The 72,089-nt window shown below is 33.1% G+C and overlaps 2 protein-coding genes across 3 annotated transcripts; one reads left to right on the plus strand and one right to left on the minus strand.

Annotated features, from left to right (window-relative positions):
- The first annotated feature begins 22,004 nt into the window (after positions 1–22,004).
- Positions 22,005–25,120, plus strand: LOC139862217 (NADPH-dependent aldo-keto reductase, chloroplastic-like). 2 transcript variants are annotated; one of them, XM_071850788.1, is made up of 4 exons: positions 22,005–22,192; positions 22,306–22,915; positions 23,499–23,753; positions 24,629–25,120. In XM_071850788.1, exons 2-4 carry the CDS (start codon positions 22,349–22,351, stop codon positions 24,890–24,892), a joined length of 1,086 nt encoding a protein of 361 aa, XP_071706889.1. In that variant the 5' UTR covers positions 22,005–22,192; positions 22,306–22,348; the 3' UTR covers positions 24,893–25,120. The 2 variants fall into 2 exon arrangements, with proteins under 2 accessions (XP_071706889.1, XP_071706888.1); XM_071850787.1 differs by having other exon boundaries at positions 22,319–22,915; positions 24,629–25,119.
- A 2,166-nt stretch (positions 25,121–27,286) lies between these two features.
- LOC139862482 (uncharacterized) lies at positions 27,287–32,160 on the minus strand. The gene is made up of 8 exons (XM_071851093.1): positions 31,114–32,160; positions 30,464–30,563; positions 29,685–29,741; positions 29,152–29,269; positions 28,439–28,521; positions 28,232–28,293; positions 28,036–28,117; positions 27,287–27,675 (listed from the first exon to the last, which is right to left on the minus strand). Exons 1-8 carry the CDS (start codon positions 31,422–31,424, stop codon positions 27,619–27,621), a joined length of 870 nt encoding a protein of 289 aa, XP_071707194.1. The 5' UTR covers positions 31,425–32,160; the 3' UTR covers positions 27,287–27,618.
- Positions 32,161–72,089: the final 39,929 nt, after the last annotated feature.

Consider the following 72,089-nt stretch of genomic DNA (forward strand, 5'->3'; position numbering starts at 1 on the left):
CGGAAACGAAATCAAGCGAATCCAAAGCCTAAACTCAATAGTTTTTCGCAAGAAATATGATTATAACATAATAATTAGCATTTGAAAAACTTAATTTTTCTGATCAAACAAATACAAATTCATTTTTAAACCCTAGCGCATCAAACAAACAAAATAACGATAACGATTAACATGTATGCGTATAGACTTGAGCAATTGACAACATAACTATGAAACTTTAATAAAATTCAGATTTTAAGAATTAGGGTTCATGAAAATATACCTTAGATCAACAATCAAAGCACACCAATACGTAGAGGATAACGCGAATTGCAACTTTTGTTCTTGAGGTTTAATCAAAAATTGAGTTTGAGTGTGTGTGTGTGTGTGTGTGTGTGTGAGTTGGGCGACGGCCAAGAGAGGGAGAGGAGGAGGGATCGACCAAAAAAAATAATGGGGAAAGATTATGCAGTTTTAGGTTTACACAAGCCTTTTATATTTAGCCCTAATCCCCTAATTAAAATTTAAGTCCCTCAAGTTGTAAGTTTTAGACATAAAAAGGGGGTGGGGAGGGGGGTTTCAGCCGATGGGGCCCTCATGGGGTTCCTGGGCTCTCGTTTTGCAATCCCGTATAATCGTGGTCCGTTTTAAGTGCCGTTTAGTCGTACCGAAGGCCCGGAACGCTAACCCGATCGTTAAACGCAACCAATTGTTTAATTTAATAAAAACCCAATAAATTAAATATTTTAAAAAGTTAATAATTAATAAAAATTAATTATTAAAATAAACCCGAGCGTTTCGTTGCTCAAAAAGCTATGATCAAAATCGTATCGTTTTTAACGTATTTCATTATCCGAAATATTTATTTGAATTAATTTCAACCCATATTAATTATTAAAACCCTCCAGAGATCATGTACGCATTTAGTACACGTAAACACATAAAAGTTAAATAATCGCCGTTAAATAAACTAACGGAAGGTTAACGGAAGTAACGAAAAAATCAGGGTTGTTACATGACTCTTATCATTAAAATTAGTAGTATTATCATTAAGACTAATATTAGAATTATCATTATTATTAAACTTATATTCTTATTAAAATTAAAATTAAAAGTATCATTATTATTATTATTAGTATTAACATTACTTTTATTATTACTTTTAAACATTATTATTATTATTATCATTATTATTATTATCATATCATTTTTATAAAAATTATCATTTTTATTATTATTAGTATTATTATCTCTATTTTTAGTACTATTATAATTATAGATTTTACAAACAAAAGAAATTTATATATAAAAAGTATATTACATACTATATTTATATTTATGTTAACTATAATAATAACTAAATTACACCTAGTGTATAAATATATCTTAAAATATTATAAGTAATAATAACACATATATAAATAAATATAAATATTAATCTGAATACATTATAATAAGTTACAATTTAATACTATATAATAAAATATATAAATATATATATGAAACATATAATTTATATCACTAATAATAATAAATAAATTTGTTCGATTACGACTATATGTTAATATATATACTTGATATAGGTTCGTGAATCCGAGGCCAACCTTGCATTGTTCAGTTCCGTCGTATGCATATTTTTACTACAAAATATCGTATTGTGAATTTCATTTGCTCCCTTTTTAAATGCTTTTGCAATATATATTTTTGGGCTGAGAATACATGCGCTACTTTTATAAATGTTTGACGAAATAGACACAAGTACTTGAAACTACATTGTATGGTTGGATTACTATACCGAATATCGCCCCTTTCAAGTCTGGTAACCTAAGAATTAGGGAAATGGCCCCTAATTGACGCGAATCCTAAAGATAGATCTATGGGCCTAACAAACTCCATTCTGGAATTTAGAATGCTTTAGTACTTCGATTTAAATGGTGATTGCGATTGCCAATATTTATAGCATACTTGCGAGTATTGAAATGTCCCGTTCATATTGATTATAAATGTTCCATATTAATTGATTTCGTCGCGAGGTTTTGACCTCTATATGAGACGTTTTTCAAAGACTGCATTCATTTTTAAAACAACCATAACCTTTATTTTATCGATAAAGGTTTAAAAAGCATTACGTAGATTATCAAATAATGATAATCTAAAATATACCGTTTACACACGAGCATTACATAATGGTTTACAATAAGAATATATTACATCAAAAATAAGTTTCTTGAATGCAGTTTTTACATAATATCATACAAGCATGGACTCCAAATCTTGTCCTTATTTTAGTATGCAACAGCGAAAGCTCTTAATAATCACCTGAGAATAAACATGCTTAAAACGTCAACAAAAATATTGGTGAGTTATAGGTTTAACCTATATATTATCAAATCATAGTAATAGACCACAAGATTTCATATTTCAATGCACATCCCATACATAGAGATAAAAATCATTCATATGGTGAACACCTGGTAACCGACATTAACAAGATGCATATAGAATATCCCCATCATTCCGAGACACCCATCGGACATGATAAAATCGAAGTACTAAAGCATTCCAAATTCCAGAATGGGGCTTGTTGGGCCCGATAGATCTATCTTTAGGATTCACGTTAATTTGGGGTCTGTTCCCAAATTCTTAGGCTAGCAAGCTAAAAAGGGGCATATTCGGCTTCGATCATTCACCCATATAATGTAGTTTCATTTACTTGTGTCTATTTCGTAAAACATTTATAAAATTGCATGTATTCTCATCCCAAAATATTAGATTTTTAAAAGTGGGACTATAACTCACTTTCACAGATTTTTACTTCGTCAGGAAGTAAGACTTAGCCACTGGTCGATTCACGAACCTATAACAAATATGTACATATATATCAAAGTATGTTCAAAATATATTTACAACATTTTTAATACATTTTCCTGTTTTAAGTTTATTAAGTCAGCTGTCCTCGTTAGTAACCTACATCTAGTTATCCATAGTTAGATGTACAGAAATAAATCGATATATATTATCTTGAATCAATCCATGACGCAGTGTATACACGTCTCAGGCTAGATCACAACTCAAAGTATATATATTTTTGGAATCAACCTCAACCCTGTATAGCTAACTCCAACATTACTGCATATAGAGTGTCTATGGTTGTTCCAAATAATATATATATATATGGGTCGATATGATATGTCAAAACATTTGCATAAGTGTCTATGGTATCCCAAGATTACATAATATATTAGAATACATGTATAATACAATATAAGTTAGCTAGGATATGATTAATATAGATTTGTTACCAATTTTCACGTAGCTACAACAAGCAAAAATATCCAATCTTGTTTTACCCATAACTTCTTCGTTTTAAATCCGTTTTGAGTGTTTCAAGTTGCTATGGTTTCATATTGAACTTAAGTTTATGAATCTAAACAGAAAAAATATAAGTTTATAATCGGAAATACAGGTTACAATTCGTTTTTGTAAAGGTAGTCATTTCAGTCGAAAGAACAACGTCTAGATGACTATTTTGGAAAACATACTTCCACTTTGAGTTTAACCATGATTTTTGGATATAGTTTCATGTTCATAAGAAAAATCATTTTCCCAAAAGAACAACTTTTAAATCAAAGTTTATCATAGTTTTTAATTAACTAACCCAAAACAGCCCGCGGTGTTACTACGACGGCGTATATCCGGTTTTACGGTGTTTTTCGTATTTTCCGGTTTTAAATCATTAAGTTAGCATATCATATAGATATAGAACATGTGTTTAGTTTATTTTAAAAGTCAATTTAGAAGGATTAACTTTTGTTTGCGAACAAGTTTAGAATTAACTAAACTATGTTCTAGTTATTTCAAGTTTAAACCTTCGAATAAGGTAGTTTTATATATATGAATCGAATGATGTTATGAACATCATTACTACCTCAGGTTTTGTGGATAAAACTACTGGAAATGAGAAAAATAGATCTAGCTTCAAAGGATCCTTGGATGGCTTGAAAGTTCTTGAAGCAAAATCATGACACGAAAACAAGTTCAAGTAAGATTTTCACTCGAAATAAGATTGTTAAAGTTATAGAAATTGAATCAAAGTTTGAATATGAGTATTACCTTATATTAGAAAGATATCTTACTGTAAATAATAAAGATTTCTTGAGGTTGGATGATCACTCAAAGTGGATTTGCAAGATTGGAAGTAAGCTAGCAAACTTGGAAGTGTTGTTGGTGTGTTCTTGAGTAGTTGTTTTATAACTTGGTTTATGTATGGATTTATGAACTAGATTGAGCTAGATTTTGTTGAATATGATGAAGAACACTTAGAACAAAGGAAGAACACTTGAGAGAGAGTAGTTTGATGCATAAAAATTGAAATGGAAATGTGTTTGTGGTAGGTGTAGTTCACGTGAAAAATGGGTCTCCATATAGGCTCCATAAGTTTGTTATTTTGTGAGATATTTCATGCTAGATATTAAATGATGGTTCCCACATAGTTAGGTGACTCACATGGGCTGCTAAGAGCTGATCATTGGTGTGTATATACCAATAGTAAATACATTTAGAAGCTAGGTATTGTACGAGTACGAATATGAGTGCATACGAGTAGAATTGTTGATGAAAAAGAATGAGGATGTAATTGTAAGCATTTTTGTTAAGTAGAAGTACTTTTATAAGTGTCTTGAAGTCTTTCAAAAGTGTATGAATACATATTAAAACACTACATGTATATACATTTTAACTGAGTCGTTAAGTCATCGTTAGTCGTTACATGTAAGTCTTGTTTTGAAACCTTTAGGTTAACGATCATGTTAAATGTTGTTAACCCATTGGTTATTATATCTAAAGAGATATTAAATTATTACATTATCATGATATCATGATGTATTAATATATCTTAATATGATATATATACAATTAAATGTCGTTACAACGATGATCGTTACATATATGCCTCGTTTCGAAATCCTTAAGTTAGTAGTCTTGTTTTTACATATGTAGTTCATTGTTAATATACTTAATGATATGTTTACTTATCATAATACCATGTTAACTATATATATATCCATATATATGACATCATATAGTTTTTACAAGTTTTAACGTTCGTGAATCACCGGTCAACTTGGGTGGTCAATTGTCTATATAAAACCTATTTCAATTAATCAAGTCTTAACAAGTTTGATTGCTTAACATGTTGGAAACACTTAATCATATAAATATAAATTTCATTTAATATATATAAACATGGAAAAAAATTCGGGTCACTACAAGTATGCGGGGATATTTTATATGCATTATGTTAATGTCGGTTATCAGGTGTTCATCATACGAATGGATTTTATACACTTGCGAGTGTAATGATATTTATGAAAAAATGAGAATCTTGTGGTCTATTAAAATGATAGAAATGAATGTTTATGATAAACTAATAAACTCACCAACCTTTTGGTTGACGCTTGAAAGCATGTTTATTCTCAGGTATGAAAGAAATCTTCCGCTGTGCATTTGCTCATTTTAGAGATATTACTTGGAGTCATTCATGGCATATTTCAAAAGACGTTGCATTCGAGTCGTCGAGTTCATCAAGATTATTATTAAGTCAATTATAGTTGGATATATTATGAAATGGTATGCATGCCGTCAACTTTCGATGTAATGAAAGTTTGTCTTTTTAAAAACGAATGCAATGTTTGTAAAATGTATCATATAGAGGTCAAGTACCTCGCGATGTAACCAAATGTACTGCAATCGTCCATTTGGATTTGGACAGGGCGTTAAACTACTGATCATGCCTTGATATGTTTTAGGGAATTTAGATTTAGGCTCGAGAGCTTAATTTGGGAAAAATGTATTGATCGATTGTTTTAACTCCAATAAATGTGCAAACTCCATTTGAAATCTGGATTTCAAGGGTGTAAAACAAACGATTAGATTAACCTTACCTAATTAGATCAAGTGAGTTAATATCTTAAGTGTTGATGAACTTCGATATCGACCGGAATCTCAAACAGAGTTGTATTTTCTAGCTGAATAATGTTACAATATGATTTTTGCAGAGTAACAACACGTATTCAGTCTGTTGTAATGAATGACCTATGAGGTGTATTTATAGATGTTTTGAGGTAATGATGATGTGACACATGTCCTTTTCATAATTGTAACAAACTTTTACTAGATTCGTGTGCTGACGTTGAAAGGACCCCTTCATATACATTATAAACGATTCACAATAGTTGATTTCATTGCAAGGTATTTGACCTCTATATGATACATTTTACAAACATTGCATTCGTTTTTAAAAGACAAACTTTCTTTACATCGAAAATTGATAGGCATGCATACCATTTCATAATATCCACTATCCAACTATAAATTGATTTAATAATAATCTTTGATGAACTCAATGACTCGAATGCGACGTTCTTCGAAATATGCTATGAAAGACTCCAAGTAATATCTTTAAAATGAGCAAATGCACAGCGGAAGATTTCTTTAACACCTGAGAATAAACATGCTTTAAAGTGTCAACCAAAAGGTTGGTGAGTTCATTAGTTTATCATAATCATTTATTTCCATCATTTTAATAGACCACAAGAATTTCATTTCCAGTTCTCATAAATATACATCCCATACATAGAGACAAAAATAATCATTCATATGGTGAACACCTGGTAACCGACATTAACTAGATACATATAAGAATATCCCCTATCATTCCGGGATCCTCCTTCAGACATGATATAAATTTCAAAGTACTAAAGCATCCGGTACTTTGGATGGGGTTTGTTAGGCCCAATAGATCTATCCTTAGGATTCGCATCAATTAGGGTGTCTGTTCCCTAATTCTTAGATTACCAGACTTAATAAAAAGGGGCATATTCGATTTCGATAATTCAACCATAGAATGTAGTTTCACGTACTTGTGTCTATTTTGTAAATCATTTATAAAACCTGCATGTATTCTCATCTCAAAAATATTAGATTTTAAAAGTGGGACTATAACTCACCATACTGTATTTCATAGTAAAAATACATATAACGTCATTGAACAAGTGCAAGGTTGGCCTCGAATTCACGAACCTAAATTAATTATATATATTTATGTGTTGGTCAATATTTGTCTAACAAATTAGGTCAAGTCATAGTGTACCACAATCCTAATGCTCGAGACTAATATGCAAAAGTCAACAAAAGTAAATTTGACTCAAAATAATTTCCAAAAATCTATACATGATTAATATATAGTTTAAATATCGTCGTTTTATATTTTTAAATATTTTTAAAAGATTTATTAGAGTAAATAATATAATTTATTTATTAATAAATAAAATTTTATATTAAATTTATATAATAAAATATACTTTTATATATATTAAGTAATAAAATTTATAGGGTTCATTTAATATCATAAAGATAATATGATAGGTATTATTAAAGTGAGTTATTACACGTAGTAAAATATGTTTGTATCACATATTTATTTGATAAAATAATATCTATAATGATAGTAAGTAAAAGTTGTATTATTTTGTAATAATTATTATTATTATAAAAATATCAATATTTATAATTACTAAGATGACATTATGATAAAACGATAATTTTAATTATGATAACTTTAATATTTACGATAATTTTTAATATTATCTTTAAAATAATAATTCTATTTAAAATAGAAATAATAATGATATTTTATAGTAACAATGACATTTCTATTAAAATAATAATTTTTGTTAAAATGATAGTTTTAATACTAACGATACTTTTAATAATAATAGTAATGATAAAAATAATAAGAACGGTAATTTTATCTAAATCAATATCTTATAATATTTTAATTTCATCATGATACTCTTACTCATTATTTCCTAATCGTTTCATTTAATAGCTTTTAATCGTCTTTTATATCGTGTTCATAATAATGATAATAATAGTAATCAAAATAATTAGGTGTTACAAATATTTGTTTTAATAACACTAATATTAATAATGATAGTTACTATAACATTATTGACGATAATACTAATAATTATCTTAATGATAATATAGTAATAATAATAATAACAATAACAATAACCATTTTTAAATAATGATATATATATATATATATATATATATATATATATATATATATATATATATATATATATATATAATAATGATAATAATAATAATACTAATAATAATAATAATAATAATTGGATAATAATAATAATAATACTAATTATAACTTTAACGATAATAACGATAGTAATAATAAAAAAAATAACAATTTTTAATGATAAATCCCTTTTATTGATAAAGATAATAATAATGATAATAATAAGATAAAACTAGAACGACGATAAAAATGACGATAATAATAATAATCATTTTTAATAAAAATATCAAAAATTCAATTGATTATAACTTCTAATCCGTTCATCGGAACCATTCGATATCTAAAAGAAAAGTTCTTAATTTTTCGCTAGCTTTCCAAGGACATGCATATCTTATACCTTATCTCAACCACAAGTGTAACTAATTCAAGATTCAACCTAACCTGTCTAAGGGCAATATCAAAAGTACAAGCATGCATAATCCTAAATACTCGAGCACTAGTCAGGGATACACTATTAGTATGTAAAAGTTAAATTATGAGTACTCACGTATCAATATTGAGATTCAATATTGCAGGAAAAGTACGTAGACGCAACGGAAATGATAAACACTATATTGACCTCACGAGCATACCCATGAACCATACTCAATCACCTCCATAGCTATAATCCATAATTTCCTTAATCCTATCCTACTCGAAAAACAATTTCAAAATCACTCGGACAGCACTCCGTCGTAATATTTTATGTATACTAATAATATCTTGAAATAATACGGAGTAAATATATATATGTAAATCGATTGAGAGAGTTTAGAGAAAAATATTTTCAAATTTCTATGAAATAATGAAATCTATTGAATTCTATTTATAATAGATTTTTTTGAATTATTAAAGTGAATTATTAAAGTATGAATTATTAAAGTGAATTATTAAAGTATGAATTATTAAAGTGAATTATTAGAGTATGAATTATTAAAGTGAATTATTAAAGTTAAAGTAAAGTAAAAATAAAGTAAAGGTAAAGTTTAAGTATAGTAAAAGTATAAAACTATGTACGTATAATACGCGTATAAATATATATAATATTAATTTAAATCGTTATATATATTTAATAAAATAAAATATAAATATCGTTATCTTTATCATACTAGTTAACTAATGAGTTGTCAAAAGTGGTTCTTGATATTTATAAAAGTTATATACGTTTTAATAATAAAGTTCTTTTTAAACTGAAAACGTTTTTGTACGTTTGAAACTAAATAGATCAATCGAGTCTTTATGAGATTCAATTGTCTAGTTCTCAATGATTGACAATTTGTTCTTATTTATAAATCACTTTACCATTTTCCGAATATTGTTAAAATGAAAAGATTTCTCAAATCAACGTGGGCCTTTCAACAGAGACTTGTAATCATAATTCAATATATCTGATAATTCAATCATTTGATCTTATCTTCTAATTCCATTGATAAACATTTTGAAACAGATACAATCATATAAAGTATTTAATCTAATATTTTGTTTACGTTTCAAGTTATAATATGTATACACATATACATATATAATCATATTCGTTTAATGGTTCGTGAATCGTTGGAACTTGGTCGAGGTTGAATGAATGTATGAACATAGTTTAAAATTCTTGAAATTTAACTTAACAAATATTGCTTATCGTGTCGGAAACATATAAAGATTAAAGTTTAAATTTGGTTGGAAATTTCCGGTGTCGGAAACATATAAAGATTAAAGTTTAAATTTGGTTGGAAATTTTCGGGTTGTCACAGTACCTACCCGTTAAAGAAATTTTGTCCCGAAATTTGAGTGGAAAGGTCGTGAATGATAATAAGTATGTTTTCATGATGCATACGGGCTGAAAATTAGAGTTTTATCATCAGCGAATAATTTGGATAAACAATCCATTTATATGAAGAGTACGAATGAAGCTAACATAGAAGAGTGAAATGAGTAAGAGTAGATTCATCTTATCATTTGACATAGATATGATTGATTCCCAGATTTCAAGGGATTTGAAGAAAATCTTCTTAATAAGATTTGACTCTCCGGTAATCAAGGGAATTAGGATCCGCTTTAAATGCGATCGTCCATTTTAATTGTTCTGTCAGAGATTTTCTTATAAATTCACCTCCTTCGTTTCCTTACAACTCACACCTTCTGTTGATGCATTTTATGCAAGTCCCTAGACATCTACCCACGTCCATTGCAGGTACAACAGTTTACAGGCCACCATGATTGCTCGTTATTATCCTATCCGTGTTTGTATGTGGTTACAGGAACTGCAGGAACGAGATTTAGATGTTTGACTATGTTAGACTTAGTCAGACGTACGAGTGAAGCCTCACTAGTACGGCTGACAGGCTCATACGCACGGTTGATGCTGAGCTAAGTCACAATTACATCCTAAATGAGAAGACACGAGTGAGTGATCACCCGTACGACTGATGAAGCTAACTCGTACGTGTGATGAATGAATCGTATGGGTGAGTCAACAGCAGGGGTATATAAAGTCTTATGTTCTTCATTTTAGGTTAAGCCTCTTATTTGTTACACACACTCAGATCTAGTGAGCTCCTCCGATTCTCTCTCAGTCCAAATCACCCAGGTGGTGAATAATAGCTCTAGGTGTTGATCTAATTACACTTGATTTAGTTGTGGTTTGACTAAATTAATCAAAAAAAAAAAAAAACTTAACCTATTCACTAGAGGGTTTGATTCACTTATTCCGCCATTGTGTGAGTTAAATCTATTGATTTCTAAGTTCCTAGTCATGTTTCATCACCTTCTATTCTTTCCCCCTCAACTCATATTTTAAAGTATTCATCAATATGCTCCATCCAGTTCTGATTCTCGATATACTTCTAACTTTCATATCGGTCATTCTTCTTTTTCATCTACCGCCAGAAGAATCTATTTACTTCTACTATACTCTTGGGTTTATAGTGTTTCTAGTTCTCCCGTGTCTTTATATTGCTATATGCATCGATATATATGGTTTATAATTTCTGGTTTGTCGTTGGGCTTTATATGTTCCCTTATATTTCAAAGTCTCTGCTTCTGTCTTCTATAATCATTATCATTCACAGTTAATGCTCTCTTTTATTTTCTGCAATTTATACCCCAATTTCTATTTCGGAGTTTTGTCATTTCGTTTCTTCTTCTTGCGATTAAGCACCGCTTGTAATGGTCCAGAATTCACAGATATGAATTTCGGAATGAACATTGTTAATGTTCTAGGAAGGAAATTGTGATGACACGATCTTGACTTGTCAAATTACTAGAATACCTTGAAAAAGGCCGAATCATCAAGAAATATTTTCTTGATATTTTAGAGGTTAAATAGAATACAAGAGTCGTATAACATGGCACATGATGATGTTATGATCTGTGAATCATCACGTTCCCTTTAGAAACTCAGCATGACTTACTGTAATATAATCACATTGATCAAGTGTCATTATATTATACTAATTCATGCTTCAGTTCCCAACACTACTTCAAAATATTTCTATTTTAAACTTGAATGTTTCAGAATTTAGAAACTAAAATAGTTTCTTTTATGATGTAATACAAATAGCGCGAAGAGGTAAATGATTTCAAATAAGAAAAATTAAGAAAATATCTTCAGAAATATGGAGGATATTTATAATGAAAGATATGATGATATTTTAAAATTTCTAATATCAGAGGATGATGAAGAATATTGTCCGCAGGGGTTTAGAGTCAGGAGCAAGGTATTCGTTAATGACTTCAGCAGGTACTGAATCATTTGGATCCTTTGAAGTCAGGTTCAGTCTTTGTAATTTGTCCACAGCCTCCTTCCTACTTTGCTCAATCCGTTTTTCAGTTCCAAAACTTCTCTTTTTCTGCGCTTTACCAGCACACTTCATCATTATCATCCAGCTTTTACCGTTTAAAGTCGTTTATAGTTTTTGCTGCTTCATCAGCATTTTTTTTCCATTTTCGGAGAACCAATTCGTAGTTCGGAGTGTTTTTCAGAAACTTCACATTCAAATTAAGTCCAGAAGATAGACGTTATATATACTCATATAACTGTTGGCGTAGACATGCTGCGAGATTTCAAAATACTGATTGCTAATTTCCAATGATTCGTATGGCAATTCTCATTACAAGATGCGAATGAGTAAATGATGAGGTTTCAATGAATAATTATAATGACTTTTTGGAGAGGCTAAAGTCAAAGGGTAATGAAGTTGTTGGTACATCTGCTAATAATGTGGTGGAATGTAAAAGGTTCCCTGGTAACGATGGTGTATATCTCAAGGTTATAATAAGGTTAGTCTGACTAAAAAGTTGAAGTTGACTTGCTGGAGCTGTGACAAAACTGGCTACTTTGAATAGGAGTCGCAAAGTTATTTTTTGCTAATAAATGTCAAAGAATTTGACGCGGATACGTTGTTTAAACTTTTACTTTGGTTTTAAGAGTTTTTTGGGTACATAACTGTGGGTAACATGTGGTTGGATCATCATCTCGATTGCTCATCATTCGAAGTGTCTTCAGAAATTTTCGAAGGATTTGAACACAGATTGTAATCGTTAACATACATTTGATATTCTAACACAGTTTTGAAGTCAAAATATAGCTTGTGAAAGATATAAGGATCTAAGAGTGATGATTTTGGTCATATCTCAAGTTAAATTTTGAGATTTCAAAATCAGAATATGTAATTAAATTTTGAATGAGTATGGTTGTTTTGATTTCTATAAAAGAATGTATATTGTTGTGAAAGTAGGGAGTATAATGGATGATTTGCTGAATCAGATTCGAAGAATGTAACATATTAATTGTGAATTTATATATCTCTCGGGTATTACCTACCCGTTAAAAAAAATTTCACAATTAATATTTTGTACAAAAGAATTTTATTACAGTCTTTATGAAAATATATATATGTATATTTTCTTAAGATGTAACATAGATTTAATGAGTTAATGTTAAATTAAACTCATTTGATTTACGGTTGAAACTAGAATTGAATATTCCCTAAAGGCTTTAAAAAGTACATAACTTTTACGCAGTATTTCTTTAATGACATTGAAATTATGAATCAATACTTCGTTATTTGTTGATGTATGATGTTCGGTTCGTGGAATTCTTGTGAATTTCGCAAAGTACGAATGATGTTATCTGAAAAGTTTTGGGTACATCGATGATGAAAGTGTAAAATCAAATATATACTTGATTTATTATGAATTGGAATTTGTTGAATTGTGACAGAGATTGTAGTTAACGCTGGTTAAGTTGCGGCCGAAGGACGTACATTATTGCATATTTGTAATATGAATTAACCGAGTAGTTAAGATTCACACACAATAGCTTAGCACGGAAAAATTTATTTCAAAAATATATATATATATATATATATATATATATATATATATATATATATATATATATATAATATACATATAATTTCTTCAGAGGGAATGAGTTAATTCTTCATAACTCGTTGATACAATATACACGTTATTGATTCGTAATGATGTCCACAGTGATTCTTGAACTGACGGAGTTTGTGATGTTATCGGTGTTGTTGATTCGGATGTTGACTGTACTGACGATGCTGGTAACGCTGACGGTACTGTTGATGCTGTTGGTAAAGCAAGTTTAGCTTGTTAATCACACACCATTTTTGTCAGGGTTTCTACTCTTCCTTATATCATTTTGGTTCACTTAACTGATTTATGGTTAGGGCTAGATTAGATAATCTCTAAGACTTTAGAGATTACATAATTGCCGCGAAATGTTTCTCCAATGAAGTTATGAATTAATACTTCGTCAGTTATTGTTGTTGGTATTCCTTGGTATCTATGGTGCGTATGACGTTGATGCTCGTGGGACAGATTGTGAAGTTGAGGTTTACGACGCGGTTGTGGTTGGAGGTGGTAATGGTACTGTTGGCGTTGATGATGGTGGTACTGGTTATGCTGCTGATGCTGATGCCGGTGTTTGTAATCTCTGCACCATATTCTCTAAAGCCACTACCCGAGCGCGAAGCTCGTTGACTTCTTCTATTACACCGGGGTGATTGTCGGTTTTCGGACGAGCGGATAAATAAAATCTAAAATTTGATGTAATATATAATCGTGACGAGATACTCTGGAAATGAGCGAGAAAATGGTGTTTCGGACAGGTTCGCCGGTAAGTGCTTCAGGTTCTTCGTCAAGAGGGCAATGTGGTGGATGGAAGGGATCACCTTCTTCTTGTCTCCAATGATTGAGGAGGCTACGAACACATCCCCAATTCATCCAGAATAGGTGATGACTGATTGGTTGATCTATTCCGGTCACACTGCTTTCGGAGCTTGAATGGAATTCCATTTCGGAATCTGAGTGACTTGAACTGATGACGAATTCCATTTCGTACGATTGGATAAAGGATTTTTTTTTTCGATATGAAATGATTTTGGCTAACGGATGGTATTCTAATTACATAGAATATATATATATATATATATATATATATATATATATATATATATATATATATATATATATATATATATATATATATAGATCAAAAGATTTCATAGATTACGGAGGACTTTGCGGGATATGTCAGGCAAAGTTTAAAGTAACAGATACGATAAGATATGATTTAGCAGATATGCTAAGATATGAATTTTTGTCTATATACTATTCATGCAATCAATGCAGCAAGACGTGTCTTAGACTAAAAATGATAAGCAGGTAATTTCCTGAGGATGATAAGTAGTTAATTTTCGACACAAAATGATAAGCAAAACTTTTGACATGCAGACACGGTCGAAGTCCAGACTCACTAATGCATCCTATCGACTTATCAGTTAGACACACTAATGCAGACCTGGTTCGCTAAGACCATCGCTCTGATACCAACTGAAAGGACCCGTTCATATACATTATAAACGATTCACAATAGTTGATTTCATTGCGAGGTATTTGACCTCTATATGATACATTTTACAAACATTGCATTCGTTTTTAAAAGACAAACTTTCTTTACATCGAAAATTGATAGGCATGCATACCATTTCTTAATATCCACTATCCAACTATAAATTGATTTAATAATAATCTTTGATGAACTCAATGACTCGAATGCAACGTTCTTCGAAATATGCTATGAAAGACTCCAAGTAATATCTTTAAAATGAGCAAATGCACAGCGGAAGATTTCTTTAACACCTGAGAATAAACATGCTTTAAAGTGTCAACCAAAAGGTTGGTGAGTTCATTAGTTTATCATAATCATTTATTTCCATCATTTTAATAGACCACAAGAATTTCATTTCCAGTTCTCATAAATATACGTCCCATGCATAGAGACAAAAATAATCATTCATATGGTGAACACCTGGTAACCGACATTAACTAGATACATATAAGAATATCCCCTATCATTCCGGGATCCTCCTTCGGACATGATATAAATTTCGAATTACTAAAGCATCCGGTACTTTGGATGGGGTTTGTTAGGCCCAATAGATCTATCTTTAGGATTCGCGTCAATTAGGGTGTCTGTTCCCTAATTCTTAGATTACCAGACTTAATAAAAAGGGGCATATTCGATTTCGATAATTCAACCATAGAATGTAGTTTCACGTACTTGTGTCTATTTTGTAAATCATTTATAAAACCTGCATGTATTCTCATCCCAAAAATATTAGATTTTAAAAGTGGGACTATAACTCACCATACTGTATTTCATAGTAAAAATACATATAACGTCATTGAACAAGTGCAAGGTTGGCCTCGGATTCACGAACCTAAATTAATTATATATATTTATGTGTTGGTCAATATTTGTCTAACAAATTAGGTCAAGTCATAGTGTACCACAATCCTAATGCTCGAGACTAATATGCAAAAGTCAACAAAAGTAAATTTGACTCAAAATAATTTCCAAAAATCTATACATGATTAATATATAGTTTAAATATCGTCGTTTTATATTTTTAAATATTTTTAAAAGATTTATTAGAGTAAATAATATAATTTATTTATTAATAAATAAAATTTTATATTAAATTTATATAATAAAATATACTTTTATATATATTAAGTAATAAAATTTATAGGGTTCATTTAATATCATAAAGATAATATGATAGGTATTATTAAAGTGAGTTATTACACGTAGTAAAATATGTTTGTATCACATATTTATTTGATAAAATAATATCTATAATGATAGTAAGTAAAAGTTGTATTATTTTGTAATAATAATTATTATTATAAAAATATCAATATTTATAATTACTAAGATGACATTATGATAAAACGATAATTCTAATTATGATAACTTTAATATTTACGATAATTTTAATATTATCTTTAAAATAATAATTCTATTTAAAATAATAATAATAATGATATTTTATAGTAACAATGACATTTCTATTAAAATGATAATTTTTGTTAAAATGATAGTTTTAATACTAACGATACTTTTAATAATAATAGTAATGATAAAAATAATAAGAACGGTAATTTTATCTAAATCAATATCTTATAATATTTTAATTTCATCATGATACTCTTACTCATTATTTCCTAATCGTTTCGTTTAATAGCTTTTAATCGTCTTTTATATCATGTTCATAATAATGATAATAATAGTAATCAAAATAATTAGGTGTTACAAATATTTGTTTTAATAGCACTAATATTAATAATGAGAGTTACTATAACATTATTGACGATAATACTAATAATTATCTTAATGATAATATAGTAATAATAATAATAACAATAACAATAACCATTTTTAAATAATGATATATATATATATATATATATATATATATATATATATATATATATATATATATATATATATATATATATATATATATATATATTAATAATGATAATAATAATAATAATAATACTAATAATAATAATAATAATAATAATAATAATAATAATAATAATAATAATAATAATAATAATAATAATAATTGAATAATAATAATAATACTAATTATAATTTTAACGATAATAACGATAGTAATAATAAAAAAAAAATAACAATTTTTAATGATAAATCCCTTTTATTGATAAAGATAATAATAATGATAATAATAAGATAAAACTAGAACGACGATAAAAACGACGATAATAATAATAATCATTTTTAATAAAAATATCAAAAATTCAATTGATTATAACTTCTAATCCGTTCATCGGAACCATTCGATATCTAAAGGAAAAGTTCTTAATTTTTCGCTAGCTTTCCAAGGACATGCATATCTTATACCTTATCTCAACTGCAAGTGTAACTAATTCAAGATTCAACCTAACCTGTCTAAGGGCAATATCAAAAGTACAAGCATGCATAATCCTAAATACTCGAACACTAGTCAGGGATACACTATTAGTATGTAAAAGTTAAATTATGAGTACTCACGTATCAATATTGAGATTCAATATTGCAGGAAAAGTACGTAGACGCAACGGAAATGATAAACACTATATTGACCTCACGAGCATACCCATGAACCATACTCAATCACCTCCATAGCTATAACCCATAATTTCCTTAATCCTATCCTACTCGAAAAATAATTTCGAAATCACTCGGACAGCACTCCGTCGTAATATTTTATGTATACTAATAATATCTTGAAATAATACGGAGTAAATATATATATATAAATCGATTGAGAGAGTTTAGAGAAAAATATTTTCAAGTTTCTATGAAATAATGAAACCTATTGAATTCTATTTATAATAGATTTTTTTGAATTATTAAAGTGAATTATTAAAGTATGAATTATTAAAGTGAATTATTAAAGTATGAATTATTAAAGTGAATTATTAGAGTATGAATTATTAAAGTGAATTATTAAAGTTAAAGTAAAGTAAAAATAAAGTAAAGGTAAAGTTTAAGTATAGTAAAAGTATAAAACTATGTACGTATAATACGCGTATAAATATATATAATATTAATTTAAATCGTTATATATATTTAATAAAATAAAATATAAATATCGTTATCTTTATCATACTAGTTAAGTAATGAGTTGTCAAAAGTGGTTCTAGATATTTATAAAAGTTATATACGTTTTAATAATAAAGTTCTTTTTAAACTGAAAACGTTTTTGTACGTTTGAAACTAAATAGATCAATCGAGTCTTTATGAGATTCAATCTTCCACTATCCTTTGTCTAGTTCTCAATGATTGACAATTTGTTCTTATTTATAAATCACTTTACCATTTTCCGAATATTGTTAAAATGGAAAGATTTCTCAAATCAACGTGGGCCTTTCAACAGAGACTTGTAATCATAATTCAATATATCTGATAATTCAATCATTTGATCTTATCTTCTAATTCCATTGATAAACATTTTGAAACGGATACAATCATATAAAGTATTTAATCTAATATTTTGTTTACGTTTCAAGTTATAATATGTATACACATATACATATATAATCATATTCGTTTAATGGTTCATGAATCGTTGGAACTTGGTCGAGGTTGAATGAATGTATGAACATAGTTTAAAATTCTTGAAATTTAACTTAACAAATATTGCTTATCGTGTCGGAAACATATAAAGATTAAAGTTTAAATTTGGTTGGAAATTTCCGGTGTCGGAAACATATAAAGATTAAAGCTTAAATTTGGTTGGAAATTTCCGGGTTGTCACAGACGTGGCACTTGTCCCTTTCATTAGTGTAACAAACCAATACTACAAACTTTCCTAGATTCGTGGGCATACGATTCATTCATTTGTTTGTTCCGGGATCATGTATCTGTTTCGGGACCATGCTTTGTTCCGGGACTTTGTGATTGTTCCGAACTAGCGTGGTTGTTCCCGAATGTTGTGCCGGATCCGTTTACAGTATGACGGAATGGGAGGCACACATTTGGTTAGGTGAAGGGTATTACATATGATTATTTCCCAATATTTATCCAAGTGCTTCTTCGCGGTACTTCTCCTGTCCGGGTAATGTTATAGCCGGTTTACACGTTCGTTCGTAATATTCTTGTAGAGGTTATCGGGTGACCAGTGTGTTTGGCTAAGTAGACCTCGATGTGGAAATATGTTTGTAACCTTTCAGTGCTTCGAATCCGAGTAAGCGATGTCGGTGTCCGATATACTTGTCCGACATACTTGCCCGGGGTAGGATGGGCTTGTGTGAAGTCACAGCCAGCTCTTATCCAGGACATTTCTTCCCGGATGTATATTTGAATAATCTTCGCCAGTTTGCTTGGGTATGACCGGGAAAAGGTATTTCATCCTAGACCGTTATGCCGGTCAAATTCTAGACGGAACTTCGTCAAGTCATGGAAACATGACCTTTTTTTATACGAATCGGTATGCGTATCATCTCCTACAATTATATTTAGTGGTGTCCTGTAAATTTTTTAATGATCGTTTGTAAAAACTTTCCCGTAATTAGTGGTGTCACGTAACTCCACGGGCATATATGCGGGTTCGCCGCTGAATATCTGGCATTTCGTTATTAAGCATTTAATTGAACAAATCACTAGTGTTTAAAACATTTAAGTTATTGTTTGAAAAACCGCTACACCAAGGTAAGCATGCCAAATTCATTTATCATGAGAGGTACCAGCTTCAAGCATGATAGTTGGGTAGCCGTGATCACCTTGAGTAAATTGACCTCTACGTTCAATTGGGCATTTTGCCCACGCCCGGTGCATACAGTCTATAATATCAAGCATCCCGGGATACCCATGAAGTCTTTTATGAGCGTTGTACAAATGTACCAAGTCATCGTATGTAGGATCTCTCGTATATACGTTTGCATACAAATCAATTATGCACCTTGTGAAATTTTGTAGTATTTCTCGTGACACTCGTTCTGAAATTTGCACAAATTCATTGAATGCATTTGGTGAATTACCGAATACAACTAACGTAGGGCAGGTGTAATTATTAATTGGGTACTAATACTCAACTCACCTTTTGCGTCGCATCTTTGATGAAGCCATCTAAAGTAATTGGGTAACGGATTTACAGTGTAATTTAGAATGTTTTCCAATATTCAAAGGAAAACACGTCGTCTCATCCAAAATCTTCTTTTGAAATTTTCAATATATTTGCAATTTTCCACCAAAATAATCACCCATCAACCGTTCATGTACAACCTGATGCTCGCGGCGTATTTAACGGCGAGTATGTGATGTAGCACTTGAACTTTCACCCTCATCAGAATCGTCGAGATCGTCTAATAAAACGAGTGTCATATTATATATTCATCGTCGGAAGAAGACGTAGACGACATTATTTTTAAGAAGTGGACAAAATGATATAACAACGAGAGAATGTTTAATGTAGTTAGTTTATAAAAATAGAAGTAATAAAATGGTATTTATAGGACGATTGAAAATTAATAGAAGGACAAATCGTCGATAGCTAAGTGGTTGCGTCCATGAGTTCATTGTAAGAAGTCTCAGGTTCGAATCTTATCTAAGACGAATATTTAGTGGTAGCCAGAGATGAGTTGGAAACATCCTGGCAGCGTACATCAGAGTATGAGGTCGAATTACTCGTCCTTCCGGATAGCCTGTACTAACTTTCAAATGAAAAAAGGTCAAAAAGTCATTTTTAGAAGTATCCAACGGATACTCAAAAAAAAAAAAAAAAAAAAACTGTCCAAACACCTTAATTCCCAATGTCGAAAAATCGACTTTGAAGCAAGGACGGAGAAATCGACGAATCGAAGGTGTCAAATCAAATATTAATTTCGGAATCAATTTTGTTTAACGTTTTAATTATACCTGGAAAACGGGTCAGGTTGGGTCGGTTTTGCTAACGGGTCAACAAGGTTTTCGGTTGAAATGAGTCATGGGTCAAACGGGTAAAAATTTTAAATGAGTCTAAACGGGTAAGGTTGGGTCGTTTTAGACAACAGTTCGAAACGAGTAATGGGTCTGGGTTGAATAGGTCCAAACGAGTCATATACTTTTACATTCGATTTTTATATTTATCATATTGTTTTAGTTATTATTATTTATTATTAATAATTATTATACATAAAAAAATATTAATATAAATAATAATTGATATAACCATTTATGCTTTCATAAATGATTAATGGATAAACTTGTTATGCTCGACTCATTTGACTCATTCATAAAATTCATTAGACATGTCTCTATTTATTGAACTTTAGAATTTTATACTCATTTGACCTGGTCTTTTATATTTTGCATAAGAGCTAATAAGACTCGGAGTGCGTTTGATTAAGCACTGAATAATTCATAATCTGAATGATTCAGAGGTTCTAAATGAATTTAGTTTTGAATGACAATAAGCTGTTTGATAATCATTTTGAATAATCAATATGAATGAATTAAATCAACTCGTTATCGTTTAACATTAACATAAAACTTCAATATACTTATTTGATAAGTGTTCTGGATACGATTGAAGAAGAATATTACATTAAATTTAGCCTCTTAATGATTAAGATAGTGTTTCATCTTTGAATGGTTCAGCACTGAATGTTGAATTATTCAACATCATATATCATTCAGAGGTCATGAACAAATGCACTGAATTCTGAATAGTTCAACATTCAGTGATGAACCATTCCATTAAAAGATAAATAAATGCATCCTCGACCCGAAAACTTGATCCAATTAACTCAAATTCATCCAACCGACGAGCAACACCGATAGCTCTAACTCTTTTCATTCTTTCTTTAATTTTACCTCACCATTATTTTGTCACATTTTAATAACACATCAAGATTTTGTCTTTATATAATTACATAATAATAATAAAATAAAATAAAATAATTATTTACAGCAACAACTATTTTGTTTTACATTTTGGACGTTTCTTTCTCTTCCTCTTTGTCGGCTGTTCTTGTTGACCCATATTTTTCCTTACCAATATTTTGTAGAATTTTAGGTACATTTTTATTCACAATTTTCTTTATATTACTAATATATTTTCACACATAGGGTTTGATTTTTGTTACAAACGAAGTTTCATTTCATCAATCAACCATTCATATCCAGTATTTTTGGTTTGTTTGCAAGTTGTTTTCAATCAAGATCAACCGTGTTATCGCTGCTATTTCTCTTTCAGACATTTCGTCAAACACCTGGTATGCACTTTTGCTTTCTACTAATTAAACTTCAATTTTTATCTTGAATCACTTATTATTTAGCTTATGTTCATCATCGTTTCACATATTATCATAAAGTTGTAAGCTTTTAGTCTTTCTGATTAGGTATCATAGTTTGTTCAATACATTTAAGTGATGAAAGGCAAAATTGGGGCATCAGGGACTTACTTTTTGTTAAATAATGGGGCCAAAATTCCATCCATAGGGCTTGGAACTTGGCAAAGTGGTGGCGATTTCTGCGTCGAAGCGGTTAAAACCGCGTTATCGGTCGGATATCGACACATCGATTGTGCACACTTATATGGAAATGAAGCTGAAGTTGGTGAAGCTTTAACTGAGTTTTTTAAGGGTTCAAACAAAAGAGAGGATCTTTTTTTAACATCGAAGATATATTGTACGATGAATTCGATTAATAAGATTGAGAATTCTGTTAGGGTTTCTCTTAAGAATTTGGGAGTTTCGTATTTGGATCTTTATTTAATGCATTGGCCCGAGAGCTCGGCGTTTGGTGATGCGACTGATCCACCTGCGAATTCGGGGTCTGAGTATCGACAGTTTTTGAGTAAGTTGAAAACAGCTTGGAAAACAATGGAACAATTGGTTGAATTAGGGCTCGTTCGGGCTATTGGAGTTAGTAATTTCGATATACAACAGATGAAAGAACTGCTTAAGTTTGCAAAAATTGTGCCTGCAGTTAATCAGGTTCGTTTCATTGATTTTTTTATTATTTTTATATTTAACTATTGTTATTTGTTCTATTTGTACAATTACTTATCTTGTATCATTAATTAATGTAGCGGAAAATGGATATCTTGTTGTTTAAATAACTTGCAGTTTTCATGATGATGTATTAAATCGTAAGCTCTTTAGACAACAAGATATCCTGGTCTTTACATAAACAAATTTCCGGATTACAATATATTTTGAAGTGGTGTGGTATTAAATAATATTGATAGGATGTAGCTGACTTCCTTTGGTGATGATCCGTACACCACTAAGATTATCTGTACACCACTAAAAATGTTTTTATAATGTTGTACTGTACAACCCTCTAAAGCTGTTTTAGTAGTGTACCGGATAACTTTTGGTGGTGTACGGATCACTCCCCGAATTCCTTTTCACGTGAAATATCGAATTTGATATTTATTTTTCGTTGCGATGTGTTTAACTTGATTTTTTTTTAATCTTATCCAGTTATTGAAACTTGATATGACTTGTTTGAGGTCCAAATTTTACTACATGTATATATTTTCAATTTTATCTAACGTTGGTTGTATATTTTCAGGTGGAGTTGCATCCATTTTGGAGGCAAGATGAGCTTGTAAAATTCTGTCAGTCAAAATTCATACATGTATCTGCGCACACACCATTAGGAGTGCCAACTTCGGCTCCTAAACCGTCTGAAAGTGGTTCGAGTGAGGAAGATGAACCTGGAACACCTCGTATATCTTTTAGACGCTCAAGGTCAGTTCATGGCCCGATGCTCAAACTTTCTGTAGTTGCAGAGATAGCAGACAGACATAAAAAGACTCCCGAACAGGTATTTTTTTTTTTTATTACCAAATTATGATTTTGGCTTCACAACTTTGATATTGCGTTAGTATATTATAAGAAAATACATGAAACTTTTTGGTTGAGGTATTTTTTAAGACTTCATTTTGAACCAAATAAGTGATGAGTAAATAACTATTGTTTATTTTATGTGTTGAAAAACCGTCTGAATAAGTTAATTTACCAAAGTAACCCTCTAGGTAGGGTAGTTAAAAAACAGTTAATACTAAATTTTAAAAAGTTATGACCTAGATGTAAATTCACACTTTTTTGAATTATTTTTCATTTGGACGCTTCTTATTTAATAAGTCAAAAACAAACAACCCTTAATGACTCTATGTTTAGTTCCTTTTTATTATGCTCATTAAGTTGACTTTACCAAATAGCCAAAATGAAAACATGTCTAACTGGTTAAAGTAATTATATTTTAAATATTAAATTATCATTTTATCATTTATTTCAAATGACTACACTTCCTAAATCATTTCATCGTAAATATTTACTTTACTGTTTTGGCCCATGGATCATAGCAACTTCGATAAGATGTTTTGGTCTCATAAAATACTTGATCCTTTCTTTTCAATGTTTTCTTTATAAACAAAACCGTTGGTAACTTTCGACTCTAGGTGAAATATCTAAAATGCCCTTTTGTAAGAAAAATAACTTGCTCCTGAAAGTTTAAGATACTTAGACGACAACCTGATTACTAATGTGCAAAATGCTACCACTAGAAATTAACTTGGAAACTTACTGACAATGGAAACATTCATTTTCTTTAGGGCAACCGAAAAACAAAAGGTTTAGAATCACCTCTAAGACAGGTTGATCTTTTATTGTGCAATTACATATTTGCCCTTGATGTAGGTTATTTTGAGATGGGGTCTTCAAAGAGGGACAAGTGTGCTTCCTTGCAGTGTTAAGCCTGAGAGGATAAGGAAAAACATAGACATATTTAGCTGGAGTTTATCTGATGATGAGTACCGTCGGTTGAACCAAATCGAGCCGCAAGTATGTTTGTTTGGAAACGGTCCACTGGATACTATTTCAGAGGACAATCGTTCTGTATTTGGACGTGGTCCACTTCAAGCAGTTCATGAATCTGAAGATGATGTTGAGTTTAACTCATGATGCTTGTGTGTGCTTGTTATTTAAATGCATAAACAATACTGATTTTGTTCTTTTATTTTAATATTATGTCTATGTCTATGGGTGATAAATAAGTAGTAGGGTCTTCAACTGTTGATGTTGGTTTTGGTTTGTGAATTGTTTTTTTCTTTGGATCAAAGTGTGTTCTGAAGATGTGATATGTACAAAAGTTTGCTTGGAATAATATTTGTATTGGATCATACTTTTATTTATATTTATATTTATTTATGCTACATTATTATCATTGTTGGTCAAAGTCCTTTTAGTGTATTCTTGTTTCTCTGTTTATGGTTCTTTAGATATCATGGTGTTGATTTGATGCTGTGGTTTAATTCCCATAACATATTTGATAATACTTTATAGCATTTATTTTGACTAATCATTTGTATTTTGTATAATTATAATTATAGGAGCATGATGAGTCCTCCATCACTAACTTCAAATTTTTTTTTTTTTTTTTTTCCGTATGTCACTAATCATCTTTACAGTATATAAGACCATAAATGTCTAAAAGCAAGAAAATCAGCGTTGCCGGGAAGAAGTTCAAGATTTTTATGAATGGTATTGAGGATCGTGTCGGCTTTTCAATTATCAAGTGATCGGTTTTCGTGAAAAGAATACTAAACGAAGTGGAGGGTTTTTCCAAACAACAAGGGGTTGGGTCAACTATTCAATCAAATAATAAGAATCGATTTTTCGTAAGGTACGGAATGTATCGTCAAATACTCAATATGATTCCACAAGATCTAGTTTCGTTCAAGTAAGGAATTCTAGTCAATTGAAAGGATCTTCTGGAATTAATCCAGAGATCATTTTGATTTCATTAGTAATGACAATTCGGAATATCACACATTGATCACGTTTTGACACTTTTGTGTTAGTTTGCTCGTTGATCATCTTAGGTTTTAGTTTGTTTTTGTTTTGCATTTTAGTCATTTAGGTTTTCTACTTCTCGGTTTTCCTTGTATCTTTTTGTTTTTTCATTTTCGACGAAAATTTATCATTATTATTTTATTCGTATTTTCAAGGGAAAAAAACGTACTATATGAAGAAATAAGAATAGTGCGGTTACCATACAAGTATAAGACCATAAAACGTATACTATATGAAGTATTTTTTGCTTTTAGAAAAAACAATTTGAAGAATTTTTAATGGTGTATAAACCATTTCCTATCTAAAAAGTGATATTATCCATGATCTTGACATCATAGAAGATAACCCCTAGTTATACTGATTGTATGTTTTTGTTTTTTGATATATTATATTATATTATTATACTCTTATTATATCACAACGGATCATTTCGCTACTGTTCACAGTGGCAAAAGGGTAATTATCTCGCAGTCTAAGGATAAAAATGGTATTTTTGATTTTTTTTACAATTTTTTTTTCATTCATTTTTACATTGTACTCTATTCGTCTATTTTCTCTCCATCAACACAACCTTTTGAAAAAGCGATGTTAACAATTCTCCCTTGGACATTGATTTGAAATAAATATTTTACTTGTGTAATAAGGAGCATTATTAAGAACATCAGGCTTTCACTCTTAGAAAAATATATGGCTTCGACAAACTAACTTTAATCGAGATGGAATGAAGATGTCTAAAAGGTGGTTAGTTGATAATCGTTCACTAACGAATAGTTAGTGGCGGAACTTGAACCCTATTATAGATGGGACGATTGCCCAAACCAGATAAATTTTGTATTGAGAGATGTAAACACTAATAAAAACCTTATTTTTAATAAGAGAAATTGCTGTAAATTTTTTATGTATAATTCAGATGGGGCGGGTGCCCTTGCCCATCTCTACAATATTCCGCCCCTACGAATGTTAGGACAGTTTAACGGTTGTGGGTTTCAGAGGTTATATGCGGTATATAAGCTAGAAATTGATTTGTTGAGAGTAATTCATGAGAGAATGCAAGTGTTTTGAACGAAGACTTAACAGTTTTATCTATAGAAAATTCTTAGCTTCTGGAAGTATACGATTGTGATCCTTTGCATACACGCGTAACCTAAGCCTATAAATTAAGAACAGATATCGATATGTTATAAACTTATCAATTAGACACTAAATCGAAGAAGAAAACTATGCGGTCATTAAATGTTCGCACCGCAAAGATATGCATGAAATGTGCATCTGCATTCATGACACATTTTGGGATAGGCGCGCAATGGGTAAAGCTAGTTGGTTGGCACGCAGCTGGTTGGCGCGCATTTATACGCATGATTAGACATGTACGATAACAAATCAGAATAAACGTTGATGAATATTAATCATTATAGTAATTTTTTAATTTGACAAGGTAACAAAAATACATACACTTACTATACATACCCGAAATGACAAAAAAAAATTCACCGCGCATTAGTATTAATACATACAACAAATTGATATCTATTATAGCTGCAAAAAAGTACAACTAAAATTAGAATATTAAAACATCTTACTAGTTGCTACCTGCTTAACTATAATCTCTTAACACAACAGATCTTTACATTGGAGCGCTAGTCGATATACTAGAGGGTAAACAATGACCTAAACATTTTCAGCTTTCCAAAAATGGGATCTCTACAAATTTCCTTTAAAACAGGACCCACATGGGTCCGAATAGGCAATCAATACAAATTTTGCACAAGCATGACCTATTAAATTTACAGCAGGTTTGATTGTGTACTTGCAATCAAACTCGAAAAAACTCCCCATCAAAACCCCGACTCTTGCTTCCTATACATCCGATTTGATGCTTCAAACATCATTCTCTGAAAGTGTTTTTTAAAATATAATTAACGGGGTGCAGAATATCATAATTTTATGCGCTTATGCTCTTTGAATAGGACAAGTCGTAACAATTGTTTGAAAAGATGTTGTAGTGTTTGGAAATTCGGATAAGGTGATGATAAATCCACTAAACTTTTTGTTAATTCCACTTTTATTATGCATTATCTGTACACTGTACAAGTCTTTAATACATAATATAAGTGGATTTATCAAAAAGGTAAGTGGATTTATCATCACCCATTCAGATATATTATAATAGTAATTAAGAGAATGGCACGAATAAGGTAACAGAATTTTATGTATTAATTTTTATTTTTATTTTTTTCGAAATAAGGTTATACCTGACTTGTAGTGGGTAAAATACTATGAGCAAGATCCTCGTTAAGTGATATTGGCAACGGAGGCCCAGGCAGATATCTCATGCTGCAATTTAAAAAAAAAAAAAAAAGAAAAAAAAACTTTTTAGCAACGATAACATGTAAAATGTACAAGTACCATAACCTGCAGAAGTAATTAGTTGATGGGTAGAAATCGTACTTGTTTAGGATGGCACTTATATTATTCTTCGTGTGGTTGAAGAGGTTAATGTTGTCCTGCAGCTGCTCATGAAATAAATATCGAATAAATAGAAATAAGTATAGTTTAAATACTTGATACGGAAAGCAGGTTAAGTTGTTCTGTTCTTATATGTTCCGACGTCAGAGTATTAAAATATGTACATTTTTAAAAACTAGAAGTACTTACTTTCATCGATGCAATATTTGCAGAGATCTGATTGAGAATTTGGTTGTTTTGTTCAATTAAGTGCCTAATTGACCCACTTAATGCTGCAAACAAGTAGAATAAATTCATCCCGTTAATTAAAATTTCATGACCTGTTATTACTAGTATTTAGTATAAACTATAAACTTAGAACTATATATATTATAGATTAGGAAGAAAATTTTCATTTATGAAATATCTGTTGGTACAGAATGGAAATTTGATGATTACAGAAACCTGTTTAAAAAAATAATTAATATAATTTCCTTTGATGTCAAGTAGAGGTTGCAATCTTGACTCATTCACTTATGAACGGGTCGATATGGGCTGTGTTTTTTTTTTTTTTTATCTCAAAGGTCAACTAAGTTATAAGTCAACAATAATGTACTCCATTACATATAACATTCTAAATCATCTAATTCCTCGGGGTGGGTTATGTTGTTATCGTATGCTAAATAATCTAATCTGGACGTTTAAATTCCTAGTGGTAACACATTTTTATCATCTGTTAAATGGTTCAATGATCAAAAAAGTTACAACACAATGCTAGTGGTTTAACCCAACCTAAACAGTCGTTTCAACCCGATAAAAATGAGATGTTACCACGACCCGCCCATCTTGCCCCCTCTGATCATCAGCGAGGTCTACAGTATTTTATAGCCATATAGTACCCATTTTATACACAAGCTACTGACCTTCAAACGTAATACCATCAATCTGGACCCGATTATTCATGGTAACTGAAAATGGAGCCACGGCCAAAGTTGGAACTGATGATACACTCGTTTTTGAGGATGATTCCATGAGATTAACCTAAATTCATATGACAAATTGACAACAGAATACAAATTTATTTTCGTAAACACGACAATAAAAACTTAAAGCAAAGTCAGAGAACCGTATTTTGGGTGCTAAATAAATACATCAGGTTTTGGACATTATATTACACTATTAAGTTCTTTAACATTCTATGGAGATGGCGCAAAAAAATGTTACATATAATGATGATTATAAACTGTTTCAAGTTAGGTATTATCATTACTACACGTTGTCAAGTTCATACGAACAAAAATACATCATAAGCAATGATCAACCAAAATCTGATTTCTTACATGGGATCAATTTTAATCTGCAAACTTCAAATATTAATTAACATATACACATATTTTAGTAGTTATGATGTTTAAGGCAACATAAGGACTTAAAATATGAAGTGACATAAGCATACCTTCTTGTCTTTTAACTTTTTCCCCATATACGGTTCATCCTGTTTCCTTCGTTTTCCCTGCTAAATACCTCGTTTATTAAGCATCTATAATATCAGCTAGGCATGAACCTTTTAACTATAATATTACGTGTACAATAATCAGATAACATATAAGATACTTGTCTATAATAAATCAATTTCAGAGGTTATACGCAAAAAAAAAAAAGTTACTTTTAGAGACTTTCAACGCGTTCAACCCACTTCCTTTTAGCAGATCTTTTAATAAGTAAACTAGTGTACACCCCCGACTTCGCGGAATAATTCAATAATTATAATTAATAATTAATAAATGATATTAATATAATAAGAATAAATATAAATAAGTTTTCTTTTTATATATAGGAGAAAATAAAGATAATTGAGTTGGTTTTGTTTTTATATATATGAGAGGTAGTTGAGTTTGTTACAAATCAGTGGTTGAAATTCGAATTCAAATCAATGAATCAATGTTTGATTTGAAGAAAGACACAAATATGAAATCATCATCCAAATCAATGATTGAAAAACATAGTTATGAACTCATCTAAAGGTCAATATTATATCTTTTGATAAAAGACGACATAATTATGACTTTACTTTTATTATGCTCAAGTGCTGATCAAGTATGGTCCATCTAACCTTATCTAAAGCCGAGTAAGATAGTAACCGTGTACCAAGAATCAAAATTCTATAGTCTTTAAGTAAGAATTTTTAATAGATACAAGAACATCACGATATGATGAACAAAAGTAAGAACGTACCGCCATCCACCTACATCTTAAGGCAACATCACGAACAGTTTTATCGCGCAATGTTGCAGCAATCTTGATATACCTCATCATACTAGGTTCATCAGCAAATCTATACACAAAATCATAGGTACATTATTATATTGAAAATAGCAGTAAACTAATTCTGATCATAATATAATTAATCCACTAAGGACTAATGCGGTATACAGACTCAACCAACACTTGAAATTCGGTTCAATGTATACTTCTCATCTACATGCAAACCTGTGGGGTCGCTAGGACACCACTAGTTTGAAAATTTTTATTACAAGTTACTCTTCAAATTGTATGGCACCATTAAATTTAATCACAGCACCCCATATAATTTTAGAATTTGTAGTTTTTTTCCGTAAACAACCACTATACTCTTCTTCAAATTATACAGGACACTGCTATTTTTAACTATCGAACATCGTAGATTTCTAGAATTATTTCAAGTAAACAACCACTAAATACTGAATAAATTTTGGGACCCCATTGAGTTTTGTTTCTGGAATGCTTCTCATTTTCACTCAAAAACAACATGACCCGTTACCAACCCACCCATTTTGCCACTTCTGCTACACATCTAACCCCTAATTATATTTTATATAAACATACAATTGGGAAGAAATACTTACATGGACAGTCCGTCGTCCAATTTATGTTGTTCTTCAAGAGACCACTCAACAGCAAGACCTGCATCATGCTTCAACCCTGGAACAGAATCATATGAATTCCCAGATTGTGCGAAACCTGAACTGCTGTTTGCTAAACTCGAATTTCCCAAAAATCTTGTATTTGTAGTTGCTGAATTGTTATTCATTGGGTGATAATAATCACCCATCATAATCATATCAGATGTACTCTCTACACCACTCGACTGGAACGAAATCGCATGTCGATTCATAGCAGAGATAATGTTTCTATCATAATGAAACCCAGTATCCATGCTTCACAATCTTAAAAATTAAAACTTTTATAATCTACGAAATTAAAACCCTAGATTTCTTAATCTATAATAAAACCCCATAAATATCAAATTGACACTTCAATTGATATCATAAACGCCGACCTTAAGAATAACCCTAACTCAATTCGAAGACTTTAAGAAGAAATTGATCTTATAATCGCCAAATAGACGAATTCAATACCGTACCAAACCCTAATTGTACAATGAGAGCATACCCACGTTAAAGTTTCAATTTTTTTAACATACCCACAAATAAAGCTATAATCTTTAAGCATACCAACAATAAGGTTTTGAATCTTTTTCTTAACAAATCAAGGCAATCAAAGTTTCAAATTACACCATAAATTGGTAGAAAAAAGAAAGTGTTTTCTTAATGTGTAAACTTTTTGACAAAAGGTTCGGTTTAATTGGGTTCTACTGTTAACTTTTTGGATCATCACTCACTACACACTAAAATGCATACACTGTTGTTGGTTACTTTTGCTTTTTGTTGCTTAGCAAAGGCTCATACAAAAAACCATATTGCATTTCTCTTTGTAAATAAATAAAGAATAAAAATAGTAATATAATGTATGAAATTTAGAAATGGGCTGTCTAACCAATGGGAAAGAAGAAAGTTGCATTTGATGAAGAAAAATGAATATTTGGGTTTGTTGTGTAGATCTTGGAATTAAGTAGTAGTGCAAATCCCCATAAGCATTTGACGACAATAATTGAAACCATCCCACCAAAGGGTGATGATGATGTACTCAACTCAATACTCGTACTTTTCTAGTTATTTCAAGTCAACATCTTCTTTTTTATTTTTTATTTTTTATTTTTTATTTCTAAATTTCAACAATCTCCATGTCAATAATATATAAACCATCCGTGAAAGTGACTTTAAGGTGAATGACAAATTTAGTAATGCTTGGTTTCAGGTAATAAGGTATAAGAAATGATATTGATTATCATTAAAGGATCTTAGTATTGAACTATTGATTATCATGTTCTGGAGTATCATGGTTTGTCTTCCCAATAAAAAGGAATTTATTCGCTCGATGGACTTATTATGCGGGCCCTCTTCTTCGGTTTCGAACACCATCGGTGGACCTCTTATTACTGTTATAATCTATATAAATTGTGTATTTCCCCATTATTCATTGATGCATACATGTTGTCAATATATAAATACAATACATGGAAAAACCCTAACAACTAATAGTGACTAATGAGCTAAGCCCAATACATATAAATGGACTAGAAATAACATCGGCTAACATCCCCCTGCAGTTGCAGCGGGAGTACTACGGACGCTCAAACTGAATCTGAACTCATCAAACAGTGCATACGGAAGACCTTTGGTGAAGATGTCTGCAAACTGATATCTGGATGGCACGTGAAGAACCCGTACCTGCCCCTGAGCAACGAGATCACGAACAAAGTGAATGTCGATCTCAATGTGCTTGGTCCGTTGATGATGAACCGGGTTAGTAGACATGTAGACCGAACTGACATTATCACAGTATACCAGAGTAGCGGAGGTGAGAGGACAATGAAGCTCTCGAAGAAGGTTACGGATCCAGCAAGTCTCTGCGACGGCATTGGCAACCCCACGGTACTCCGCTTCGGCACTGGAACGAGAGGGCGTGGGTTGTCGCTTTGACGACCATGAGAGAAGGTTGTTACCGAGGAAAACACAGTAGCCAGAGGTAGAACGTCTGGTAGTAGGGCAACCGGCCCAATCAGCATCAGAATATGCAACTAAAGTAGTGGGGGATGATGCGTATAACTGTAAACCGAGATCAGTAGTACCCTGTATATAGCGAATGATCCTTTTCAGGGCATGCATGTGCTGTTCCCTAGGATCGTGCATGAAAAGGCAGATCTGCTGAACTGCGTATGAGATGTCTGGACGGGTGAATGTAAGGTACTGTAATGCGCCTGCAAGGCTCTGATAGAGAGTCGGATCCTTGACAGGAGGTCCGTGACTAGTAAGCTTCGCACCCGGTTCAACCGGGGTCCTGCAAGGATGGCAAGTGGGCATTCCAGCTCGCTCAATAATCTCGGTAGCATATTGCCTCTGAGATAGAAACATGCCAGAGGCGGTACGGGTGGTGTGAATCCCAAGAATGTAGCTCAAGGGACCCAAATCAGTCATAGCAAATTCCTTATGTAAGGAAGAAATAATTCGCTGAAGTAACTCTGTAGAGGAGGCGGTCAACACAATATCATCAACATACAGAAGCAGGTAGGCTGTGTCAGATCCCTGGCGATAAATAAAAAGAGATGTATCACAACGGCTTTGGTAGAAACCAATATGTTGCGCATATCCCGCAAGGCGCTGAAACCAGGCGCGAGGGGCCTGTTTAAGGCCATATAGAGATTTCTGCAATAAGCAGACATGATCCGGGTATTTGGGATTCCGAAACCCCGGTGGCTGGTGCACATAAACCGTCTCTGAAAGATGTCCATGAAGAAAGGCATTCTTGACATCCAGCTGATGAACTGGCCAGAGTCGAGAAATTGCCAAGCTGAGGACAGTACGTATCGATGCTGGTTTGACAACCGGGCTAAAAGTCTCATCACAATCAATGCCAACCTGCTGGCTCCGACCGTTAGCAACGAGTCGAGCCTTATACCTGCTCAAATTACCGTCTGCATTAAACTTGTGCTTAAAGAGCCACATGGAGCGAACTATGTTCGTATCCGATGGGCGAGGCACAAGAGTCCAAGTACCGTTGTTAATTAAAGCATTATATTCATCAATCATAGCTTGTTTTCAGTTAGGGTCGCTAAGGGCTTCAGGGTAAGTGCGAGGGACAGGAGAGATGACAGTGGTGTGAAGATTGAGCCGTTGGACTGGTTTGGTGGTACCTACACGCGTACGAGTGATCATGGGATGAATGGAGGTAGAGGAAGATGTAGCCTCAGTAGGAGGAGGTTATGTCTCCGTAGCATGAGGTGCAGTGGCGGTAGCCTCAGTAAGAGGAGGCTGTGTCTCTGTAGCATGAGGTGCAGTGGCGGTAGACTCATTAGGAGGAGGCTGTGTCTCCGTAGTAGGAGGAGGTAGATCATGATTAGAGAGATGATATAATCCGGAAAATAGACTAGGAGGAGGATCGAGAAAGTCATAAGACGGTGGCTGAGTGGGTGTCATGGAGCCAAAGGGAAAAGATGTCTCGTCAAATGTGACATGACGAGAGAGGATGATTATATTAGTTGTAAGATCTAGACATCGATAACCCCGGTGATTAGAGGGGTACCCAAGAAAAATGCAAGCAGTAGAGCGAGGAGCGAGTTTGTTAGTGGTAGGGAGGTGTGGGTAGCAGAGGCATCCGAAGACACGGAGACTGGCGTAGTTGGGTTTTTGTTTGTATAAATGAAACAACCCAACCCGTATTCCATACGATAATTTTTTTTTTTATAATACACATTTACGCGCCAATTAAATATGTAAACCATCCCACAAGTTCCATTTAAACGTACATCAAATTAAATGTTTACTAAAGGCACGAAGGCCATTAATTAAGTTTTATACAAGTTTGACCCACTACAATGATAGTTTATAATCCAAACGACACTTGAGCACGGTTTGGGGCTAAACTACCCAAAATGTTAGGCCAAACTTCAAAAGCTATGCCAAAAGCACCCCCTGTCAACATAAACGGGAGACAACTAATCCAATCGTATGCCCTTACCCTTGTCCAAGCCGGAACCTATAAAATGATAAACAACGAGAGGGTAAGCAATGCTTAGTGAGTGCAACAATTATACATACATATATATAACCCATCTATTTGCAATCACAAATACCAAATACCTCGCACGAACATGTAACTCACATAGCAAGTCAATCATACCCGAAATACCAACAAGTCGTACATTGACACCAAGACTCATTAGCATATACTCAACACCATATATATATATATATATATATATATATATATATATATATATATATATATATATATATATATATATATAATGCTAAACGATAATAACACAATATGGTTAACCATAACGATATGGTGCTACCGGCACGTGGTTCACACCATACGCATTCGAGTCTCACTCTTTTATAGTGCTACCGGCACATGGTTCACACTTTGACGCTACCGGCACGTGGTTCACGCCTCATTTTATAGTGCTACCGGCACGTGGTTCACACTCGATGCTACCGGCACGTGGTTCACATCCTATATCCGTCACATACATGTTATGGCACTACCGGCACATGGTTCATACCATAACATTCACAAATAAACACGCCATATACATGAACGTATAATTATTCCACTCACTTCGTCACAAGGATGATGATTTAGCACTTCCAAGCTTCAACGAAATGTACCTAAATCATTAAGTGCACATTCAATTTCGCAACTAGTGGGATTAACCACAATACTCCCACTTGAGCATTTAATGACCCAATTTGCATTAAATGACTCAACTACTCACAACCGCCCATAAATGGCCAAGACTCGACTTTAATCACTAAGACTAGTGAATTAAAGTCTATTAACTTCAATTAACACAAAACTTAGGGTAATCCATACCCATTTCATCTAATTAGGTCAACTAGTACATTTTGACCCATTTTATAATACTTAGACTCACAATCAAGTCAAACTTACTCATTAACACTTCTTTCATAAATCTTAAAGTGCATAAGTGACTAACAACATCAATTGACACTTACAACCTCAAATCACAAGGCCAAAACCCTAGATTGTGGCTATTAGGGTTTCATTACAACAACATAACCCAAACTCACCCATTTTACCCTCAAATGGGTCATACAAATCTCTAGTAACCCAAACCCTAACCATTAACCAATTAAAACTTAAAACATAAGGTTAGAACTTACCAAGACTATCTTTTTGTAGCTAGTAACAAGGAGAACAACTTTAAATCTCGCTCCTAGGTTTGATTCACAAATCTCCAACTCTAAATCTCAAGATTAAACTAAGTGGGTTTTGTGTTTTGGGAGAGAAATTGGAAATAAAATGGAAAAGGAAATGAAATAAATGGATATGTGGTGGAGAGTTAATGCCCCCATCAGATCCATATGTCAATTTACCATTTTGCCCCTTAAAATCCCTTAAAATGAGCTAAGTCCGACACCAGTTCAGCAGAACTGTCGCGGTGCGGCCTTAATCGTCACAGCGCGACACATAAAGGGAAAATAGGCCCTTCTTAACCCAATCTCTGATCCAGGTTTGCTTTGTTTGTCGCGGCGCAGTCCCGCCCGTCGCGGCGCGGCGTTTGTCTGAGCCTGGTCACTTCGACCATTTAACACAAAACGATGGCTCAACAACTAGCACACCTCATTCACTCTTCCTATGCACGCCTAAGCTTCAACCTTAAGTCCCGCACGACTCAACTCCATCACGACACGTACATATACACGTCCACACATGTATTCTCAAATATATATATATATATACATATATATATATATACACTCACATACATGCACCCACTCATAAATTAAAAATTTGGCTCATTTAATCACATAAACGAACAAGATATAATCGTGCTAATAATTAAGTTTGTACCTTTAAATATGTACGGGAAAAACGGGGTGTTACAACTCTCCCCCACTTGAATCGGAGCGCGTCCTCACGATCCAAGCCGCATGACAAGAGGGAAGATAAACCAATACAAACTCTTCGGCCTCCCAAGTAAACTCGGAACCCTTACTACAACGCCATTGAACTTTAAAAGTCCTAACCTCTTTATGTCTCAACCTTTTGACCTTCTCATCGAGTATGGCAATCGGTTCCTCGATATACTCTAACTTATTATTTAGCTCAATCTCGTCTAATGGCACCCAAGATGAATCATCCGCAAGACACTTACGGAGGTGGGAAACATGAAATGTATTATGGACCCCCGCAAGCTCTTCGGGTAATTCCAAACGGTACTCGACTTCACCAACACGAGCTAAAACCTTAAATGGTCCAATAAACCGAGGAGCTAACTTTCCCCATTTTCGAAATCGAATAATACCTTTCCATGGCGAAACTTTGAGCATCACCATGTCACCTTCTTGAAATTAGATCGTTCGTCTACGTTTATCGGCATAAGATTTTTGCCTATCTTGAGCCTTTTTCAAATGCTCTCGAATCACATCAATCTTGCTATTCGTCTCTAAAACCAAATCGGTACTCCCGATTTCCTTTTGTCCTACTTCACCCCAACAAATCGGGGTTCGAAACCTACGCCCATAAAGCATCTCATAAGGTGGCATCCCAATACTAGTATGATAACTATTATTGTACGAGAATTCCACCAAAGGTAAGTGCTCGTCCCAACTACCACCAAAATCGATAATGCACGCATGTAACATATCTTCCAAAGTTTGATTCGTACGTTCGGTTTGACCGTCCGTTTGAGGATGATACGCCGTGCTCAATTTCAATTGTGTACCCATATCCTCATGAAACTTTTCCCAAAATCGAGATGTAAAATGAGTATCTCGATCCGAAACAATCGATATAGGAACGCCGTGTCGAGAGATGACTTCCTTGATAAACAACTTAGCCAAGGTCTCCGACGATATCGCTTCCTTAATGGGAAGAAACAAAGCGCTTTTCGTCAATCGATCTACTATAACCCAAATCGAATCAAATTGGGTTCTCGCCGTTTTAGGTAACTTTGTGATGAAATCCATGGTAATGTGCTCCCATTTCCATTTCGGGATTTCTAACGGTTGTAACTTACCATACGGCTTTTGGTGCTCTGCTTTAACTTGCAAACACGTGACGCATTGCTCAACATACTTCACAACATCACGTTTCATGCCCGGCTACCAATAATCTTTCCTTAAATCAAGATACATTTTCGTCGCGCCCGGATGAATGGAATACTTTGACTTATGTGCTTCATCGAGTAGCACTTGTCGGTAATCACCCATCTTAGGCACCCACACTCTTCCTTGAAAAGACAACAAACCACGCGAGCCCATAGTAATGAACTCCGATTGTCCCACAATTCGCTCCGCATGCTTGTTGTGAACGTAAGCCTCTATTTGATCACGCCGAGTTTTTCAAGAAAATCGTTAGTAATAATCATACGTAACAATCCCAATCGTAACGCCGGGTGGTGACTCTTTCGAATTAACGCATCCGCGACCACATTCGCCTTGCCCGGATGATAAAGTATCTCACAATCATAGTCTTTTACCACATCCATCCACCTACGTTGACGATAATTCAAATCTCGTTGATGAAAGAGATGTTTCAAACTCTTATGATCCGAATAAATCGTACACTTGACACCATACAAGTAATGGTGCCAAATTTTCAACGCATGCACAACCGCCGCCAAATCAAGATCATGAGTCGGATATCTCGTCTCGTGTTCCTTTAATTGTCGAGAGGCATAAGCGATGACTTTACCCCTTTGCATAAGAACACACCCGAGCCCATTTAGCGAAGCATCACAATAAACCGTCATGTCTTCCACACCTTCCAGCAAAACTAACACCGGAGCTTGACACAACTTCTCTTTTAACAATTGAAAAGCAATTTCTTGCTCGTTCTCCCACATAAATCTCACGTTCTTCCTGGTCAACTTCGTCAATGGAGAAGCGATTTTAGAAAAGTCTTGGATAAACCGACGATAATAACCGGCCAATCCGAGAAAACTTCGGATTTTCGTAGGCGTAGTCGGTTGTCTCCAACTCTTCACTGTCTCTATTTTCCCCGGATCTACTTGAATGCCGTCTTTGTTCACAATGTGACCAAGGAATTGAACCTCCCTTAGCCAAAATTCACATTTGGGGAGCTTAGCATACAACTTCTCTTTTCGTAACGTCTTCAATACTTCACGCAAATGACGTTCATGCTCGTTCATACTTTTCGAGTAGACTAGTATGTCGTCAATGAACACAATCACCGACTTGTCCAACATAGGTTGGCACACTCGGTTCATAAGATCCATGAATGCTGCCGGTGCATTCGTAAGACCAAAAGGCATAACTACAAACTCAAAATGCCCATAACACATTCGAAAAGCCGTTTTCTCAATATCTGCCTCACGGACCCGCATTTGGTGATAGCCGGACCATAGGTCGATCTTAGAGAAATACGTCGCACCTTGGAGTTGATCAAACAAATCGTCGATCCTAGGCAGTGGATAACGATTCTTGATTGTCACTTTATTCAACTCCCTGTAGTCGATGCACATCCGCATACTACCATCCTTCTTTTTCACGAATAAAACCGGAGCGCCCCACGGTGAAGCACTCGGTCGAATACAACCCTTCTCAAGCAACTCTTGGGTTTGATTTAACAACTCTTACATTTCCGTTGGTGCTAAACGATAAGGAGTTTTAGCAATGGGGGTAGCCCCCGGAACCAACTCAATGCGAAATTCAACTTGTCTTTCCGCCGGAACACCCGGTAACTCATCCGGAAAAACGTCTTCAAATTCATTAACCACCGGAATTTCATGAATGGGTGGTGGCTCATTACGAGTATCAACAACATGAGCAAGGAAAGCCATGCCACCGGTAACAACGAGACGACGTGCCCGTGCAAAAGTGCATATCGGCACCGGTCTCCTTCGCTTATCACCATGAATAATCAACTCTCCCCCACTTAGGGTCTTCACACGAATAAACTTATCATGACATGCAATATCGGCTCTATAACGATCGAGCCAATCCATACCAACGACAATATCAAAATCGCCTAAGTTCATTGGAATGAGATCAATTTTAAAGGTTTCGGCACCGAAAACAACATCACAATTTTCACACACATCAACCACTAGCACCGTCTTGCCGTCCGCTATTTTGACTTCTACTGGACGACTTAACTTAGCTAACGATCTATTAAGTTTAGGCACAAATTTTGGAGACACAAACGACAAATTTGCACCGCTATCAAATAAAATCCTTGCCGGATTAGAGTTAACCATAAAAGTACCTGAGACAACTTCGTTGGATTGCTTAGCTTCATCATTCGTCATCAAATAGTTGCGACCCCTAGCCGTGCCCGCCGTTCTCTCCAATTTCTTTACATGATCATTATTCAACTCGGGACATTCCGGCTTCTTGTGCCCTTCCTTACCACAATTATAGCAAGTAAATTTGTTCGGGCCGTTGGTACAATCATGGGCCATGTGTACCCTTTGTTTACAATTAAAACACGTGGGCCCGAAACCCCCGGAAGCACCCTTCTTCACATTATTTAAGCTTTCGGAGCCTTTCTTGTTCTTTTTATTTGAAAAGTTCGAATGGCTCGAACCTTCAAACTTTCTCTTTGAAAAAGTGAAATCACTCTTCCTCGGAACCTCCGGTTCAAAACCCCGAGCCAACTCAAATAGCTCTTCAAAAGTCTTAGACATTCCCCGACTAATCTTACCCTTTAACTCATCGTTCAAGGTACGGTAGAAATCTTTCATTAGCTTGTGATCGTCACCAACATATTCTGGGCAAAAACGAGTCTTTGCCAAAAAGGTAGACTTGAGAGTAACCAAGTCCATTGAACCTTGTTGCAAATGATGCAACTCGTCCCGAATTCCATCAAGGTCGGAAGAAGTTCGGTATTCTTGAAAAAATTCCTTCTTAAACTCCTCCCATGTCAAGCTCATACATTGCTCTTCACCATACAAATTGATTTTATCGTCCCACCACAACTTGCCTTCTTCACGTAACATGCTAGACCCATACCTCGACTTCTTCTCGGGAGGACATTCCGCGGTACGAAAAGCTCCCTCGATATCGGAAATCCAACAAGTGCTTTTCAATGGATCCCTCACCCCATTAAACATCGGAGGTTGAGTATCCTTGAAATTTTTGTAGTGGAAGTCCCGCCTTCCACCCCCACCATTACCTTCACCCCCTTCGCCTCGAGGATAAATGTTTCTAGCCTCTAAAGCCTCCTCTATTGCGGCTTTCATTCGATCGTTGATCATTTCGGTCACTTGTCCATCGACCGACTCTTGGAAGACCTTTCGGACATCGTCAAGAAAATCCTTCTTTAACTTTTTAAAGATGGCCTCAACCTTGGCCGTGAGTTCAACATCCTCACTCGTACCACCGTTATCATTATCGTGTCCGTTTCTCATCTTCATTCTATAAAACGGAAAAGATTAAACAAAGAACAAAAAGACATAACATGTAAGTATATACATGTACACCACACTACTCCATCTCGCTCGACAATCGTCGTACATTACTTGTTTGACACGATTTGCACCCGTAACAATGGTAGCTAATCATTGTTACGCTAGCACGTTGCATTAACTTGCTAGTACAACGTCCATCTCGCTCGATGCTTGCAAAACACAACACAAATCAATTAGCACAAGGTTAGTTCACATAAACCCAAGCACTAACAATTCCCGTTTAGACCCAAAGTCCTACAAGTCCCGCATAAAGCGCTCACACAATAAAGCCCAAGTCTAGGCACCTATCTCAAGTAGCCTAAATCCTTTAGACCATGCTCTGATACCACTTGAAACAACCCAACTCGTATTCCATACGATAATTTTTTTTATTTTTTATTTTTTTTATTTTTATAATACACATTTACGCGCCAATTAAATATGTAAACCATCCCACAAGTTCCATTTAAACGTACATCAAATTAAATGTTTACTAAAGGTACGAAGGCCATTAATTAAGTTTTATACAAGTTTGACCCACTACAATGATAGTTTATAATCCAAACGACACTCGAGCACGGTTTGGGGCTAAACTACCCAAAACGTTAGGCCAAACTTCAAAAGCTATGCCAAAAGCACCCCCTGTCAACATAAACGGGAGCCAACTAATCCAACCGTATGCCCTTACCCTTGTCCAAGCCGGAACCTATAAAATGATAAACAACGAGAGGGTAAGCAATGCTTAGTGAGTGCAACAATTATACATACATATATATAACCCATCTATTTGCAATCACAAATACCAAATACCTCGCACGAACATGTAACTCACATAGCAAGTCAATCATACCTGAAATACCAACAAATCGTACATTGACACCAAGACTCATTAGCATATACTCAACACCATATATATATATAATGCTAAACGATAACAACACAATATGGTTAACGATAACGATATGGTGCTACCGGCACGTGGTTCACACCATACGCATTTGAGTCTCACTCTTTTATAGTGCTACCGGCACATGGTTCACACTTTGACGCTACCGGCACGTGGTTTACGCCTCATTTTATAGTGCTACCGGCACGTGGTTCACACTCGATGCTACCGGCACGTGGTTCACATCCTATATCCGTCACATACATGTTATGGCACTACCGGCACATGGTTCATACCATAACATTCACAAATAAACACGCCATATACATGAACGTATAATTATTCCACTCACTTCGTCACAAGGAAGATGATTTAGCACTTCCAAGCTTCAACGCAATGTACCTAAATCATTAAGTGCACATTCAATTTCACAACTAGTGGGATTAACCACAATACTCCCACTTGAGCATTTAATGACCCAATTTGCATTAAATGACTCAACTACTCACAACCGCCCATAAATGGCCAAGACTCGACTTTAATCACTAAGACTAGTGAATTAAAGTCTATTAACTTCAATTAACACAAAACTTAGGGTAATCCATACCCATTTCATCTAATTAGGTCAACTAGTACATTTTGACCCATTTTATAATACTTAGACTCACAATCAAGTCAAACTTACTCATTAACATTTCTTTCATAAATCTTAAAGTGCATAAGTGACTAACAACATCAATTGACACTTACAACCTCAAATCACAAGGCCAAAACCCTAGATTGTGGCTATTAGGGTTTCATTACAACAACATAACCCAAACTCACCCATTTTACCCTCAAATGGGTCATACAAATCTCTAGTAACCCAAACCCTAACCATTAACCAATTAAAACTTAAAACATAAGGTTAGAACTTACCAAGACTATCTTCTTGTAGCTAGTAACAAGGAGAACAACTTTAAATCTCGCTCCTAGGTTTGATTCACAAATCTCCAACTCCAAATCTCAAGATTAAACTAAGTGGGTTTTGTGTTTTGGGAGAGAAATTGGAAAGAAAATGGAAAAGGAAATGAAATAAATGGATATGTGGTGGAGAGTTAATGCCCCCATCAGATCCATATGTCAATTTACCATTTTACCCCTTAAAATCCCTTAAAATGAGCTAAGTCCGACACCAGTTCAGCAGAACTGTCGCGGCGCGGCCTTAATCGTCACGGCGCGACACATAAAGGGAAAATAGGCCCTTCTTAACCTAATCTCTGATCCAGGTTTGCTTTGTTGTCGCGGCGCTGTCCCGCCCGTCGCGGCGCGGCGTTTGTCTGAGCCTGGTCACTTCGACCATTTAACACAAAACGGTGGTTCAACAACTAGCACACCTCATTCACTCTTCCTATGCACGACTAAGCTTCAACCTTAAGTCCCGCACGACTCAACTCCATCGCGACACGTACATATACACGTCTACACATGTATTCTCAAAAATATATATATATATATATACACATATATATATATACACTCACATACATGCACCCACTCATAAACTAACACTTTGGCTCATTTAATCACATAAACGAACAAGATATAATCGTGCTAATAATTAAATTTGTACCTTTAAATATGTACGGGAAAAATGGGGTGTTACAATAAATGAGAGTACGGGATTTCGTGATTGATTGCGGAGGATGGAAGATTATTAAGTAGGTAGGCTGCCATATGGAGAGCTTCTGCCCAGTAAGTAGGTGGAAGGTGAGCTTGAAAGAGAAGTGTGCGGATAAGGTTATTAATGGTGCGAAGCATGCGTTCAGACTTCCCGTTTTGTTGAGAAGTGTAAGGGCAAGAGAAACAAAATTGAATTCTGTTAGTTTGAAGAAGTTGATGGAAAGCAGTGTTATCGAATTCACCCCCATTATCACATTGGAAAGCTTTGATTTCTTGGTTAAATTGAGTGCGAACAAATGTACGAAATTGTATGAATGTGTTAAGCTCGTCAGATTTATTGCGTAGCGGAAAAACCCATACATAATGCGAAAAATGATCAAGAAATATTATATAATATTTTAAACCGCTAAGAATAGAAACAGGAAATGTCCATAAATCCGAATGGATAATATCAAAGGTAGCATTAACATTAGAACTAGAAACAGAAAAAGGGAGTGCAAATGTTTTCCAAGCTGACAGGCATGACAAAGAACGGGGGACGACGATTTATTACAAATAATATCTTTATTAGAAAGAAGCTTTCGAAAAACATCATGTCCGGGATGTCCGAGACGTTGATGCCATGTAACCGGACTGGTGAGAAGAGCTTGTTGAGAAATGTGAGAGGCGGATGATGTAAGTGGGTAGAGATCTCCGGTGCTATCACATTGGAGAAGCAGACGATGTGTTAGATAATCTTTTACAGAAAATCCAAAAGGATCAAATTCAACAGAAACTAGATTATCACGGGTAAATTGACGGACAGATATAAGGTTTTTAATGATGTTAGGGGTTACAAGTACATTATATAAATGTAACGGTCGGTGGACATTGGGTAACAAGCTATGGCCGGTGTTAGTAACAGAAATGGTGTTCCCGTTACCAACGGCTACTGATGAATATTTGCAATTATTAAAAACAGTACTAAGATTATTAACACATGAGGTAAGATGTGAAGACACACCCGTATCCATGTGCCACCTGGCACCAGAAGAATCGGACTGGACTGTGTAAAGGCATTGAGTTTGCTGTTGGACCTGCTGTTGGTCTTGAATTATTTTTAGAAGTTATGTATTAATGTCGTTATTGGGCCTGTAGTTACCTTCATGACTCCTTGTTTGGGCCTGTGGATTATAGGTGTATCCCATGGAGTCGGTGAGAACAAAGCAATTGTTTATCGAGAAGAAGGAGTGGTCCGGCTAATCTGATACCATGTTATAATCTATATAAATTGTGTATTTCCCCATTATTCATCTATGCATACATGTTGTCAATATATAAATACAATACATGGAAAAACCCTAACAACCAATAGTAACTAATGAGCTAAGCCCAATACATATAAATGGACTAGAAATAACCTCGGCTAACAATTACTGCGAAGTCGGGGATCAATTACGGGTCTAACTTTGTTGGTGGTGGTGGCACATTGGTTCGAAAAAGAATTAGAAAAAAGTTGAGGACATCGATGATTTTCTCTGGTTATGGGATTATGGTGATGATTTCTCATTTGGGTATGATCTTCAACTTCTATTTGCACGAAGATCCTGGGGTTTCTGGTGTTGGTCCGCCCGAGGTCACTACGGATGTTGGTCCTTGGTACATCTCCAATTCCGAGTCTTCGATTAGGTTTTCTTATTTCTCTAGAACAGTGAAGGGGGTGACGTATGAGCAGGCTGAAGAAAAATATCATAGGTCGTGTGTTAAAGATAAAAAAGCTTCAGACAAGGCGGACACGAAGAAGGGTCGTTAATTCTCGTTATATTTTAGTTTATAGGCTGGCTTATTTTATGTTATGTTTGTTTCTTTTCGTGTGTGATTTTAGGAATTGTTCTTTGTTTTGTTTGACGTAGATCGGGTTTGATAAATACATTTGTGTTTGGATCTCTTTATGTTATACCGAGGCTCGTCTCTAGATAGTTTCCTTTGTTAGGTAGGCATGAGGTTTTCTTGTTGCTAACCTCGTCAATTTTCGTTGTATTCTCTTGGTTAAGCTATTTCATTTTTGATGAAAGGGTCTTTGTTTATCAAAGTTTTTTTTATTTTTTAAAAGATAAAATATAATGTAATCGATCATTATAAAGTGTGAGGGTTATGAAAATGATTAATTAAAGAAGTTATATACTGTAATAATTAGTAACTGCCACAACTGTGTTGATTACTCTTTTTTCCTTTTTCTTACAATCGCCTAAGGGTGCGTTTGTTTAACTCTAAATTGAATTGTTCAATGCTGAATATTGAACCATTCAACATTTAGCGTGTTTGTTTCTGACATCTGAATGACAGATGGTGCTGAATGATTCAGCATTCAGTGATGAGCCATTCAGAGCTGGAATTACCTCTTAACCATTAAGCACATAAATTTATATGATATGATCTTTAAAATATATCAAGAATGCTTATTAAACAACTAAGGTGTAATTTTTATTCATGTCAAAGGTTAATAAGGTAATTTTACATCATTCACATTATTCGTTTTAAATTATTTATGTTCATTTATAAGCAACTTCATTCAGAACATTTGAATGATTGAGATTATGAACCATTAAGTGCTAAATCATTCAGGTTTATCAAACAAACCCTAAATGAACTTTTTATCACTTAAATCCTTTTGATTTTTTTATTTATGATTTACTTGAAGAATTAAATATGAATAATTGCTTAAAATTATTTCCTTGCTCATTTGCTTGACATAATTATAATAATTTACTTAACATTTTTTTAGATTATAATTTTACTAGAGCTTGCATTCCTGATAATTGTTCAATCGAAGATTTGCCTTCCGTCCATTCAACCGTATAAGTACAGGTAATACAAGCTGTCATATCTCCTCCTTTTTTTTTTTTTTGTTTTTTGTTTTGAACAACGTCATATCTCCTATTTACATGGAAAGGATATGGAGGATACGCTATGCTAAACAATATCGTATCTATGCCAAATATAAAATATATCAATTAATTACAAATTTTATCTAATATATCTAATAAACCCCTCAGTTTGAGGGATAGGGAGGACGAACGTTCAAAATGTCTCGAAAATATTCAAACGCGACACGTAGTAAACCCTTTGTGAAAATGTTGGCTATCTGAAATTGTGTAGGAATGTGTAGTACATGAACTTGTCCTAGGGGAACTTTTTCGTGCACACAATGAATATCAATTTCCAATATGGTGTTGGTGCTGAACTGGATTACCGGACAATAAATTTGCACTGATGTTGTCACAAAAAACAATAGTAGCCTTGGATATCGCACATTGAAGTTCAAGCAAGAGATTTCGAAGCCAACATGATTCGGAAAAAAATATTTGCCACACCTCTATATTCGGCCTCTAAACTTGACCTTGAAACAATTGGTTGGCATTTAGTGGACTGTGAAATCAAGTTGTTAGCCAAAAACACACAATAACCGGATGTTGACCGTCGTGTATCCTGACTTCCGCCCCATTCCCCATCCTTGTAGGATACAAGAGATGTCAATGATACGAGTCCGGTAATCGGGTATACTGGCAGAGTGATCGAGTTTACGGGCCGTGTTATCGAGTTTACGGGCCAGGTAGCTAGACTCCGGTCTTTTTTTTATATGGGCCGGGTAACCAGGTTTATGTCTAAAACCATCCTCGAACTCGCGAAAAAATTAAAAACAATACCCATACCCGGTCCTAGACCCATTTACCTATACCCATTTCCATTGGGTACGATTTTTTTGCCTTCCATAGCTAAAGTTAGACATATTTTAATCTTTGTTATCTTTTGTTGGAATTATCTAATACTAACAACTCTAAGAGTTGAATGCAAAGTTTAGTACTACATTTTAGTAACAATCTCTCTTGAAAATAACACTCGTCAAATCCATCTTTAGTAGTATCCCTCTATATTATTTTTTATTTTTTCGTGCGCCTTCAAACATAACAGTAATTCTCGAATCAAAAAGATGTAAATTCATTTGGGGCGGTTCGGATGCGGATAAAAAATAAATTGGATAAAATGGGACCGTATTCTTCTTCCTTACAATAAAGGCGAGTTAAACGTCAGCTCACTTTTTAGTAAAAACATCGCTCTACTTTGCAAATGGCGGTGGCGTTTTACAAATGAAAAAAAATACACTTTGGGTCAAAATCATCTCTAGTATTTATGGGGAGGGGGCGGGTGGGACACTAACGTATTTTGCAGGAATATTTCAGGTCACACTGTTTGGGATGAAATAATCAAAGTTGGAAAGGCAGCGGACAACTGATGTGTGTGGAAATATACACCAATTACCCTCAAATTTATAACAAGATTCAAACACTACAAATAAGCACACACAACTAACGAGCACTTAAGAAACGATCATTATAGCACTTTTCATGTAAGTATTTGTTTCAAGTTCATCCTAAGAGAGCGGTCTAAGTCAAATAATTGAAACTAATAATTGTCCTAGGGTTTGTTTGATTGGGGGGTTTTGATTGATTTTGACTAACAACTAAAACTCGCATAAGCAAACAAGTTTAAATTAACAATTATAACTAGCAACAAGTAGCAAGTAACGAAATAACGAAATCTAAATCAATTAACTAAGTAGTGTTTACTTATCTAATCCACTCTATGCTTGGATTGCCCCGTTTTACTCAAATTGCTATCGAATTAATTGTTGAACTATTAGATGTTTAGCATTACTACCAAACCTTAATCAAATCACACTTTGCAAACTCACATAAGCATTGTATTCTAAGATCAAGTTAATCATGAATGGTCATTGAGATTATGCTTGGGTTGAAATCACTTAGAACCCTTCAACTATCAAAATAACTTAAGATAATAACACCACTACGTTGACTAAAGGCCAATTAAAAACCAATATAAACTAAGAACACAATCACTTGAAATTTCCAATTTAGTTGTCTAGATCACTTAAAGTGTTGAAGCACAAGTTGTTTCACTAATCAAATCACTTAGAAAAGCTACATAATCTATGTAATCAAAGTAAAGCCTAAAACAAATGCATAGCAATGGATCCATAACTAACACAATGACACTTGCTCATGTATTTCATTCAAACAACATTTATTCCATGAATTAAGGCAAAATCCTTACACTAGAGATTCATAGATAAGCAAACACAATCAAATTAGCCAAACATGGCTAACATTACACTAATCAAAAGCATTGAATCACAAATAAACATCATGCTTAGCTATTGCAAGTATTCAATTCAAAACTAGAGAAATAAAGGTGGAGATTACAACCCAAATGAGAAAACAAAGTAGATCTAATGATAAGATTGCTTGAGCTCTTGCTTGATTCTCCAAATTAGCCTTAATCTCCACTTGAATGATGAAATTAGGGTATTTAGGATGAAAATCGTGACAAAAACTGCAGCTCTCTCTCTCTTGAAACCTTATCTTATGCCTTTTATACTTTTACAAAATCTCCACCTAAAAACAGCGAGGTGCGCCGCACCTTGAAGAGGTGTGCCGCACCTTATAACATGGGACCATGGTGCGCTGCACCTTATAACTGAAATTCTGCTCTTCAAGTTCTTAATTTGAAATCTGGCTTTTTAGTGTTAAGATGCGCTGCTTTTTGGATTTGGTGCGCCGCACCACTCTACTGCACTTCCAAAATCTTCATTTTCACTTGGAATTGCCCATTTTGCAATCCTTTTCACCTTAGATCATGCCCTGCACTTTGATTCGCTAAATAGGCTAGATTTTGGTCAATTTTACACCAATATGAGATTTTAGCCTTGAACCGACACTTTTGCGCAAATATATAACTTTCGGACTTAATGATCCTCAAAACCGAATGAAATGAGGTAGATATTGCGAGGTAAAACTTGTATAATTCGAGCAATATCAACAACATTGAGTCAACTTCACAAACTCTATTTCAAAAAGCATCGGTAATGGAAATAACACCAAATTTTGGCTTAAAAACTGGTGCGGATCGACACAATTCAACACACAATTCCGAAGGCTGTTTATCCTCGAGTCCGAAAAGGAAGCAACTGTTGCGGGGTGTATCATTACATGTAATTCATCTTTGTCCGGAAATTGGAATTGGATACGTCCCCCTTATGAACGTGCAACTAATGAACTCAACGAACTCAACAACCTAATTACAACCTTCTCACTTTCTGAAAACCTGATTCTTGGAAATGGACACTCGACCCCTTCGGTCAGTTCATCACCAAGACACTCTCATTCATCATCGACAACTTAAAACTTACATCTATCACCATTTATTGAGAAACACCTCGTAAAAAATTCACACCTCAAAAAATTAATATTTTCATTTGGAGGGCTCAACTTGGGAAAATACCTACTAGAGTTGAACTCGAAAAACGTGGTATAGATCTCGACTCCTTACTATGTCCACTATGCAATTCCCACGCTGAAACCATAAATTACACGCTATTCGAGTGTTCCAAAACCGCAAACGTTTGAAAACTCTTACTCTCTTGGTGGAACCAACACCACAATGCAATATCTAACTGCGAAGAATCTATCTTACTTATCCAACCTTTCGCAAATCGCCCACAAGGCTCATACATTTGGCAAACTACTAAATGGGTTTGTAGCTACACTATTTCGAAACACCGAAACCTCAAAGATTTTAATAAAAAAGAATGGAACCCGGTATCAATTATATCTGAAATACAAACCCGAAGTTACTCATGGATATCCAAATACGCCAAAAAGGTGACACTCGAGTGGCAACAATGGTTAATCAACCTGTGGTGACCCGTCCAAATCCACTAGGACGAATACATCAACATCTGGTCTCATTGCAAGGTATTGACCTCTATATGATACGTTTTGCAAACATTGCATTCTTTTAAAAGACACGTCGTATATAAATCCAATATTTTTGACAACCGATGACTTCTACGTATAGACAATCATCATAAATAACATTTTGCAACATAACCATTGTAATGATTTACAAATTTGATATTCGATGATAATTTTAAATGCAACGTCTTTTGAAATAAGCCACGAACGACTCCATGTAATATCTTTAAAATGAGCAAATGTACAGCGAAAGATTTCTTTAATACCTGAGAATAAACATGCTTAAAAGTGTCAACCAAAAGGTTGGTGAGTTCATAGGTTTATCATAAACAATGATTTCAATAATTTTAATAGACCACAAGATTTTATTTTCATAAACAACATAAAGGCATATAGCAATCTGTATAAAAATCATTCATACGAATAAACACCTGGTAACCGACATTAACAATAATGCATATAAAATATGCCCCAGCATACCGGCACTCGCAATCAGTATGCTATATACAGGCAATCGCTATCAGTATATAAATCGAAGTACTAAAGCAGTTCATATCTCTAACTGGGGCGTGTCAATGCCCATAGATCTATCTTTAGGATTCGCTTCAATCAGTGGCGTTAACTAATTCTTAGGTTACCAAACAAAAGGGGTGATATACGGTATAATAATTCAGTCGTAGAATGTTTTTAAGTACTTGTGTCTATTTCGTCAAACATTTATAAAAGTGCATGTATTCTCAGCCCAAAAATATATATTGCAAAAGCATTTAGTAAAAAGGGAGCAAATGAAACTCACGATACGATATTTTGTAGTAAAATATGCATACGACGGAACTGAACAATGCAGGGTTGGCCTCATATTCACGAATCTATATTAGTTATATATATTAAAACATATAATAACAATTAAACAAGTTTATATATTAATAATACTAATACACTTGTTATATTAATAATTTATATGTTATATTAATAACTAAATTAATTATAACTATTTTATATATTTCAAATAATTAATTAATATTTATATATCAGATTCTTATTAAATTATTTTAATTAGAATATATATGTCATTTATTATAAATTTTATATATTAATGCTTAAAAATATTATATAATGTATTAAAATTAATATTAACATATATGATTATATTATATCTAAAAATATATTTATATATTATATGTAACTTAATTAATGTTATATAATTATAGATAATAACATTTTATTTTAAAGAAAATACTTTTAATATTAATATAGTTATGGTATATGTAATCTATATATATATATATTTATAAATATCTTTTGTTTGTAAAAATAATAATTATAATAATACTAAAATAATGATAATAATAATAATAATTAATAATTCATTTAAATCATAACTAAATTATAATTTTAATCATTCTCATAACAATTTTTGTATTTATAATTTTTATTTTTATAATCATAACCTTATTAAAATCTTAATAATAATAATAATAATAATAATAATAATAATATTAATAATAATTATAATAATATTAAAAATGATATTTTTAATAATAATGATAATTCTAACAAAAATGATAATTTTAATAAAAATTATAATTTTAATAAAAATTATAATTTTAATAATAATGATAATTTTAATATTTTTAATAATCATACTAATAATAACAATAATGATAATATTAATATTAGTAATAATCATTTTAGTGATAATATTGTTAATGATAATGATAATAATATTAATGATAATAATTATAATAATCATATTAATAATAATGCTAATATTAATGTTAATGATAATAATAATAATAATAATAATAATAATAATAATAACAATAATGATAATAAAGATAATAATAACAATAATAATAATAATAATAATAATAATAATAATAATAATTATTAATAATAATAATAATAATAATAATAATAATAATAATAATAATAATAATAATAATAATAATAATAATAATAATAATAATATGTAATAATAATGATGATAAAATTATACCATCATGATCATCGTAACATCAAATTCATCATCATCAACTTATCATCTCATCATCATCTTAATCATCATCATAACTTCATTATGTTCATTCCATCATCATCATCATCATTCTTGTTAACCTCATCACACTCGTTCATCATCGTCATTATTTTCATCACGAATCATCATGATCGTCGTGATCATTATCATCATCTTAAACATGCTCACTGCATCATCATCATCGTTATTTCATGTTCATCGTATCATGCATCATTAATCATCATTTTATGTGATCATCCTCATTCGTAATCACTACATCATAACATCATTATTTTCATCATCATCCGCTCGTCTTCGTTATCATCTCATCATCATTGTTAACCTCTGGTACCATCACCATCATCACCATTTAACTCGTCACCATCAGTATCGTTACTATTCATCGTCTTCTTCACCTCCTTCGTTCATAATCTTTTTCTTCTTCTTCTTCTTCGTTTATCATATATCATCATCATTAAATTATTACGATTATCATTATTGTAACAGAAAAAAATTAAAACAGAAGCAGAGATCGAACATCAGCCATTCGAATAGAAGTTACAGCAGTGGTGGTTTGTTCTGGCTGTTTATAGCGGTAGAAACAGATAGGAAGCAGTGTCATTAATTCCAACAGGAGTCAAAGGTTGCAACAGTGATGGGTCTGTTTCAAAAGGCTATAATTACAGCAACAACATACAGCAGCTACAGTGAGATTTCAAGGCTGCAGATGTAGTGACCCGAACTTTTCCATGTTTATATATATTAAATGAAATTGATATTTACATGATTAAGTGTTTCCAAGATGTTAAGCAATCAAACTTGTTAAGACTTGATTAATTGAAATAGGTTTCATATAGACAATTGACCACCCAAGTTGACCGGTGATTCACGAACGTTAAAACTTGTAAAAACTATATGATGACATATATATGGATATATATATATATATATATATATATATATAGTTAACATGATATTATGATAAGTAAACATATCATTAAGTATATTAACAATGATCTACATATGTAAAAACAAGACTACTAACTTAAGAATTTCGAAACGAGGCATATATGTAACGATTATCGTTGTAACGACATTTAAATGTATATATATCATATTAATATATATTAATACATCATAATATCATGATAATATAATAATTTAACATCTCTTTAGATATAATAAACAATGGGTTAACAACATTTAACAAGATCGTTAACCTAAAGGTTTCAAAACAACACTTACATGTAACGACTAACGATGACTTAACGACTCAGTTAAAATGTATATACATGTAGTGTTTTAATATGTATTCATACACTTTTAAAAGACTTCAAGACACTTATCAAAGTACTTCTACTTAACAAAAATGCTTACGATTACATCCTCATTCATTTTCATCAACAATTTTACTCGTATGCACTCGTATTTGTACTCGTATAATACACAGCTTCTAAATGTATTTACTATTGGTATATACACTCCAATGATCAGCTCTTAGTAGACCATGTGAGTCACCTAACCATGTGGGAACCATCATTTAACATCTAGCATGAAATATCTCACAAAATTACAAACTAATGGAGCCTATATGGAGACTAACATTCACGTGAAGTATGGTGTACACAAACACGTTCATTTTGCAACTTACATGCATCAAACTACTCTCTCTCTCTCAAGTGTTCTTTAATTGTTCTAAGTGTTCTTCATCATCTTCATCAAAATCTAGCTCAATCTAGTTCATAAATCCATACATAAACCAAGTTATAAAACAACTACTCAATAACACACCAACAACACTTCCAAGTTTGCTAGCTTACTTTCAATCTTGCAAATCCACTTTGAGTGATCATCCAACCTCAAGAAATCTTTCTTATTTACAGTAAGATATCTTTCTAATACAAGGTAATACTCATAATCAAACTTTGATTCAATTTCTATAACTATAACAATCTTATTTCGAGTGGAAATCTTACTTGAACTTGTTTTCGTGTCATGATTTTGCTTCAAGAACTCTCAAGCCATCCAAGAATCCTTTAAAACTAGATCTATTTTTCTCATTTCCAGTATGTTCATTCATAAAACCTGAGGTAGTAATGATACTCATAACATCATTCGATTCATATATATAAAACTACCTTATTCAAAGGTTTAAACTTGTAATTACTAGAACATAGTTTAGTTAATTCTAAACTTGTTCGCAAATAAAAGTTAATCCTTCTAACTTGACTTTTAAAATCAACTAGACACATGTTCTATATCTATATGATTTGCTAACTTAATGATTTAAAACCTGAAAACACGAAAAACACCGTAAAACCGGATATACGCCGTCGTAGTAACACCGCGGGCTGTTTTGGATTAGTTAATTAAAAACTATGATAAACTTTGATTTAAAAGTTGTTCTTCTGAGAAAATGATTTTTATTATGAACATGAAACTATATCCAAAATTCATGGTTAAACTCAAAGTGGAAGTATGTTTTCCAAAATGATCATCTAGACGTCGTTCTTTCGACTGAAATGACTACCTTTACAAAAGTGACTTGTAATCTGTATTTCCCACTATAAACTTATATTTTTTCTATTTATATTCATAAACTTAAGTTCAATATGAAACCATAGCAACTTGAATCACTCAAAACGGATTTAAAACGAAGAAGTTATGGGTAAAACAAGATTGGATAATATTGCTTGTTGTAGCTACGTGAAAATTGGTAACTTATGGGATTTTAGTATTATATATGCATATGTAAATTATGTATTGCAGGGTACTAATCTACATCCTATAATCTACTTCTTATCGAAAATCCTTCATTCGATTGTACGAGATGAATCCCTCAACCAGTTCGAGTCCCTTAGATTCCGATAACTATTTCGATAGTTATTCCGACAGTTATTTCGACATAGAGTTTCACTGGAGCTCCGAAAGCAATGTCACCAGAATGAATCAACCAATCAGCCATTCCCAATTCATCTGATGATTTCGTAGTTGACTAAATCAATGGAGATGAGAAGAAGGCGATCCTTTCCACTCACCAACCTGCACTCTTGGTGAAGAATCTGAAGCACTTACCGGCGAACCTGTTCGTAACAGCATTTTTTCTCTCATTTCCAGAGTATCTCGCCACGACTATATCACAAGTCAGATTCAAAATCCTTATTCATTTGCTCATTCATACCGACAATCATCCCGGATTAATAAAGTAAATGAGTTTCGCGCCCGAGTTGTAGCCTTGGAAAATATGGTGCAAAATGTACCAGCTTCAACAACATCAACGACATCAACTGTACCACCAGCAACAACACAAACCACAACAACGCACGCCTCAACATCACAATTGGTACCCCGAGCATAATCATCGTTCTACATAACGTTCTGCATCAGTTATCTTTGTTCAACAAGGCGAATGTGTAATCTCTAATTTTTAGAGATTATATATTCTTATTCTAACGTAAATCAAATGAGTTTAATATCATATTAACTCATTAAATCCATGATTGCATCTGAAGAAAATATATATACAAGTATATTTTCATAAAGATTGTAATTAAAAATTCTTTCATACAAACTGTTAATGGTGAAAATATTTTAACGGGTAGGTAATACCCGAGGAATATTTAAATTTCACTTTAATAAGTTACATTGTACATTCGACGAAGCTGATTCAACAGTCATTTACTATCCTACTTACAACCACTGATATACGTATCCGTTTACCGCAGAATAACCATTTTCATTCAATTTCATATTTGGATTTTGACTTATCAGAATCCAACAAGTGGCATAATGAAGAAAACATTTGACAAAATAAAATTTGTTAGAAACAAACAAATTAACTATGAGAAATTTTGTTAAGAATCCACGCTAACTGTTTCGAGCTAATTGTTCCCAGCTAACTGATTACACTTTATTTATCGCAATTTAATTATCGCAATTTACATTCTCGCAATTTTATTTATCGTCATTTAATTTCTGTTATTTACTTTACGCATTTTATTTATCATCATTTAAGTCTGTATTTATTTTTCGCACTTTAAATATCGGGACACGTATACAAGGTTTTGACATATCATATCGACGCATTTATATATATTATTTGGAATAACCATAGACACTCTATATGCAGTAATGATCGAGTTCTCTATACAGGGTTGAGGTTGATTCTATAATAATATATATAATTTGAGTTGTGATCGAGTCTGAGACATGTACATGGGTCACGATACGTATTAATTAATTCGGATATTATATATTAAACTATATATGAATTATTGGACTGTCAACTGTGGACTATCGACTGTGGAATAATAACATTGGACAATTAAAATGAATTAAAATATTGACTATAACCTATGAAACTAAAAACAATTCTTCAAGTTGCCACTTGATTTCATTTTAAACCTCATTTGTATCTTGACGATTACAATCTGCGTTCAAACCTTTCACGAATCTTGGAAACACCTCAATCGATAGGATGATCCAACTACACGTATCTGTGTTAGATCCTTTAGCATTGTTATTACCAAAAATAACTTTGCAATCCCTTTCTAAATTAGCCAATTTTGTCACAGCTCCAACAAGTCAACTTCGACTTTTCACTCGGATTAGCTTATTATAACCCTGATATATAAGTTGTCTTTCGTCATCGATATCGAGAAACCGTTTATATCACACCACATTAGCAGTAAATTTACCAAAAACTCCGTTATCTTTGACTTTCCGAAAAATCACTATATTCAGTGAAACCCTATCATTTACTCATTTACATCTTCTAACAAGAATTACTATACCAATTACCTGGAATCAGCAATCAGTACTTTGAAAACTCACAGCATATCTACATCAACAGTTATATGTATAACGTTTATCTCTTAGAATTATGATCTTTCATTATGAAATTCAGAAAAGCACTCAGTCTACAAATCAATACTCTGAATGTTGAAAAAGCTGAATGAAGCAGCAGAAACCATAGACAACCGTAAACGACCTTAATCACCAGAAGTTTGATGATAAAGAATAGTATGTTGAAAAAGGTCAGAAAAGTTAGAACTGGAAAACAGATTTAGCTAACCACGAAGGAGACCAAAGACAAATACAAGGACCATACCCTATATTCAATGGATCTAGGTAATTCTGGATCCGTTAAAATTTTTAGAGAATATCTTGCTCCGAAGTAATATTAAAATCTTGCGGAAAATTTTCCTTCATCAACCATCGAACTTAGAAATTCCAAGATATCATCATATCTTTCATTATAAATATCCTCCATAATTCTGAAGATATTTTCATAATTATTCTTATCTGAAATCATTAATCTCTTCTTGCTATCAGTGTTACATCATATAGAAACTGTTAGTTTCTATATTCTGTAAACTTTCGAGCTTAAAATATGAATGTTATTGAAGTAATGTTGGGAACTGATGCATGATTTAGTATAATATAATGACACTTGATCAACGTGATTATATTACAGTAAGTCATGCTGAGTTTCTAAATGGAACGTGATGATTCACAGATCATAACGTCATCATGTGCCATGTTACATAACTCTTTCATTCTGCTTAACTTTTGAACATATCAAGAAAGTATATTCTTGATAGTTCTATTCTCAGTGATTCTGGTAATTTGACAAATCAAATCGTGCTAATACGTTCTTTCCTGTTTAGAACATTAAGATCATTTGAAACTCCATACTTACGAATTTTGGACCATTACTCGCTTTACTAGAGGTCGAGAGGATAATCAAAAGGCAAAGAGCTCCAAAATATAAGAGAAAATATAAAGCCCAATAACGACACATAAATTACAAACCGTGTATATCAATGTTTATCGCAACATAAAGACACGGGAGAATTAAAAACACTATAACCCCTAGGGCGAAGTAGAAGAAAACAGATTCCTCTGATAGAAGTTGGAAAAGGAGAATGATTGTTGTGATAGTAAGGATGAGGACAAGGATCAGAACTGGATTAAGCATTTTCACAATTGTTTGGATGTATGAACTAAGAAAGAAAGTATAAGAATGATGAGAATAATAGAACGGAAGAATTTAATTTATAATGAAAATATCAGACAGAGTAATCGAGACAGATTACCGTATTTAATTATAGAGATCTTAATCTCCTTATTCACCGAAGAATCAAATCTCTCAGATTTTGAAGATTTTCTTTAAATCCCTTGAATTCCGAAATTCAATTGCGACTACGTCAAAAGTTATGGAAAATCTCCATTTCTTCATCTCGATTTTTTTTGTGATGGCTTCATTCATACACTTCGATTAATTGAATCATTTTATCCATATTACTCAATGATGATAAAACTCTATCTATCAACTCATATTCGCCATGAAAACATTTTTATTGTTAGCCATGACCACCTCACTCAAATTTCGGGACGAAAATTCTTTAACGGGTAGGTACTGTGATGACCCGGGAATTTTCGATCGAATTTAAAGTAAATCTTAATATAAACTCGACACGATAAGCAAAGTCTGTAATATGGAGTCTTAAAAAATTTAGAACTGTTTACATTGATGCATTTGACCTTCGACTGTTCTCGACGATTCACGAACAACAAATTGTAAATAGATACATGTATATTTATATATATATATATATATATATATATATATATATATATATATATTATATATATATATATATATATATATATATATATATATATATATATATATATATATATATATATATATATATATATATAAATTTGAATTATTAATTGAAATAATATATGAGTTAATTGTTTAATAAATATGTAAAATAATATGCGATATAATATTATTACAAATGTATATATATATATATATATATATATATATATATATATATATATATATATATATATATATATATATATATGTATGTATGTATATAAAAACTATTTGTAAATATATAAAATAATATTAAATTTATTTGTTTAAGATATATTTATGTGATAAAACTTGTTATTTAAAACTGATTATATTTGGAGAGAGAGTAAATGGAAAATGAATGATTTCAAGCTTAATTAGTAAACGTCAGTAACACTCGGTTGATGTTTTGTTAGTTTTAATATAGATATTGTACATGTTCATTAAGGATAGAAATAAAAGTTGGACTGTAAATTGATTACGAAGATTCTAGATTTGTAAAAAATATTTTTACCTTTTTAAGATCAAATATTAGCACTCCGTATATATAAATTGGAACAGAAAATAAATAATTATTGAATCATTTTGATCAGGTTTCAAGCAGGTAATGACTGGAATAAATAAATGGACTTAATTTTAAAATATGAGATTTTTCTGATTTAAATTATATGTTAACTGTTTAGCAATGGACACGCTCCGTAAGGATTGTGGGTAGAAAGAATCCAAATCTTCCAGCTGTTTAACTGTACCTACTTTATAAATTCAATGATTCTTAATTATTATTATTATTAATTATTAAATTAGTTTTGTAACTATAGAATATACATATACATAAATCTGAATATATATGTATGATATATATATATATATATATATATATATATATATATGTATGAGACACATATAACATAAGCAAAAACTCGTCAATACCATGGTCTCCTCCACTTTGTCGACGTTTACAGCCACCACCGGCCACCACCATGCAAACTTGAACAACCACGGTCACCATTCTGCCGCCTCTATTACCATACCACCACCATCAACTACAACCGGTTACCACCACCTCTTTATCTCCCTCATAATCCTTGAACAACACCATGCCTCCTTTTCTAATTAATTATCACGACACCACCATCAACCATCGACTGTCATAACTATCGTAATTACCATCACCATCAACAAACATCACCACTACATCTCCAGTCGCCTCTCCTACCGTTCCAGTCGGATAAACCACTCAACCAGCACCTTGTCTCTCTCTCTCTCTCTCTCTCTTATGCCTATTCAAGAAACATCCCAATAAAAACCCACAACAAATTCATAAATTGCTCGATGTTTACAACTAAACCTGCAACTTTAATTATCACGGTTATTGTTATAACTGTTATATACCTCGTAGTCCTACTGCTAAAATGTTCCTGGTTTCTGTTACGTTCACGAAGAAGAAAAAAACAGGAAGAAGATGAACAGTGCCGGAAGTGAGATTCAATGATGATGAATAACGATTATGTTTCTGTTTTCTTAACCATCAGGTATTGATAGAACCTACAGACCAAAGAACAAAAAAAATAAAGAAACAAATAATGTCAGAATAAATAATGCCGACGTAGTTTGTTATAAATGTGGAAAACCGGGTAACATTATTAGAAATTGCCCAAACCAAGGGAATACTAATGGGCAAGGCCGCGGAAGAGTTTTTAATATTAATGCGGCAGAAGCGCAGGAAGACCTAGAGCTTGTTACGGGTACACATCTGCTTATGTTTTATTTGATTCGGGTGCGGATAAAAGCTATATGAGTAGAGATTTTTGTGCTAAATTAAGTTTCCCATTGAAGCCTTTGGATAGTAAATTTTTACTCGAATTAGCAAATGGTAAATTAATTTCAGCAGATAATAAATGTCGGAAGAGAGAAATTAAACTGGGGGATAAAACGTTTAAAATTGATTTAATACCAGTCGAGTTAGGGAGTTTTGATGTAATAATTGGCATGGACTGGTTGAAAAAGGTGAGAGCAGAGGTCGTTTGTTACAAAAATGAGATTCACATTATGCGTGAAAAAAGAAAACCTTTAATGGTGTACGGAGAAAAGAACAATGCGAAGTTAAATCTTATTAGTAGTTTAAAGGCGCAAAAACTAATAAGAAAAGGTTGTTACGTCATTCTAGCACACATCGAGGAAGTTAAACCTGAAGAAAAGAACATCAGTGATGTTCTCGTCGCAAAAGAATTTCCCGATGTATTTTCGAAAGAATTATCGGGATTACCCCCACATCGATCCGTTGAATTTCAAATAGACCTTGTATCAGGAGCTGCACCAATAGCTCGTGCTCCATACAGACTCGCACCCAACGAAATGAAAGAATTACAAAGTCAGTTATAGGACCTTTTAGAGCGTGATTTCATTCGACCAAGTACATCACCATGGGGAGCTCCTGTTTTGTTTGTCAAGAAGAAGGATGGTACATTTAGGTTGTGTATCGACTACCGAGAGTTGAACAAACTTACCATCAAGAACCGCTACCCACTACCGAGAATCGACGATTTATTTGATCAACTACAAGGCTCGTCGGTTTATTCGAAGATTGACTTACGTTCTGGGTATCATCAAATGTGGGTGAAGGAGGATGATATTCCAAAGACTGATTTTACGATGCGTTACGGTCATTACGAGTTTATGGTTATGCCATTTGGGTTGACTAACGCACCAGCTATGTTCATGGACCTCATGAACTGAGTGTGTGGACCATACCTTGAGAAGTTTGTCACTGTTTTCATCGATGACATACTTAATTACTCAAAGAATGACCAAGAGCACGAAGAACATTTGAGAAAAGTGCTATAGTTGTTAAGGAGAGAAAAACTGTACGCTAAGTTTTCAAAGTGTGCATTTTGGTTGGAAGAAGTTCAATTCCTCGGTCATATAGTGAAAAAAGAAGGTATTCAGGTGGATCCAGCAAAGATTGAAACCGTTCAAAAGTGGGAAACCCCGAAAACTTCGAAGCATATACGCCAATTTTTAGGACTAGCTGGTTGGTACAGAAGGTTCATCCAAGACTTTTCCAGAATAGCAAAATTCTTGACTGCCTTAACGCATAAAGGGAGGAAATTTGAATGGAAGGATGAACAAGAGAAAGCGCTTCAATTATTGAAGAAAAAGTTAACTACGACACCTATATTATCATTACCTGAAGGGAATGATGATTTTGTAATATATTGTGACGCCTCAAAGCAAGGTCTCGATTATGTATTAATGCAACGAACGAAGGTAATTGCTTATGCGTCTAGACAATTGAAGATTCACGAGCAGAATTATACGACGCATGATTTGGAATTAGGCGCAGTTGTTTTTGCATTAAAGGCTTGGAGGCACTACTTATATGGGGTCAAAAGTATTATATATACCGACCACAAAAGTCTTCAACACATATTTAATCAGAAACAACTGAACATGAGGCAGCGCAGGTGGATTGAATTGTTGAATGATTACGACTTTAAGATTCGTTACCACCCGGGGAAGGCAAATGTGGTAGCCGACGCCTTGATCAGAAAGGACAGAGAACCCATTCGGGTAAACGCTATGAATATAATGATTCACACTAACCTTACTACTCAAATAAAGGAGGCGCAACAAGGAGTTTTAAAAGAGGGAAATTTGAAGGATGAAATACCCAAAGGATCGGAGAAGCATCTTAATATTCGGGAAGACGGAACTCGGTATAGGACTGAAAGAATTTGGTTACCAAAATTTGGAGAGATGAGAGAAATGGTACTTAGAGAAGCTCATAAAACCAGATACTCAATACATCCTGGAACGGGGAAGATGTACAAGGATCTCAAGAAACATTTTTGGTGGCCGGGTATGAAAGCCGATGTTGCTTAATACGTAGGAGAATGTTTGACGTGTTCTAAGGTCAAAGCTGAGCATCAGAAACCATCAGGTCTACTTCAACAACCCAAAATCCCGGAATGGAAATGGGAAAACATTACCATGGATTTCATCACTAAATTGCCAAAAACTGCAAGTGGTTTTGATACTATTTGGGTAATAGTTAATCGTCTCACCAAATCAGCACATTTCCTGCCAATAAGAGAAGATGACAAGATGGAGAAGTTAACATGACTGTATTTGAAGGAAGTCGTCTCCATACATGGAATACCAATCTCTATTATCTCTGATAGGGATGGCAGATTTATTTCAAGATTCTGGCAGACATTACAGCAAGCATTAGGAACTCGTCTAGACATGAGTACTGCCTATCATCCACAAACTGATGGGCAGAGTGAAAGGACAATACAAACGCTTAAAGACATACTACGAGCATGTGTTATTGATTTCGGAAACAGTTGGGATCGACACCTACCGTTAGCAGAATTTTCCTACAACAACAGCTACCATTCAAGCATTGAGATGGCGCCGTTTGAAGCACTTTATGGTAGAAAGTACAGGTCTCTGATTTGTTGGAATGAAGTGGGGGATAGACAGATTACGGGTCCAGAGATAATACAAGAAACTACCGAGAAGATCATCCAAATTCAACAACGGTTGAAAACCGCCAAAAGTCGACAAAAGAGCTACACTGCCATTAAAAGAAAAGATATAGAATTTGAAATTGGAGAGATGGTCATGCTTAAAGTTGCACCTTGAAAAGGCGTTGTTCGATTTGGTAAACGAGGGAAATTAAATCCAAGGTATATTGGACCATTCAAGATTATTGATCGTGTCGGACCAGTAGCTTACCGACTTGAGTTACCTCAACAACTCGTGGATGTACATAACACTTTCCACGTCTCGAATTTGAAGAAATGTTTTGCTAAAGAAGATCTCACTATTCCGTTAGACGAAATCCAAATTAATGAAAAACTTCAATTCATCGAAGAACCCGTCAAAATAATGGATCGTGAGGTTAAAAGACTTAAGCAAAACAAGATACCAATTATTAAGGTTCGATGGAATGCTTGTAGAGGACCTGAGTTCACCTGGGAACGAGAAGATCAGATGAAGAAGAATTACCCGCACTTATTTCCAGAAGATACGTCAACACCTCCAACTGCTAAAAATTTCGGGACGAAATTTATTTAACGGGTAGGTACTGTAGTGACCCGAACTTTTCCATGTTTATGTATATTAAATGAAATTGATATTTACATGATTAAGTGTTTCCAACATGTTAAGAAATCAAACTTGTTAAGACTTGATTAATTGAAATAGGTTTCATATAGACAATTGACCACCCAAGTTGACCGGTGATTCACGAACGTTAAAACTTGTAAAAAATATATGATGACATATATATGGATATATATATATATATATATATATATATATATATATAGTTAACATGATATTATGATAAGTAAACATATCATTAAGTATATTAACAATGAACTACATATGTAAAAACAAGACTACTAACTTAAGGATTTCGAAACGAGGCATATATGTAACGATTATCATTGTAACGACATTTAAATGTATATATATCATATTAAGATATATTAATACATCATAATATCATGATAATGTAATAATTTAACATCTCTTTAGATATAATAAACAATGAGTTAACAACATTTAACAAGATCGTTAACCTAAAGGTTTCAAAACAACACTTACATGTAACGACTAACGATGACTTAACGACTCAGTTAAAATGTATATACATGTAGTGTTTTAATATGTATTCATACACTTTTGAAAGACTTCAAGACACTTATCAAAGTACTTCTACTTAACAAAAATGCTTACGATTACATCCTCATTTATTTTCATCAACAATTTTACTCGTATGCACTCGTATTTGTACTCGTACAATACACAGCTTCTAAATGTATTTAATATTGGTATATACACTCCAATAATCAGCTATTAGCAGCCCATGTGAGTCACCTAACCATGTGGGAACCATCATTTAACATCTAGCATGAAATATCTCACAAAATTACAAACTAATTGAGCCTATATGGAGACTAACATTCACATGAAGTATGGTGTACACAAACACTTTCATTTTGCAACTTACATGCATCAAACTACTCTCTCTCAAGTTTTCTTCCATTGTTCTAAGTGTTCTTCATCATCTTCATCAAAATCTAGCTTAATCTAGTTCATAAATCCATACATAAACCAAGTTATAAAACAACTACTCAAGAACATACCAACAACACTTCCAAGTTTGCTAGCTTACTTTCAATCTTGCAAATCCACTTTGAGTGATCATCCAACCTCAAGAAATCTTTCTTATTTACAGTAAGATATCTTTCTAATACAAGGTAATACTCATACTCAAACTTTAATTCAATTTCTATAACTATAACAATCTTATTTCGAGTGGAAATCTTACTTGAACTTGTTTTCGTGTCATGATTTTGCTTCAAGAACTCTCAAGCCATCCAAGGATCCTTTGAAGCTAGATCTATTTTTCTCATTTCCAGTAGGTTTATCCACAAAACCTGAGGTAGTAATGATGTTCATAACATCATTCGATTCATATATATAAAACTACCTTATTCAAAGGTTTAAACTTGTAATTACTAGAACATAGTTTAGTTAATTCTAAACTTGTTCGCAAACAAAATTTAATCCTCCTAACTTGACTTTTAAAATCAACTAGACACATGTTCTATATCTATATGATGTGCTAACTTAATGATTTAAAACCTGAAAACATGAAAAACACCGTAAAACCGGATATACGCCGTCGTAGTAACACCGCGGGCTGTTTTGGGTTAGTTAATTAAAAACAATGATAAACTTTGATTTAAAAGTTGTTCTTCTTTAAAAATTATTTTTATTATGAACAAGAAACTATATCCAAAAATCATGGTTAAACTCAAAGTGGAAGTATGTTTTCCAAAATGGTCATCTAGACGTCGTTCTTTCGATTGAAATGACTACCTTTACAAAAATGACTTGTAATCTGTATTTACGACTATAAACTTATACTTTTTTCTGTTTATATTCATAAACTTAAGTTCAATATGAAACCATAGCAACTTGAATCACTCAAAACGGATTTAAAACGAAGAAGTTATGGGTAAAACAAGATTGGATAATTTTGCTTGTTGTAGATACGTGAAAATTGGTAACAAATCTATATTAATCATACCCTAGCTAACTTATATTGTATTATACATGTATTCTAATATATTATGTAATCTTGGGATACCATAGACACGTATGCAAATGATTTGACATATCATATCGACCCATGTATATATATTATTTGGAACAACCATAGACACTCTATATGTAGTAATGTTTGAGTTAGCTATACATGGTTGAGGTTGATTCCAAAAATATATATACTTTGAGTTGTGATCTAGCCTGAGACGTGTATACACTGGGTCGTGGATTGATTCAAGATATATATATCAATTTATTTCTGTACATCTAACTGTGGACAACTAGTTGTAGGTTACTAACGAGGACAGCTGACTTAATAAACTTAAAACATTAAAATGTATTAAAAATGTTGTAATTATATTTTGAACATACTTTGATATATATGTACATATTTGTTATAGGTTCGTGAATCGACCAGTGGCCAAGTCTTACTTCCCGACGAAGTAAAAATCTGTGAATGTGAGTTATAATCCCACTTTTAAAATCTAATATTTTGGGATGAGAATACATGCAGTTTTATAAATGTTTTACAAAATAGACGCAAGTACGTGAAACTACATTCTATGGCTAGATTATTAAACCGAATATGCCCCTTTTTAGTCTGGTAATCTAAGAATTAGGGAACAGACACCCTAATTAACGCGAATCCTAAAGATAGATCTATTGGGCCCAACAAGCCCCATCCAAAGTACCGGATGCTTTAGTACTTCGAATTTATCATGTCCGAAGGGAGTCCCGGAATGATGGGATATTCTATATGCATCTTGTTAAGGTCGGTTATCAGGTGTTCACCATATGAATGATTTTTATCTCTATGTAAAGGATGTATATTGAAATATGAAATCTTGTGGTCTATTATTACGATTTGATAAATATATAGGTTAAACCTATAACTCACCAACATTTTTTGTTGACGTTTAAAGCATGTTTATTCTCAGGTTATTATTAAGATCTTCCGCTATTGCATGCTAAAATATGGACAAAATTTGGTGTCAGCATGCTTGTATAATATTGTTTAAAACTGCATTCGAGATTTACTTTGTTGTAACATATTAATATTGTAAACCAATATGTATTGGTAGTGTGTAAGTGTGATATTTTTAGATTATCATTTCTGGATAATCTAGGTGGTGACTTTTTAACCTTGTCAATAAAATAAAGGTTATGGTTTGTTTTAAAAACGAATGCAGTCTTTAAAAAATGTCTCATATAGAGGTCAAAACCTCGCAACGAAATCAATTAATATGGAACGTTTATAATCAATATGAACGGGACATTTCAGCAGAAACACAGTAGAAGTTAAATATGTTTGATGGTTTTAGTTTTGGTGTTAAAGGAACGAACCAGAAACAATTTAGCAGCTGCGATTTGCAGCAGTACTCGAATAGCTGTCGCTCAAACAGTTTAATAGCAAGGGTGTGTGTGGGTATCGATCAAGTTGAGAGTGTGGTTTGTAAATGGGTGGTGTTCTTGTGTGGGTTTGTGGGTTTCAACAGGAAAAAGGTTCGAATAAAATAGCAGCAACATAAGTGAGCTTAGTGGTGGTTTGTTGTGGTTGTGATGGTGGTTGCCGGAGGTGGTGGCGGTGGAGTGACGGTGGCTCACGATGATGGTTGTCTAGATGTTGAAGGTGGAGTCGAGTGTGGTGTTTGATCACAGGAAAGAAGGAGAAGAGCAAGGATGGAGGTGATCAAGTTTAATATACAATGTAATATGCATATATGGATATATATACTCCGTATGATATTATATGTGAGGGAAGAAAACAAAAACAATAAATCATTTAATAATAATAATTATCTTTCAAGAAACTAAGAGCGTGCAAAAGAAACAGTAAATCCAACAGTTTGGCAGCCTGAGTTTTGTTCATTTGTAATGACAGTTTTTCACGGAGTGCTATATCGTGCTCCGTTGTTAATCGGTGGCGGATAAAAGTTTTCAGAAAAATCTCACATTTTTAAATTAAATACATTTATTTATTTCAGTCATTAATTGTGTAAAACGTGATCAAAAATGTTCATCCACTATCTATTTTTAATTACAAGTAATATGTACGGAGTATTAAAACTTAACTTAAAGTATTTAAATATATTTTTAGCAAGTCAAAAATTTATATAACTTAATTATAGACCAACGTTTATTATAAAATTTTCATAATTTCGTATTTTAACTTGTTTAATATCAATAGAATGACAAACAAGTGCTATTATCGTTTACTAAATAAATTTGAAACCATATATATATATTCAATATACTTTATATATATATATATATATATATATATATATATATATATATATATATATATATATATATATATATATATATATATATTCATTTTAATAATAAATTTTATTATATCTTATATTATTTTACATAATTATTTCTAACAATTAAATCGTATATTATTTCCAAATATATTTCAAATTATTATATATATTTGTATATTTAAATATATATGTATCTATTTACAAATAGTTGTTCATAAATCATCGAGAACAGTCGAAGGGTAATTGAATATATGAAAACAGTTCAAAAATATTTTTTAGACTCAGCAGCCTTTGCTTATCGTGTCTGATATTGCGCATTTTATCTATTATTTCTCTCGCAATATCGATCATTATTGGGTCCGTTTGGATACGAATTGGAGTATTTTGGAATACATTTGAGAGATTTGGGATTCGAGAGCCGAGAAGATTATTTGTACGATTCTTAGATCATTTCGAGGTATAATTTATGTTATTCTATCGTCGGTACCTTAATATGATGCAGCAAGTTGGTTTTGGGCATTTTATGGTGAAGTTTTAAGAAGGATTCAGCTCAGGTACTAAGCCGCAGCGAGGCTTGAGAGCCCGCGGCATGGGTTACAACATAAATTGAAGGTCGAGCTTATTGATAAAGGTTGGAATTTGGCGATGTGTTAAGCCGCGGCTTAGCTGAAGGGGCCGCGACGCTGGTCGTATCTGGTGGCGGTTTTTGAGCTATAAATAGGGAATTTAAACCCTAACTTTTACACACTTTTTTCCAGACGAATTCCAGCAGGTTTGGGGCGACTTTTGGTGATTATTGGGGAATCTCAACATCATTTAATCAACTCAATCATTCCGGGAACGCGTTTCAATTCGTCAATCATTCAAGATCACGATTTTAATTAGGTTTAATTCTTATCAACATAATGAATTATCTTAATTGTTTATTTATGATTTTGTTTTCATCCATGATTGTTGGCTAAGTTTTCAATGCTTGTGTAGATTAATAACCGAGGTTTTGGATGTTATGATTTATGATTTATGAACTTATGCATGTTTATTTCAATAGTTTGAATAAAAGATCGATTCTTATTGATGTTTAACTTTATGAACTTGATTGATTAGTGTATTTGTTTGATAAAGAGAACTCTTGTTGATTTAAAACACTAGTTTACAATCGATTTGTCTTAATTGATTGTTTGCTAATCCAGACCAAGGGGGTAAATTAAGTTTAAACGGTTAGACGATATAGGGGTGAATTGTGTAGAGCGAATGCAAAGGCAATTGTTATTCAAATCTTTGATCTAGTTAATTAATTAGTCACAAACGAAAAGGTCTTAGGTGCCAGGGAACCCTACATCTAGTAATTCTAGTTTGAGTACTTGCTGAAGAGAACTCTTGGCGGGTCGACTGAGTAATTTGCATGTATTGAGTCTTAAATCGGGCTAAAGAATAAAAACATCCAATTCCGAGGGTAAAAGGTCTAGACGAGCATTTTCATTCCATTTGATATCAAAACTATCTTAATTGCTTTCTTGTTTTAATTTTTATAAATCTAAAATCCAAAAATATTGTCTTTACTTTCAAATCAAATCTTGATTTGCCTAATCGTTAAATAGCCAAAACTACAAAAACCAGTAATTTCATTAGATTTCTAGATAAAGTAGCTTAATTACTTGTAGTTACAATTTTAAGTTGATACGAAAACTTTCCTTGGAACGAACTTTGGACTTTACCAAATCATACTAGTACACGATCGGGTACACTGCCCGTTAGTGTGTTTAATCAATCAAACCAGTATTTTCCACTGATAAATTATATACGCAATTTTACACATCAAGTTTTTTGGCGCCGCTGCCGGGGAAAGTTGTGTCAATTTGAGATTGCTATATATTTGTGATTAATTAGGATTTTATTTTCTTAGATTTTAGATATGTCTTGAGTCGGTGCATTTAATCGTTTTTCATTTGTGTTTTGCAGATAACAGGTAGTACATGCCACATACGCGTTCTTCAGATTCTCCGATTCTTTGAACCATTTGAAGAACCTTAAAGAGAGTTATTTAGAGCGTTAAGTCAAGAGCAACAGTCTGCAGTGGATTCATCAGTTTCTTTGAGTGATAATATAATTCCATTGGGTAGTAGTTCTGAGACTGTGGTGCCCAACCACTTGAAATCAATGAAGAGGAAGACACTTACGTTTCATTAGATATTTTCGAGACTGGAGAGATGGATGAAGAACCACCTCGTCCACAGACTATGGCAGAAAAGTTTAAGGCCACCTGAGCTGGCCAAGGGAATTCGATTACTCAACCAAACATTACTCAGCCTTTCCAAATCACATGTCCAATTCTGAGCTTGATAGCTACTGATTGCCAATTTTATGGCAAGGATAGTGAGGATGCTAATGAGCATCTTCGTGTTTTCAATGATGTTTGCAACTTATTCAAGCTGAATCAGGTTAATGATACTTTGATTAAGACAAGGCTTTTTCCCTGGACTCTTAAGGGAGAAGCTAAGAGGTGGTTATATAAGCAACCCGAGGGTACGTTTACCTCTTAGGATGGATTGGTAGATAAGTTTTTATCAAAGTTTTTCCCTGCGTCTCGAGCTGCTAGACTTCAAGCAGAAATTTCACAATTCAGACAAAAGAGCAGTGAGACATTATTTGATTCTTGGGACCGGTATTCTAATATGTTACGCTCGTGTCCGCAACACGGGTTGAATGATTTACAAAAGGTCCATATTTTTTATAAGGGTTGTGACATACCGACTCGCCAGAGTATTGATCAAGCAACAGGAGGTACGGTAATGGATAAGACAGAAGAAGAGGCGTTAGAAATTATTGAAAAGCAAGCTGCCTACACTCACGAATGGCATCAAGATCATGAGTCATCCCATTCAGCTTCAGTTAAGAGAATCGAAACCACTGGTGCGTATGATGATTTTGGGTCTATAAATTCTAAGTTAGATAAATTTAGTAGGCATTTAGAGAAGATGGATAAGGATATTCATGGTATGAAGGTTGGTTGTGAATATTGTGGGGGACTACATTTAGCAAAAGATTGTGATGCGGGTTTGACTATGAATCAGAAAGAAGAGATCGCTTTTATTAGTCAACAGAATAACAATCAGTTT

The sequence above is a fragment of the Rutidosis leptorrhynchoides genome, chromosome 8 (genome assembly GCF_046630445.1).
Source record: "Rutidosis leptorrhynchoides isolate AG116_Rl617_1_P2 chromosome 8, CSIRO_AGI_Rlap_v1, whole genome shotgun sequence".
Taxonomy (NCBI): domain Eukaryota; kingdom Viridiplantae; phylum Streptophyta; class Magnoliopsida; order Asterales; family Asteraceae; genus Rutidosis; species Rutidosis leptorrhynchoides.

Coding starts and splice junctions, on each gene's coding strand:
- LOC139862217 (XM_071850788.1), top strand. CDS start 22,349: ATGAAAGGCAAAATTGGGGCATCAGGGACTTACTTTTTGTTAAATAAT. Junction 22,916..23,498: donor TTGTGCCTGCAGTTAATCAG/GTTCGTTTCATT, acceptor GTATATTTTCAG/GTGGAGTTGCATCCATTTTG. Junction 23,754..24,628: donor ATAAAAAGACTCCCGAACAG/GTATTTTTTTTT, acceptor CCCTTGATGTAG/GTTATTTTGAGATGGGGTCT.
- LOC139862482 (XM_071851093.1), bottom strand. CDS start 31,424: ATGGATACTGGGTTTCATTATGATAGAAACATTATCTCTGCTATGAAT. Junction 30,564..31,113: donor TTGGACGACGGACTGTCCAT/GTAAGTATTTCT, acceptor TTTTGTGTATAG/ATTTGCTGATGAACCTAGTA. Junction 28,294..28,438: donor CAAATATTGCATCGATGAAA/GTAAGTACTTCT, acceptor TTTCATGAGCAG/CTGCAGGACAACATTAACCT.